This window comes from Triturus cristatus, chromosome 10 (genome assembly GCF_964204655.1).
Source record: "Triturus cristatus chromosome 10, aTriCri1.1, whole genome shotgun sequence".
NCBI lineage: Eukaryota > Metazoa > Chordata > Amphibia > Caudata > Salamandridae > Triturus > Triturus cristatus.
In genome coordinates this window covers 978,901,460-978,973,548 of record NC_140593.1, presented here as the reverse complement: position 1 = coordinate 978,973,548, position 72,089 = coordinate 978,901,460, and the positions used below count along the sequence as shown (strand labels likewise).

Genomic DNA, 72,089 nt, shown 5'->3' with positions numbered 1-72,089 from the left:
CTGCACACACCCCTCCTGTGTCTGGGCACTGCTGGGAGGACTCTGCACCCACCCCTCCTGTGTCTGTGCACTGCTGGGAGGACTCTGCACCCACCCCTCCTGTGTCTGGGCACTGCTGGGAGGACTCTGCACCCACCCCTCCTGTGTCTGGGCACTGCTGGGAGTGTTAGGCACCCACCCCTCCTGTGTCTGGGCACTGCTGGGAGGACTCTGCACACACCCCTCTTGTGACTGGGCACTGCTGGGAGGACTCTGCACACACCCCTCCTGTGTCTGGGCACTGCTGGGAGTGTTAGGCACCCACCCCTCCTGTGTCTGGGCACTGCTGGGAGGACTCTGCACACACCCCTCTTGTGACTGGGCACTGCTGGGAGGACTCTGCACACACCCCTCTTGTGTCTGGGCACTGCTGGGAGGACTCTGCACACACCCCTCCTGTGTCTGGGCACTGCTGGGAGTGTTAGGCTCCCACCCCTCCTGTGTCTGGGCACTGCTGGGAGGACTCTGCACCCACCCCTCCTGTGTCTGGGCACTGCTGGGAGTGTTAGGCACCCACCCCTCCTGTGTCTGGGCACTGCTGGGAGGACTCTGCACCCAACCCTCCTATTTCAAGATATGTACGCTTAGAACATACACGGGTGTGGGTTCGCTCCATGCATACGAGGTGGGGGTACGGTCCGTACTTACACTGTTGGGGTGGGGGGTACGCTCCATACGTACGCAGGTGAGGGTACGGGTCATACTTACACTGTTGGGGTGGGGGGTACGCTCCATGCATACGTGGCTGAGGGTACGGGTCGTACTTACACGGTTGGGGTGGGGGTACGCTCCATGCATACGCGGGTGAGGGTACGGGTCGTACTTACACTGTTGGGGTGAGGGGTACGCTCCATGCATACGCGGCTGAGGGTATGGGTCGTACATACACGGTTGGGGTGGGGGTACGCTCCATGCATACGCGGGTGAGGGTATGGGTCGTACTTACACTGTTGGGGTGGGGGGTACGCTCCATACGTACGTGGGTGAGGGTACGGGTCGTACTTACACTGTTGGGGTTGGGGGTACGCTCCATGCATACGCGGGTGAGGGTACGGGTCGTACTTACACTGTTGGGGTGGGGGGTACGCTCCATACGTACGCGGGTGAGGGTGCGGGTCGTACTTATACTGTTGGGGTGGGGGGTACGCTCCATGCATACGCGGGTGAGGGTACGGGTCGTACATACACGGTTGGGGTGGGGGTACGCTCCATGCATACGCGGGTGAGGGTACGGGTCGTACTTACACTGTTGGGGTGGGGGGTACGCTCCATACGTACGCAGGTGAGGGTACGGGTCATACTTACACTGTTGGGGTGGGGGGTACGCTCCATGCATACGCGGGTGAGGGTACGGGTCGTACATACACGGTTGGGGTGGGGGTACGCTCCATGCATACGCGGGTGAGGGTACGGGTCGTACTTTCACTGTTGGGGTGGGGGGTACGCTCCATACGTACGTGGGTGAGGGTACGGGTCGTACTTACACTGTTGGGGTTGGGGGTACGCTCCATGCATACGCGGGTGAGGGTACGGGTCATACTTACACTATTGGGGTGGGGGGTACGCTCCATACGTACGTGGGTGAGGGTACGGGTCGTACTTACACTGTTGGGGTGGGGGGTACGCTCCATGCATACGCGGGTGAGGGTACGGGTCGTACACACACGGTTGGGGTGGGGGTACGCTCCATGCATACGCGGGTGAGGGTACGGGTTGTACTTACACTGTTGGGGTGGGGGGTACGCTCCATACGTATGCGGGTGAGGGTACGGCTCGTACTTACACTGTTGGGGTTGGGGGTACGCTCCATGCATACGCGGGTGAGGGTACGGGTCATACTTACACTGTTGGGGTGGGGGGTACGCTCCATACGTATGCGGGTGAGGGTACGGGTCGTACTTATACTGTTGGGGTTGGGGGTACGCTCCATGCATACGGGGGTGGGGGTACGGTCCGTACATATCCGTACCCACGCTATGGAATGCTTGTGCGGGCTGTACTCAGGCCTTTGCCACGTGGGTACAGCCTTCCCGCCATTGTTGGGGTGACGTAGGTGTGGGCGGGGTACGACTCGTACCCATGCTCTTAAGGCGTGGGTACGGGATGTACCTGTATTGTTGTGTTGCCGGTTCGCGTCGTCAAGCACTTCCGTTGTGGCGGACGCTGGCTTTGCTGGACACGCCCCACCCCCTCGTAGTGACCAGGGCCTGGGGGTCAGGTATGTCCAGGGCATGTGTGCTGTGTGACTTTGGTGGGGGTTTTGTGGCCTGCCCCTGGTCCTGCCCCCCCCATTTCCCCCTCCCTTTGTTGTTCTGACCTTCTGCGGCGTCTGCGGCGTAACCTGTAGAGGAGGTCGACTGCTATGAGGGCCGGGGTGACACGTAGGTTCGGGTCCATGTCTGTCCGTCGCGTGCAGGTACTCCTTGTTCGCGTCGTCCTGATTTCCCGGCAGTTTTTGGCTGCCGGAAAATATTGTCCGTGCGGGATGACATCGGTGCGAATAGTGAATGGCAGGCTGCGTGCGTCCCGACGTCACGTCAGCGCTTTCCCGGATCACATTTGTATGTTTATTTTCGTCGGTCGGGGTTTTGTACGATTCGTACGGAAATGGTATTTCCGTGCGAATCGTACTTCCATGTTTGTATATTTGTACGACCGGGTACGCGTCGGACGGAGAATATGCTCCGTCCGACGGTTCGTACCCGGTTTTTACAGGATCGTGATCGGCACCTTAATCATTTACCCAAAGAACCAGAGGGAGCAGCAATCCAACTTTAATGAGCTTAGGTGTCGAGGACAGATGACTCAGAACAATTTTCACAGTTCAACCCTAAATTCTGCCAATCACTTTGCGCATTCTCTTTTCCAGGGTAGCATTTGTAATTCCTGTTTTCATAATTAGTTTTTTGATTTTAGGCATTCAGGGTAATTCATTATTCAGGATAGAGTAATCTTGTACTTTTTTTATTTCTCTATTATTTTAAAATGGTATTGTTTTTTAAATTTCCATATGTAACTCCTTGGCTTGGGTAATCAGAACCTGGTTTGATGTGATCATCAAGTAAGGTCTACCAAGTGAATCTACCAGCTGATTTGCTTATGAACTGGATGCATTACCAAGAAACACAAAATAGTTTGGCCCACACCTTTATCATCCATAAATTGAGAGGCATTGTTTAAAGTATGGACACACATATATTCTCTTACCACAAATATGGAAGAATTACAAAAATGGAATAACAGGGTCTTATCTGTTATTTTCCGTCAGCAAAATATAAGTTGCTCTCATTCTAACGTGCAGCAATTTGATAACCACACTTTTATTGTTATTGGACTAATAAACCCTGAGGCCCAATGAAGATCAGTTGACCTTCTATAACACCTTTGTTTGTATATCCCTGGAACAATAATTTTACAACAAAAATCATATCTTCTTTTGTGTTTAGTTCTTGAAGGTTATCAACCCCTGCCACACTTGGTCATGAATAAGACTTCCTGTGAATGCTATGAAAAGCTGAAATGGTATAAGTGGCAAAAAGAACAATGTTGCTGTTGGACTTGGCCCTTTTTGCAGGGTCATCCCTGAACTTTTTTTGTTTGCCTTCCTCCTATATTTTTTCTGACCTGTTGGCTGTTTTATAACTCTGGGCACTTTACCACTGCTGACCAGTGCTAAAGTGCATATGCTCTCCCTATTGTAAATTGATGTATGATTTGTGATTCCATGATTGGTTGGTTTGGTTTACCTGTCAGACCCTAGTACACTGCACCAGGAGTGCCCAGGGCTTGTACTCCAAATACTGCTGGTGGGCTTGCAGCACTGGTTGTGCCACCAACAGAAGCAGCCTGTAAACATGTGTCTAAGGTCTGCCATTGCAGAGCCTGCGTGCAGTCTGGTACTGTCATGCTGACAGGGCAAGTGCACCCACTTGCCAGTCCCTAAACCTTCCCTTTTCTTCATATCAGACACCCCTAAGGTAAGTACAAGGGCAGGGTGCATTGTAAGGATAAGGTAGGACATGCCCTGGTGTGTGTGGCATGTTCTAATAGTGAATTACAGCCATTTTCGTTTTTCACTATTGCAAGGCTACCTGTTCTCCATAGACCAGAATGGGTAGTTTGGTTATTATATCTTATAATCTTAACTGACTCAGAGAACATGGTGGAAATTCGAATTTAGTATGCCTGAACTCAGGATGATAAAATACATCTTTTAGTAAAGTTGGTTTTAACATTCTGTGTTTGAAAATGCCACTTTTAGAAAGTAGGCATTTTCTTGCCTCTGCTAGGCTGTGTGTATTCCTTTGTCTGGAGTTTGAGTGACAGGGCTGGGGAATTCCAGGAGACAGGGTGAGGTGCCCCAGTGGGGAATAGAGAGATCTGCATCTAGATGGGTGGGAGGAGTTGCACCTGGGACCTGAATAGGGCTGTGCCTGCCTTCCACAATGCTGGCTCCACCCCCTGGGGAGCGGCTGATGCCCCTCCCTGCACAGTGAATGAAGAGAAGGAATCCTGTCAACAAAGTGATCCAGGGCTGTACTCGCCTTCCACAATGCTGGCTCCACCTCCTGTGGGGCGTCTAATGTTTCTGCCCTGCACTGTGAAAGGAAAGGAGAAGTCTGGTAAACAGAGTGCTCAGGAGGAGTCTGGGGGGAAGATGGCGGCCGGCTAGGACGCCGGGTCGGGAGCTCCGAGGGATTGCCCTAGTGCGATAACAGTAAGCCTTAATGGCTACTTCTTCTCTTTGTTCTTACCTACTTTTCTCTGCATCGTAATAGAGCCCCCGTCATGATAGAGGATGCGTGCTAATGACGAATGGCTGTGATAGACGGCCATACGGATTTACCATAGACAGCGGACGCCCGATGCACAGGAGTACTTGAAAGCCTCCAATAAAAATAATATGCCACCAGAGGAAGTGAGTTTATTTCCAGGGACTTACCAAGTTGGAGGATCTCGTTGCTGCAGTCCAATACTCAGTATTCTGTTCCCTTTGCTCAGGCAAGAGAGGCAGGAGAAGCAGAGGCTTGCTTCAGCTACAGGGGTGTGGAGCGCCGCTCGAGAGGCTCGCATAGCTGGTCGGAGAGCCGCGAGCAGAGTGCCCTTCCTGTTCCGGGGCAGCGGGGGCAGTGACAGAACTTTCCCAATAGCTGGAGTTGAGTCAGGGTGTGAGGCACTGGGTATTGCTGGGTTTCAGCTGCAGCTACGGCGTCATACTCCTAAGGACAGATATTATCCAGAAACAGGCATTGGAAGGCATTCCACAACAGCAGATCTGGGTGAGTCGAACCTTGTACAGAATTGTGGTCAGGGGAGTTCGGATTTTGCTGAAAATACACTGGGAAGGGGTTACTTAATTTTAAAGTTTCACCTACCTACGATATAAAAGGGATTCTAAGCGAGCGTGGTGAAAATAGTATAACTAGCATAACTAATCCTTCTTCGCTCTGGATGAAAAAATCTAGCAATATTGAAGGCACAAGAAACGAGGGTGGGGGGGTAAATTGCCTTAAAACTGCGAGGGCTGGAGGAGCGAGTGCGCCTATTCAATTAGAGGAGACGCAGCTCAAAGCTCCAGCTGAAGGAGTAATAACAAATACTGAGCAGGAGAAAGGCAGGTCGACCTATTGCCTAAGGAATAGGGACTTTTTGCAGAACATAACTCCAGTGGACTTTAAGCAACATATTGCTCCTCGCACTACGAAGAGAAATCCAAAAAAACTGACTAAGCTGGATTCTAGCAGCTTCTGTGCGAAAGGAAGAATTCGGAAAGAATCAGGGAGGGCTGGAAATGTAGCACCCCCCCCACGAGTGACCCCTTCTCTTAGATCCTTTTTTAATATCCAAGAACAAAGTCGAAAGAATTTAGCAAAGGTGATTAATTCTAATTCTAACTCTACGAAAATTGTTCCTCCTCTGATTCCTTCCCCTGAAACGATACCTTCCCTGGCTTTAGTCCCTGCACCAACTGGGTCTCACCCCAAAATCGTTGTACCACCTCGACCTGACTCACCTCGGGTGATACTGATTCTAGCACCTCAGTCATGCTAGTCCAATCTAAGCCAACGGTAGATAAAGTAGTTGACCCCCAAATGATCAATCAAATTCTCAACTTAGAGAGAACAGAGTCTCGGGTGATCAAATACAAACTTTGACTTCAGGTATTGAGGAAAATAAAAATCTATAAGGCCTATATGTCCCCATGTGCCCCCCCAACGCTTATGTGCACATGCATGTAACCTATGCATTTCCCCTCCATGGCCTTTCCTATCATGATACATATGCTATAACGTGGCCTGCCATCATTCAGTCCCCCATGAGAGAAACGACAAATCTGTATTGAGCCCTACACGTTTTGCATCATGTTTTCCTGCACCACATGAAAACCCGTGTTTGTGGCTCAGCTAGACCCGAACAGAGGTTTCAGGCCTCAGACGTTCAGAAAGCTGCAGCTGCGTATCCTTGGCCTTACACACTTGGGCCTCAGCCAAAGGGGCCCTGTCATAAGGTGCCGAGACAGTATTGAGCACGGTTATCTGCTTACTCCTACAGAGCCGCATTCCTGCCTGGAGAAGGAGGGATCAACATAACCCATCAGCAAAGGAGAAAGCCTAGCCTTTCTGTCTCTGTTTTGTGAGATTGCAAAGCTCACGCCAGTAACAAGCCCATAGCCCCCATGTAAGGCCTCTGCAGTAAATGAAGTAAATGAAGAAATAGATGCCACATCGGCTCTTGGTGATGAGCAACCTATGTCACAAATCAGTCCCTGCTCCAGACATCAGATATCAGATAAAACAAGATGTGCTGGTCGTCCTGACACTGAAGGCCTCACTCACTGAAGGCCTCACTTCCAGACTTCTCGGTTGCATAGCAACCCTTCCCCACGTCATCTACACGTCATGCTCGAGTTGAGCACAAGTAAGGCAAAGTTCCAGTACAATTCCAGCAGATCATGCAACCCCCTCCAGGTATCCACCCACCTATGACACAATACCCATTATCATCAAGTGGACGCCCACATGGACGCCCACCTTCACGCCTACTTACACGCCTACATGCTCTTATCTCATTCTCTTTTGCTCTTTTCGCTTACGTACATTATGGAGATGTATATATACTGTACTCTGTGAATAATGTGTTGAGAATACTTTTGAGACCCTTCCTGATCCCTTGTGGTGATGGTAATATTCTCCCTATGACTCGAGTTATTGGAATAAAGCCCTTTTTGAACCTGATACCACAGACTCAGCCTCTTGCTTTATGCATGATCCTATTGATATTCTGAAATTCAGAGAGCGTAATATTTTATTTACGACATAATGGCGCCCGAACAGGGACAATTCTCTTTCCCCACACGCCGGAGATGAGGGTCCAGTTTTGCCCCCTTCCACAGCCGTGACGGACTTCAAGTGCGCAAGTCGCGGGTTTTCCCGCCAACTCCCTCAGGCCAACGAAGGAGACGGACTGCGACCAGGCATCCATACGAGGCGGTGAGGAACGCAGATTGTCCTACCCAGAGCCCACCTGCGAGAGAGCTGTGTCCGAGGTTTCTAGAGATCCACCTAGGTTACGCCATTTCCCAGCGCAGCGTCAAGTTTCGTAGGCCTTCGACTTCAAGTTCAAGTTCAAGTTCAAGTTCAAGTTCCGCTTCCCGGTGAGTTTTCTCATGGGGGTTGCAATCAAGTGCATGCAGTTAGAGTTATAGGAAATAGAGATCTCAAAGTATTCAAGGTGCACCGATATACCTGTATGAATGTTATTGTCCTAGTCAGGTTCAGTTAGGTTTGAATGTGTCAGGTTTTATGTAAGTTTGTTTTATTATAGTTTTTGTTTTTACAGCGCTATTGTGAATTTTGATTTTGGCTACATTCCAACATGCCGTTATTTTCGAAACTACGTACAATATGTACCAGAAAAGGTGTACTAGAGGAACCACTTAACATTCCTCCTAGGGACACACCTGGACATTTCATGTACTGTAAGCATGGTTTAGATGCCGTGTTGTTCTTGGAACTATGGGTAGATTACACGAAGGATTTAGAGACAAAATATAGATGGCCTATCACGGGAACGTGGGATGCGGAAAGCATTATGAAAGTAGAGGAAGAAATATGGAAGAGAAAATCTAGACCTGCTCAGAAAGATGCCATTGAGTTGTGGCGCAAGGAGTCACATAGAAGAACAGAAAAAGAGTTCCACAAAATAGAGAGAAGTAAGGAAGAGTCAGAAAAAGCCAAAGAAAAGAACTTACGAGAGGAAGGGGAACGAGTAAAAAGAGAGCAGACTGAAAGAAAAATGAATACTGTCGTTGCTGGTATTTACCCCGTCCTTTCAGAGGAACTAGCAAAAGTGACTCCAGTAGAAAGACCCATTAGAGTGCCTCCGCCAGTACCCCGAAAATTAAAAACAGCATCCGACAGGTTTATTGACAACTATCTAGAGGAATCCCCACCAGCCTACGTGGACGGATCTTTCCCTGCACCACCAACGCCAGAACAGCTCCAGGAGCTCGATGACGGCGGGGAGGGGGGATCCGGGACAGCATCAGGAGGGGTGTCGACAGTAAAAGTAGACATCCCCCAGTGTATATATGATCCAGACCCAGGAAAGGGCAGGATGCTCGTGTTTTCACTACGGCTTAGAAGAGCAGTCACAGATCTGGAAAAACTACCAGATATGGATAAACATCTAAAGAAAATGTACACATTCATAAGAACAGGGGAAGGTCCTGAGAGCATAGCAGATGCTATACAAAATAGAAAAGTGGTTGTTAAGAATTACATCCTTCGCTTCTTAATTAATTGTCTGATCAGAGAAAAAGACGAAGGAAACGGGGATCTAGACCATCGTTATACTGGTTGGAGTGATCGCATAGGTGCCGGTCAGCATGATAAATCAGGACAGACAGACCACATGTTGACCAAAATCCGGAAAGCAATAATAGCATCACACGAAGCAGGCCCGCACGATAAAGCTGCTTTATCATCTGATGATGAAGCAGAGGACCAAGATAAAATACAATACGTGGGCCATGCCCGACGATTCGAGAAACCGAAAGGCCTGAATTACCGTAAACAGGGAACGGCTATAAAAAAGAGATTTTTCCTTGAAAATTTGTTCCAAATCACCGACAAAGCGGTGAATGAATGGTTAGGTAATGAACAGCCCTTAACCCCGACTGAACTCGAATTAGCACGATCAGCCACCCTGTGGGTATCCCAATACGATTTATATAATAATGATGTCGTAGCACAGACGTTTTTGAGCCTTCCACCGAATGAACAGCGCTTAGCTGGTGTTTACATGGTCCAACATTTAATAACGTTATATGAAAGTCAGTACTCTGGTCCTGGTATATTGTATAGGTTGCTGGACGACATAATACTAGACAGATGGATGAACCTGGGTACTGAACTGATTAATGTCATCTTGGATCAGCGACACAAATATATAGTATATGTAACTAGATCCCTGCTTCCCGTTCCACCGCAGGTTAAAGGACAGACATACAACAAACTGAACCCCCTACGAGAGGTACATCCTGTAAAGGATGCAAACAATGTACTAAAACGGGTGTATGTCTACACCCCTCTGTCAAAATTAGAGATACTGGAAATGAAGAAAATGTTGCCCTCTCATGACAAAGACCCGGGGGGTTTTCACAGGGAATTAAAAGACATTCTCCGCTTAGGGGAATATACATATGCGGACGTTCTAAAGTTATTAAAGGTACTATTGCCTGCTGGTATTTATGAGAAGCTTAAAGAAAAAGACTGGGAGGTGGGAGAGAGCAAGATTAGCTGGGATGTGTTGCAAACAGAGGAAAATGCAAGAGGCCCGGGGGTTGGTCTGGGTCCCCGAGCTAAAGAATTACCTGAACTCCTTGTACAAGTCTTGCCAAGATTATTAATTACCAAGAAAGAAGACTGGGATGCTATTTCAGCTTGTAAACAGAAGCCAGACGAGGACACTAGCGATTTTTATTCTAGGTTTGAGAAATGTTTTACTATCAACAGTGGCCTTAAGCCCGGTAGTGATTCATATCCCCATCTATTTGTGAGCAAATTAGTAGAAAATTCCATACCTGAGGTAAAGTATAGAGTACTGAAGGTTGAGAGTACTTGGCAAGCAAACAGCCCTTCCCAAATGTTACAGATGTTACAGTATCACCAGAACAGAATTAGAGAGGAACATGATCAAGAAAAGAGACGCATGAAAGACACAAAGATGAAGATGCTGGTTGCCCAATCGACACCGGCAAACACAAATACAAACCCGAACAAGACTAGCACAAAACAAAATGGTGGGACTTGTAATTATTGCAAGAAGCCAGGCCACTTCGTAAATGAGTGTGCAGTGCTGAAAAACAATATAGCGCTTGGGAAAACAAAGCCTCGTCAATATCCTCCCAAGGACAGTAACACACATCAGACATCAGATACGTTTCCACCGCCGCCACCGCCTGTCCATGCACCTGCACCAGCCCGAGCTACAACACAAATGTATGAACACGCTCAAAATAACTATCCAGAATACCAGGCATATTCATGAAGCTGCCCAGAGAGGGAATTCGACCTGCCCCTCATTCCAGTTCCTGTGGACCAAGCGGGTCCCTATGTACATGCACGGTTACTGGGACAAAATAAAAGGTTTTTGATTGACACTGGGGCTAGTAGAACTACCATTAGTCATTCCGAGGTGCCCGGGGCACCCCTCTCGGGCTCAAAGAGTGTATCCCTGGGATTTTCGGGTAGACCTATCGTTAATGAGGTTTCAGAACCAGTCTCCTTAGGAGTTGGTCCACTGATACATACTACAGACTTACTACTTACTAAATCATGTCCGGAAAACTTGCTCGGTATAAAGACATTAAAAGAACTAGGAGCAGTAATCTGTTGCTCACCAGAAGGAGTGCGACTGTATTTACGTGATTTCAAGGGACATTTTGTAATGAAAGAAATTGACATCAGGCTCCGAGATGTACCACAGCACCTATGGGCACAAGGCCCAACTGACGTAGGTTACGTGAACATTACCCCACACCGGGTCACCCTCAAGGAAGGTGTAGTGCTACCACGGATCAGACAATACAAAATACCACCTGAGGCTGAAGTAGGTTTACTAAAAATAATAGACGACCTGATTGCACAAGGGGTGGTGATTGAGACTGATTCAAACATATGTAATTCACCGGTCCTTCCTATTCTTAAAAGAACTGACCCCAATATACCACCTGTATATAGATTGGTTGTGGACCTGCGAGAATTAAACAAATGTGTGGTACCACAGTACCCTGTGGTCCCGGACATCTCTTCGATATTGACTGCCATTGATGCGAATGCTATGTTCTTTACAGTGATAGATCTGAAGAACGCATTTTTCAGTATTCCAATACATCTGGACAGCCAATATCTTTTCGGTTTCAGTTTAAAAGGTCGCAGCTTCAGATTCACAAGAGCACCACAGGGCTTCACGGAAAGTCCTAGCATTTATAGTCAGGCTCTGAAACGACAACTTGATAGTATTCATATGCCTAGTTCTACAGCACTGATACAGTATGTCGATGACATTCTCATCACTGCACGATCGGATCTTGATTGTGAAGATGCTTCCCTGATGGTTTTATATTTCCTGGCTGACAAGGGGCACAAAGTGTCCCCTTCGAAGTTGCAATTCTGTGAACAGCAAGTGGCGTACCTTGGGCACTTGCTATCCAAGGAGGGTAGGAGACTGACACCTGAGCGTATACAATTAATTTCAGGTCTTTCACAGCCCACGACACAAAAGGAGGTACGTGCATTCATTGGCCTCACTTCATATTGCAGGCAGTGGATTCCCCAGTATGCTTACATAGCCAAGCCCCTAATACAGTTGACGACACAGGAGGCAGCCTCTACTAAAGTCCTCCCTTGGACACAAGAACACACTGTGGCATTTGAAGAATTAAAGAGAGCTTTATGTCAAGCACCAGTTTTAGCAATCCCTGATTACAACAAATCGTTTATGCTTTTTGTGACAGAGCGGGATGGAACAGCACTATCTGTCCTCACACAAGATCATGCAGGAAAACACAAGCCCTGTGCTTATTTTTCTAGTACATTGGACCCAGTAGCACAGGCTTTGCCTGCGTGCCTAAAATCTGTTGCAGCAACGGCCTTAGCCATAAGACAAAGTGACTCGATAGTGCTGGGCCACCCCCTGACAGTACAAGTACCGCACGCAGTGGAGGCTCTCTTGAACCGGACACAAACCCAACACCTGACTGTAGCTAGACTGACAGGCTATGAGCTAACGTTATTTCAACCACACATAGAGATCAGACGATGCAACATACTGAATCCCGCTACTCTATTGCCCTCCAGTACAGAAAGCCTTTCATCACACGACTGTGTTGAAGTAATACATACCGTGACTAAGCCAAGACAAGACTTGACAGACGTTGCACTTCCAGACCCCGACCTAACACTATATGTTGACGGCTCATGCATGAGGACGGGGGTGGGAGAATTAGTGGCAGCATATGCAGTAACTACTGATACTGAAATAATAGAGACTAAAAGAATAGACATATTGTCAGCACAAGCAGCAGAGCTCATCGCCCTAACACAAGCATGCATAAGAGCTGAGCACCTGAAAGTAAACATTTACACCGACTCCCAATATGCATATGGGGTAGTTCATGATTTCGGGGTGCTCTGGCGAGAAAGAGGTTTCTTGACCTCTCATGGGGCCAAGATACAGCATGGCCCCCTTATTCAAGCCCTTCTGGAAGCGATACATTTACCAACAGCCATAGCTATCCTAAAATGTAAAGCACATACTAGAGCCACAGATACCATTTCCCAAGGCAATGATCTGGCAGACCGAACTGCTAAACAGACAGCTCAGACCCCACTAGACATGACAAAGTCGCAGGTACCATCAGTGTCCAAAGCCATGACAGTTAGGGATCCTTCCAAGGATGTACAAGACATACAGACACATGCTACTGTAGACGAATTAAAGAAATGGTCGGAACAAGGAGGGGTACTGACTGATCAGGGTTGGATGACAAAGGGCAAATCCACATGGTTTCTTCCTGATTCGATGGTACAAGTAATCATAAATACCGCACATAGTCCTGCACACTTAGGAGAAAAGCAATGCTAGACAGCTTACAGAATATATGGTTCAACAAGCACCTGCGTGCAGCAGCGAAACAAAAGGTTAGAACATGTATGATCTGTTGCCAATTCAATCCAGGTAAAGGCATTCCGATGGAGCAAGGTGGATTCCACCCACCTGACCATCCTTTTGAGGTCCTCCAAATGGATTATATCCAAATGGAGAGATGTAGAGGTTACAAATATGTCCTGGTAGTAGTATGTTCATTATCAAGGTAGACCGAAGCCTATCCAGTCCCTGATTATACTGCTGTAACTACCGCCAGACAATTGGTGCGAGAATTTTTCCCACGTTATGGATTACCGCGTGTCGTATATTCCGACAACGGTCAGCCTTTCTCCTCTGAACTCATGAAACAAGTGTCCCTTCTGTTAGGGTATACCTGGAAGTTCCATTGTGTGCGACATCCTGAAGCAGCAGGCCTTGTAGAAAGACACAATCAGACCTTAAAAATAAAACTAGCAAAGATTTGCGCAGACAAAGGTGTGGATTGGATGGTAGCCCTACCGGTTGCTCTCTTTTACATGCGAATGGTAGCCCATTCTAGAACAGGCTTATCTCCCTATGAAGTGGTCTTCGATAGACCACCGAATATGTGGGGCACTCCAATGCCGAAAAAGATTACTGATGTTGATAGTAACATGCTGACAGATTACCTGGCTTCCTTGATGTCTGCACTACTCTCTTGTCGTTCGCAGGTTGCCGCCGCTTTCCCTGACAACACCCAGGTCAAAGAATACTCAATCGCTCCTGGCGACTATGTCCTGATTCGGAACTTTGATAGATCAAGTCCTCTTGAGCCGAGGTGGAAGACGCCGAAACTGGTGTTGCTAACAACAAGGACCGCCGTTAAAGTCGAGGGACGGAAAGGATGGATACATCTTCACCACTGTAAACGCTACTTCGGGAATAACTGTACTTTTAAAAAGAACACTGACTGCTCGGACATTGAGCCCCCTTTACTAGAGGAGACTCCGCAGCAGAAATATAAAGCGAAACTTAGATCTCATAAGTCAGAACCCGTTTGATCGATTAAGTCCACTAGGTGGTGAAGCGGTTGAACATGTATTCTGGCTTGCATAAGATCTCGAACAAAGCGAACGAGAGAAAGAGCAGGATGAAAAAGAAATACTGTAAAATATTACGTGGTAGATGTATAGTTACTTTGATTTTTCTATCTCTTCTATGTATCACGATAATATGTATCAGCTTAATACTACATGCTATTTTTCCTCCTATTGCTTCACTCTTACACTCCTCCACTAATGATACCACAAAACACACATTCAGTGATCTGCCATCCCATGAGTTATCGTATCGACTTGCCTTACGCAACAACACCTTCATTCAGATGCTGCACCATTCACATCAGACTAGCAATGCTACAGACTGCTGGGTCTGTGGCCGACTTCCCCCATATCAGAAGGTAAAGGGAGTGTTGCCTCTTTTCCCTTTTCCTTTCTCCCATAATGGTTCTTGCGGAGCATGGTTTGCCTTAATGACATCCATCAACGGTGATGCCAAAGAATGTCAAGAGGAGGATTGTAGGGGCGAGTGGGTATGGGGTAACTTGAATAAAGTCATGAACAAAGCATGTTTCCCAGATGAAGAGGGTCTTCCCCAAATGAAAGGTACAGATCTAGAAAATGAAGAGTATCTGCAAGGAAATGCGACCCTCGATTTCATAGTGTTGAACGTAAAGCCCCAACACATGTCAGGTCCGCCTTCAATTACAGTCCTGCCAGTAAAAGGGAACTTGTGTGTCAGAAAAGAAGGCTCAGTACATTTGGGGCACAGCGAGTGTAATACTATAATAGTATTCAAAGACAAAGGAAAGTCCTATTTCAGAGCATCATGACACACCTACTTTATTTGTGGCCAGACAGCCTATGTGCAGCTGCCCTTGGATTGGGGTGGGACGTGCTACATATCATTTCTTCTACCACCCGTTTTCTTGGCCCCATCGAGCTATCATCAAGATCTCCGGCTCACACTTGTCAGACACAGACGAGGGCTCGATGCCTCTGGAATTGACCAGACTGAGACAGCTTGGGAGCAATATACAGATTTCAACAAAGGATTCTTTTTCTTCATAGGTCCCGTCCAGAATAGTAAACTTATCCGAAGGTTAACAAGGATTCTAGAAACAGTTGCTAATGTGACTGCATCGGCCCTGGGGAATCTGACCCAGGAACAGTATGCTATGAGACTGGTCGTTCTTCAGAATCGTCTTGTTCTTGACGTCATCCTGGCGGATAGGGGCGGGGCTTGTAGGGTCATCGGTTCTAGCTGTTGCGTTTTCATACCTAATAAAGCACCGTCTGTATATAAAGCAATAACAAGGCTCCACAAGATTGCCCAAAGCATACATCAAGACCCAGGCACGTGGACATGGTCCAGTTGGCTCTGGGGATTAATATCGGCTTGGGGATGGAAAGTGTTGAGCGTCTGTGGGTTGATACTATTAATGATATTCAGTTGTTGCCTATGTCTGCAGTGTGGCCCGGCCATTTGCGGCCTGTGTGCTACTGCATGTGTTCCACATCCCCATTTACAAAGCATTGAAAATGGAAAAATAATGCTGCAAGAACAGATCGACTGTCTCATGAAAATAGACGTTACATAGGGGGTTCACTAGGGTACAAGGAGGGAATGAGGAAAATAAAAATCTATGAGGCCTATATGTCCCCATGTGCCCCCCCAACGCTTATGTGCACATGCATGTAACCTATGCATTTCCCCTCCATGGCCTTTCCTATCATGATACATATGCTATAACGTGGCCTGCCATCATTCAGTCCCCCATGAGAGAAACGACAAATCTGTATTGAGGCCTACACGTTTTGCATCATGTTTTCCTGCACCACATGAAAACCCGTGTTTGTGGCTCAGCTAGACCCGAACAGAGGTTTCAGGCCTCAGACGTTCAGAAAGCTGCAGCTGCGTATCCTTGGCCTTACACACTTGGGCCTCAGCCAAAGGGGCCCTGTCATAAGGTGCCGAGACAGTATTGAGCACGGTTATCTGCTTACTCCTACAGAGCCGCATTCCTGCCTGGAGAAGGAGGGATCAACATAACCCATCAGCAAAGGAGAAAGCCTAGCCTTTCTGTCTCTGTTTTGTGAGATTGCAAAGCTCACGCCAGTAACAAGCCCATAGCCCCCATGTAAGGCCTCTGCAGTAAATGAAGTAAATGAAGAAATAGATGCCACATCGGCTCTTGGTGATGAGCAACCTATGTCACAAATCAGTCCCTGCTCCAGACATCAGATATCAGATAAAACAAGATGTGCTGGTCGTCCTGACACTGAAGGCCTCACTCACTGAAGGCCTCACTTCCAGACTTCTCGGTTGCATAGCAACCCTTCCCCACGTCATCTACACGTCATGCTCGAGTTGAGCACAAGTAAGGCAAAGTTCCAGTACAATTCCAGCAGATCATGCAACCCCCTCCAGGTATCCACCCACCTATGACACAATACCCATTATCATCAAGTGGACGCCCACATGGACGCCCACCTTCACGCCTACTTATACGCCCACATGCTCTTATCTCATTCTCTTTTGCTCTTTTCGCTTACGTACATTATGGAGATGTATATATACTGTACTCTGTGAATAATGTGTTGAGAATACTTTTGAGACCCTTCCTGATCCCTTGTGGTGATGGTAATATTCTCCCTATGACTCGAGTTATTGGAATAAAGCCCTTTTTGAACCTGATACCACAGACTCAGCCTCTTGCTTTATGCATGATCCTATTGATATTCTGAAATTCAGAGAGCGTAATATTTTATTTACGACAGTATAAGCCCAACGGATCAGTTCTTGGAGAAGATGCTAGAGGAAATGAGGGAAAAATTTGCAATATCAGAGATGAATCAGAGTAAAATCCGTGAGGCATGTGAAGCTCTAGATACCAAGATGAGTGCACTGAACGATCGGGTTACTGAAGTGGAAGCAGTAGTTGAGGGGCTTTCCAATAAAGTAGAACAAAATGAAAAAGACATAAGGGTCCTAAAAGAGAGCAAAAGGCGTACGAGCGAAAAATTGGAATCCTTGGAAAATCAGGCGAGAAAAAATAACATACGAATATTAAATGTCCCTGAAGGTAAAGAAGGGGTAGATATCAAGAAATTCACAATGCAGCTTCTCGAGGAACATTTTCCATGGACAAAAGAAACAGGACTTGAAGACGACATACAAAGAGTACATCGGGACCCCTTTGGCAGAAATAAAGAAAGGAAAAATCCAAGGAAAATCTTAGTAAATTTCAAAACATACAACATTAAAGAAAGAATCCTGAGTGAGGCATTAAAAAAAGGCCCTCACAATAAAGATGATTGGACCTTTAGGATTAGGTCGGATATCTCAAAAGCTACGCAAGACAGACAATGGGAACTAGGTCAATATATGCAGGAATTAAAAAGTCTAGGAGCCACAGTACAAGTGAAGTTCTCGGGTAGCCTCAGAATCATGTGGAGAAACAAAATGCACAATATAAGGGACCCTGCTGAAGTTGCCCTTTTCCTAGAACAAATGAAAGATCAAGTAAGGAGTCAATCCGGGTTGTCTGCTGGAGTTTGAATTTTAATTTCTATATGAGAAAAGTTGTATTGATTTGATTCTTGTTGATTTTATTTTAGAAAGTGTGTGTTTAAATAAACACTTAAAAGTATATTTCATATAGGGCCTCATGTAGGAAGCCAAATACCGGTCGGTAACGGCCGATTTTCGGTAATTATACCGTTACCGACCGGTATTTTGGCTTTTGAGATGTAGGGGGAGAATGTCATGATTCGGTATTTACCGAATCGGTAAAATTACCGAATCGGTAATATTACCGATTCGGTAAATTTACTGATTCGGTAAATACCGAATCATGAAATGAGATGTAGGGGGAGTGTGTGGTGGGTGTGGGGATTCGTTATTTACCACCAACTAAAGGTTGGTGGTAAATGACGAATAGGTGAAAAAAAGCATTTTTGTGCACGTTTAAGTGTGCAATGTGGCAGACATACATGCCCTTAGGGCATGTATGTGCGCCACATGTGCACACATGGCCGAATCAGGGGTGCAACAGGGTGTCAATGTGACACCCTGCCACCCTTGCATGTGCTCCCCCATTACCGAATCGGTATTTACCGATTCGGTAATGAGGCATACCTTCCCATCAATGGGAAGGTATGCCTCATTACCGAATCGGTAAATACCGATTCGGTAATTACCGAATTTTTCCGATTCGGTAATATTTACCGACTCATTACCTACATTGCATTTACCACTTCATAAATACCGAATCGGTATGATTCGGTATTTATGAAGTGGTAAATGCCAGGCCACCTACATAAGGCCCATAATCTCACACAATCCAAAAAAAAAAAAACTACGAGAAGAGTTTACACATGGTGATAAAAAGAAAAATGGGCAGTCATGGAGCTCAGAAAGGGCTATCAATACACCCCATAAAGAAAAAGAGGGAGGCTTCCCCAGGGTGGGTTCTTTTAGTATTCAAGAAATATAGAAGTACAAAAAAAATGCACAGGGGTGGGGAGCAAATTAGGGAAAAAATTGAAAAATATCCTCAGAATGAAGAAAAAGAAATTGAAAAAGCAAAGGGAGTTATTAGGACCTGCCAAGTTCAGTTAAGAGAAATGTGGACAAATCAGTATGCAAGTTTAGGAGAAAGAAGAAATGTCAGGAAGAAATGTTAACATACTATCATGGAATGTAAATGGGTTAAGGCTACCAAGTAGAAGGCGTCAAATTCTGGAGTATCTAAGGGTCACAGACTGTGAGATTAATCTTACAAGAAACACATCTGTTAAAGAAGGAATGGGATGACATTATAAAGAAAACGGGGTGGGTAGATTGCTACGTCTGCACAGATCAGGATTGTGTTGTAAAGGGGATAGCAATACTTTTCAAAAAATCAGTAAAGGCCAGAATTGAGAAAATTGAATTGGATAGAAAAGGTAGATGGGCAATTGTTAGGGTAAGAATTCACAACACCCCATACACGATAGCTGGGTATTATGGGCTGAATTTAGATGATCCCACCCCGCTACAAAATGTATATACTCTTTTACTATCGTTTGAATCTCCAGTGGTTTTAGGAGGAGATTTTAATTTGATTCCAGATCCCAAGATAGATCGCCTACCCCCTATGAAGCATATAAATCTACCAAAAATGAGGGAATGGTTGGGGATCTACAGAAAAGATCTGGGGTTGGTGGACATCTGGAAGGAGAAAGGGGATAAAAACTACCCATTCACCTTCAAAAATAAAAGACTGGGTCTTCATTCTAGAATCGATTTTTTTTTGGTAGAGAAAACGATAGTGAGTAAAATTATCGAAGTTGAGCACTTACCAGCCCTACTTTCAGACCACTCTGCCGTCCTACTTAAAACTCAGCTGGGTAAGGAACAAACTTTTATGAGATGGACGGTGGATCGGACCATTTTTAATGACACCCAAATCGTTGAGAATTTAAAAAAAGAGTCGGTGGAGTATTTTAAAAATAATAAAGAGGGAGTATCTCCTCAAATTACATGGGATGCATACAATGCTGTTATTAGAGGGAAAATACTCAGTCTGGCCGCTTATAAAACAAAATTATCAAAACAAGATGTTAGAAACTTGGAAATTGATATCAAAAATTTAGAGCTACTAATAGAAGCTGAGGAAGATCTGGAAAAGAAAAAGAAGTTGCAAATAGATAAGACGGTACACGAGGATAGACTAACAGGAATCCTAGAGAGTAAGGTCAGAGAGTGATGGGAAGTGAGCAAGCTCGCTCATTATGAATATGGTGAGGGTTGCGGTAAGCTGTTGGCATGGAAAACAAAGAACGATGCTAACAGAAATAAAATACTTAATATCGTACCTCAAGGCGGTTTAGTCCCTTGTTCGGATGAAGGGGTAATAATGAAAGAATTTGTAGACTTCTTCTCTTCTCTATATACTGAAGATACTGTCCCACTAAATGAGGATTTAGAAGAATACCTACGCAAATTGGAACTCCCCGAGTTAACAAGCCTAGAAAAAGAAGATTTGAATGCCCCAATTACCAAAGAGGAGGTAGAAGAAGTAATGAAAGGCCTGAAGAGTGGTAAAGCAGAAGGTCCAGACGCTCTTCCCAACGAATTATATAGTAAACTTAGAGAGGCTATAGCTTCCCCGCTTACAAATTTGTTAAATATAATTTATCCTGATTCATGGAACGACGCTACTATAAGCATCCTGTTAAAACCCGGTAAAAATCCAGTTAAATGTGAATCTTACCGTCCCATAAGCTTACTTAATTGTGATTATAAGATCTATACACAAATTCTAGCAAAGAGGCTTGGTAATATCGCAGGAAAACTGATAAAAGATCAGAAAGGGTTTATAAGGGGTAGGCATTTACAAGATCTGACACAGGAGCTTATCGGGTCAATAGACATAGCAATAAGCGAAAAAATTCCCCTGACAATATTAACACTGGATGCGGCCAAAGCATTCGATAGAGTGAACTGGACTTTCTTGAATGCAACTTTAGTGAAATACAACCTGGGTGATAACTTTCAGGGAGCAATTAAAGAAATGTATAGAGCACCAAAAGCTAAGGTCCTAATTAACGGGAATTTAATAGAAAATATCTCCATATTCAGAGCGACCCGTCAGGGATGCCCCTTGTCTCCCCTTCTTTTTAATTTATATATTGAGCCTTTGGCAAATAGGCTCAGAGTTCATCCTGAAATAACTCCATTATCTATCAGACCTGGGGAAAAAAAATAGCCTTGTATGCAGATGATGTGATGATTTTCACGAATAACTATGCAGGTTCTGTCCAAGCTATTGATGACACTTTAAGACATTTTGGGAGGGTATCAGGCTACCAAACAAATCAATCAAAAACGGAGATAATGAGTTGGAATACCCAGGTAAACAATATCTATACCAGGGAGAAAATCAGATATTTGGGAATAGACCTGATTAAAAACCTAGATAAGATACCCAATCTAAACTTGGACAGGGTAACAGCTGACGTGAAAAAGTTATTGAAAGCATGGGGGGGCCTCCCTTTAACCTTTCTCGGTAGATCCAACATAATTAAAATGTCTATCCTTCCAAAATACACATTCCTATTTAGTGCAATTCCATTGGAGTTTAGGAGGGAAACACTTAAAAAAATACAAGGAGAAATAGCAAGCTTCATTTGGATGGCTAAAAGTACACGTATAGCCTGGGGTAAACTAGGAAGAAAGAAAGTAGAAGGAGGAATTGCCAGTCCAGATTTAGTGGAATACTATAGAGCCTTCCCATTCAAGCAAATGAGGGTTCTACTAAATAATTATGACTTGTATCCGGAACATCTTAGAGCAATGACGGGAAATACAGGTCACTTCCTATTCAAATTTGGTCACCCAAAATATTTAAAAAAAAGTGAAACTGAAGACTCTGAGAGCAGCAGCTAAGCTATGGTATCAAATTAGGAGCACTTTAAATATCCCATATTACAGTGAGTTCGCGCCCATATGGGACTCTCCAGGAACACCGGAATGTCTTAAGGACAATTTGGCAATACCTCTCAAAACATCAGGGTTTCGAGTATGGGGCCAGCTATTGGTTAGCAACAACATAACAGATTGGGAAACTCTGTGCACGAATTCAAGTGCATCCCTCTCAAAATTCAAATATTATCAGCTCACTAGTTGGCAAAAGGAGAAATATACCGGAAATAGGATCATGGAAACAACTATGATAAAGAATCCCCCGAAGAAAAAAGAAATAGCAACATGGTACTGGGCACTTGTGAAAGCTGGAGAGGATGAGTTTCTGATTCCCGATGCGATCTGGGGGAAAGACCTGCCGGCACTGGATCTCCAAGACCTGTGGCAAGTATCAATGAATAAATGCTGGTCTATTGTGAAGTCTGCTACTTTAAAGAGAAATCACCTCTTTACTTCCCATAGAGCTTACTGAACGCCGAAGCGATTATCTAACTTTGGTGGTCCCACTACGAAATCATGTCCCAAATGCGGTTTACCAAGAGCGGATGATGTGCATATGTTCTGGCAATGCCCCCATATCGAAGGCTTCTGGCGGGAAGTGAGTAAAATCATAGATTCGGTATTAAGAAGACCAGTTAAAGTAAGTACAGATCTTGTTATTTTTGGGGTCAGTAGACAGGATGTGTTAATAAAGTTAACTAAGAAGGAAGAGAATCTTTTGTTTATAATGATTTTGCTTGCGCGAAGGGAACTTTGTATAAAATGGATAGGATCAGTCCCTTCCACACACTTGGAATGAGTGGCCTCAATAAACAAAATAAACAAGTGGGATAGGAAAGGAAAGCCCAGTAAGAGGTACGAGTATTGGGAAATATGGGAAGACTCTGAGTTCGCTAATTAATTCAGCATTTTCACGTCACAATTAAGCTATGACTCATTTAATTCCAATGATTATGCAATGGCAATAAAATCACAGGCAAAATGCTTGTGTGAGTGACCAGAATGGTCAGCTCCCCCAGCGCGTATGGAGAATTATTGGAGGTGCTATGGATAAAAGGGGACCCTACTCTACAGAATTCGTAAATCGAATCTCTCCGAAATTGGGAAATTGGAACAGCTTGAGATAATAGAGAAAGGGGTCCCTGATAACTCCAGATACACTACATTGCAGTATGAGGAATAAAAAATAAAAACATTTAAAAAAAACAGAGTGCTCAGGAACTGGTTTGGACTGGGCAAAGGCCCCTCTGCCTTCAGAGGACAAAGGATTTCAGGGTATAAATATTGGGACCCTGATCCCAAGAATGTAGATCACTTTGGGAAAACAAGAAGAACCTCTGCTGAGGGAGGAACCAGAAGAAGCTGAGGAGTAAACTATCCCTGAAACTGGGGGATTGGCCTGCAGTGATTGCCTTACTGCCAAAGAGAGGAGAAAGGAACTTTGTATGTACTTTTGCTCAACTTTTGAAGGATCTCCAAGGGCTTGGAAAAGAGCTTGCCTCCTGCTGAAGTCTCAGGAACAACAGACTTCACCCCCCACCTCCCCAGAGTTCTTTGGAAGTGCCTGCTGCTGTTGTTGGGCCTTCTGAGGGACTGCGTGTCACAAGGAGCTGGAAGCGCGACTCAAGAAGGAGAAGCGTGCTGCCGTCGGAGCTGTTGTCGTCGCATCTCGTAAAGTGTGTCGCCGCTGCAGCATCGCATCGAGCAGAAGCGTCTCGCATCATCCAGGAAGTGTCTCGCAACACCGAAGAAGCGTGTCGCCATCGCAGCCATCGTAGCTGACGCATTGCACCGCATCAAGAGAAGAGTCTGGCATCGAGGAAGAAGCGTGTCGCCATCGCAGCCATCGTAGTTGTCGCATTGCACCGCATCAAGAAAAGCGCCTCGCATCCACGGAGAAGCGTGTCGCCGTCGGAGCTGCTGTCGTCGCATAGCGTAAAGGGGTGTCGCCGCTGCAACATCGCATTGAACGGAAGCATCTCGCAAACGTCGGAGAAGAGTGCCGCTGCCAAGGCCGCTGTCGTCGCATCACGTAAAGGGTGTTGCCGCTGCAGCTGAAGCATCGACTCGAGTCTTCTCGCAACATCAGAGAAGCGTAACGCATCGGGAAGATCTTCACGTCTTTATTTCTTTGCACCAAAAACTTCATCGCATCAACATCGTTGCAACACTTTTGTTGCCCTGCGTGTCGCATCTAAAAGGTACATTGACTTAAAGTGTCGCATTTAAGAACTAAAGAGAACTAAGCAAAATTCTACTATCTAAAGTAACAGTATTGTGTGTTTTTGTCGTTTAATCGTCTTGTGGTAAATCTATATAAAGAGTACTTATTTTTTATATAAAACCTGTGTGGTGTCCATCTGTAGTGTTGTCACTTGATTACTGTATGTGTTCACAAATGCTTTACACACTGCCTCTGAGATAAGCCTGTCTGCTCGTGCCAAGCTACCAAGGGGGTTAGCAGGGGTTATTTTAGGAGTGTACCGCTTTACCCTGACTAGAGGAGGAGGTCCCTATTTGTCACAAGTGCATACCTATGCCAACTAGAGACCCCCAAGTCTAACATTGGTGGTCAGCGGTGAGGATTCTAGACTTGCATTTGTGACTCATGTACAGTGATTGGTGAACACTACTTAGTGAGTGCAGACCTTAACGCAACCAATACTTGTTGGTAGATTTCTTTTTGGGACTTTCTATTTTTGAGTACTGCCAAGCTTAATCATGATGGAGAGAGCAGAATCTATACTCTCTGTTGATAATGAATGGGAATGGGAAGAAGAGAAACTGGAAAGCTACAAAGTACAACAGCTGAAATTCTTTTGCAAAAAATGTAATGTTTGCACTACTGGATGCAAAGACAAGGCAGAGTTCTACAAGGCGCTGAGGGCCTGGGTAGAAGCAAGGAATGCCACTGATGATGATAATGCAAAGGAGCAGCTGGATGGGCCAGTGGGTCCAAGAGGAAGGAGAACCCCTTCCCCTGCAGTGTTTCTGGTAAAAGTCTATCTCCAGAGGAGTTGGCAGATAGAAAAGAGTGTAGGATGCACGAAACGGAGCTGACCAAGGCCAAGTTATAAGGGCAGTTAGAATTGGAATGGCAAATTAGAAAGTTAGCCCTAGAGGAAAAGAAAATGGAAATGGAGCATGAGTTGATTATGAGGAAGCTTGACTTAGAGCTCGAGAGGCCTGAGACCATGAGTGTCTCAGCCCAGCAACAAGAAATGTGTGTAGCTCAGAGATTGAGCTTTGCTGAGTGGGAGGAGGAATCCAGCTCAGATGGTGGCAGCAATATTGAATTTTCTAGTGCTGAGAGAGTAGTACACACACCCAGAGATGTGGTGCCTGACTTGAAGGAGGGGGTTAATTTACACCAGGAGGTTCAAGGATATGAGGTAGCTCCAGTGGTGTGCAGTGTTCTTGAGGTGAATTGGGAAACTGGCACAGGGGTTCATAGTCCTAGTGGTGGGAGGGATTCCCCCATGGTTGAGATCCTGGTGTGTGAGTGTGAAGACCTCCCAGAAGAGTGTGGGTTGAGTGACAGAGACAGTCAGATACTGTCTTGCCAATCTCAGGAGAGTGGTGTAGAGTACGTGTGCGAGGCACTGGATGGTGAGGTGAAGGATAGTTTGTTTGGTTAACCCTGCTAGGGGACTGTGTGATCCAATTGTGGGAGAGCATATTGTAAGTCCCTGTTTTTCAGAGCTATGCCAACACATGTTGGAGAGTGAGTTCTCTGACCCCAGGGAGCTCACATTGGAGGCAGACCTTTTGGTGGGTTCCAGAAGGTCTGAAAAGGCATTGGGTAGTGATCCCAAGATGAGTGGTTCAGATATCTTCAAACCCAGTGTGGTGGAAGTGGCTCAGAGTAGCCCAACTAGGTCCTGTAGTATTGAGAGGGGTGTAGGGCCTCACGTCCTGTCTTTAAGGGGAAGGATTGAGAATGGGTTGTGCCCCGGTAGTGCCCAACCTCAGTCTCAGAGCCTGGATGGTTCTTTAAGGGAACACCAGGTGGGGAGCCTAGTCTGTCTTGAGGGGCTGCCAGTTGTGCGGGACCCCCTAGTGTCTGGTGAATGGGGAGTGTCTGTAAGCAGGCCTCCCTCAGTTCTGCTGTCTGGCAGTACCGCTCCAGTTGGGATGGTGCAGAAGTCCAGAGTGAGGGGTGAGAGGGGGAAAGAGTCCCCAGTGGAAGAACCAGTGGGTCAGGGGCCAGCCAGAAGGGCTGCGTCACCAGTGAATGACCATGGTGACACCACTTCTGTCCTGTGGGATCTTCGCGCACTGTCAGATGGACAGGGGTCGGGAGATCTGCGCCAGGCAGACTGTCACACGACACATGAGTTATGTGTCATCCTCAGGGGGGCATGCGTGCTCCCCGGGAAGTCCTGGTGCGCCAGGCGAGCGTTCAACCGCATGGGTTGGTCCCAGGGTTGGGAAGCCAGGTTCAGGTGTTGTCTGACCTGGAGGATGGGACAACTGTAATCAGTGTCCTGACCCATGTTGCTTCTAGGGGTACCACTCCAGTTGGGAGTGTGCATTACTCTGGAAGGGGGTGCAGAGGGAGAGAGTACTCGCCTCTGACCCCGGTGCAGCCTGAGGGTTTAGACCCTAGGTTGGAGAGCCAGGTTCAGGTGTTGTCTGACCTGGAGGGAGGGACATCTGTAATCAGTGTCCCTACCAGTCTGTCTTCTTGGTGTACCACTCCAGATGGGAGGGTACAGCCATCTGGAAGGGGGTGCAGAGGGAGGGAGTCCTCGCCTCTGACCCCGGCTCAACTGAAGGGTTTAGACCCTAGGTTGGAGGGCCAGGTTCACGGTGTCCCCCCTGACCTGGACGCCCAGTTACAGGATAGAACCCCTGAACTGGTGGGTGGATTGCGCAGGACACCTGCCACAGGTGCCCTGGCAATTCTGGAAGGGGGTACCACTCCAAGTGGGAGGATACAGAGCCCCAAGGAGGAAGACCGGGTGTGGGAGAGGCCACCCCAGTCTTTGGTCCAGCCACCGGTTACAGGCCTGGGGCTGGTGGGTCAGTGCCAGGATGTCATACCTGACCTGACATGAGGGAGAATGGACAAAGGGTGCCAAGCACCTGGGGCTACTGCCCCCCACTCCCTGACACCACAGAGGTTTGAGAGCCCTTAGAGGCATAAGGCCTGGGTCTCATCCCTGACTACTGTCAATGGCCACTGTGGCATTTTGCTGTCTGTCTGTTGGGACACACCTGCGAGCCAGTTAAGGTTAGGTGATGCACAGGTGGTGTCCACAGGTGAGTAGAAGGGTTCCCCATGGATGGGCTTGGTGGGCCCTGAGAGTATGGACAGAGGTATTCCAATAGGTTCAGATTGGCGTAGAACTGGAGTCTGCCCCTGCAGTTGCGGGCCAGGTCCTTGTTCTATCGCCCAAAGCAGGAAAGCCCATCAAGGTAGTGATTGGTCTACCCTGCGTTTTGGCTGGAAGGGGGTTGTGTTGGACTTGGCCCTTTTTGCAGGGTCATCCCTGAACTTTTTTTGTTTGCCTTCCTCCTATATTTTTTCTGACCTGTTGGCTGTTATATGACTCTAGGCACTTTACCACTGCTGACCAGTGCTAAAGTGCATATGCTCTCCCTACTGTAAATTGATGTATGATTTGTGATTCCATGATTGGATGGTTTGATTTACCTGTCAGACCCTTGTACAGTGCACCAGGAGTGCCCAGGGCTTGTAATCCAAATGCTGCTGGTGGGCTTGCAGCACTGGTTGTGCCACCCACAGAAGCAGCCTGTAAACATGTGTCTAAGGTCTGCCATTGCAGAGCCTGCGTGCAGTCTGGTACTGTCATGCTGACTGGGCAAATGTTATGAGCGCAGTCTCGAGCGCGCTACTGCCGGCAACACGGAGGACATTCTGTAGTTCGGTCCGCGGCGCTTGGAAACGGAGGCGCTGCCGCGGACTACAATTCCCATGATGCCTACGACGTTACGCATGACGCAGCACGGAACCGCCCATATAGGAAGTGGCGGTACCCGCGAGAGCGTCGGAAATTCTTCGTCCCGCAGTCCGAAGCGTCCAGCCGTCGTAGCAGTAGGGTAAGGGTGCTGAGCACCACCAAACTCTTGTGTCCGGATTGGGGTCCCGTATTCTGCGTATTGTCTGGGCAATACTCGTGGGGATCCTCTCCCGGCTCCTACATCGTGTGGGCTTGTCAGTGGTGCTAACTGACAGGAAACGGCTTTGCTGCAGGCAAATTCCTGCGTTCTTGCCTCATACATGTGTCTGGCATACAGTCACATTGGGATTCTTGGATTCTTGCACGCTGGGATCAGAGACGTTCTCTGAGGTGTGTTTTGTATATTTGGGTTAACCCAGGCATTAGCGAACAGGTATACTTTAGTTTGATGATCTGCAAAAGGAATGTGGGTGACATAACCTGCTCTTGGCTGACTCTCAGAACCGATTGATAAACATTACTCATGTACATAACTACCGGTGTGTATGCAGCGATATTCCTTCGTATTCAACTTGTCTTTTCTGTCTCTATTTAACAGGGGTACACGGAGTGGTATGGAACTACGCTCTATCCCTGTGAAGTGTAGTGGAGTCTTATAGAGGGTAGGTAGGAACTACTTATATATGTTTTTGTGGCACGCGAGTATAGGTCATTGTTTTTGTGATTCTGTGTCATGTGTACAGTGATTGGTTTTCTCTATGTTTCCCTCACAACAGACCTAACGGAGCGATTGGTGCTAATACCACTCAACGCATACTAGATAGGAGGTTCTGAACTCAGAAGGGTCCTTTTTATTTTTGTAACAGGTATATGGTCTGTGTAGGGATTTTGGGGTGCTCTATACGGGTGAAGTTAGTCAGAGAGCACCATACGGTATGTATTATTGTTGTTGTCATTACAGGTCTCCCTCCCTGCTGTACCCATCCTTTCCTTCCCTCGCTTGATCCTCCCTTTGACCTTGGCCATTACGGCCATCAAGGCTAGGGTATATCAAGAGGTGGACCCTCCTGAGCATCAACCCGATCCTGAGGACATTCCGAGCTGACAGAATTTCCGACCCAAGAATTATTGTCCTCCTGGTCGGGTTGAGCAGGGATGGCCACTCTTGAAGATGTACTGGCTGTTCTTGCTACAGTACGAGCTGAGTTGGCAGCATCCCACCAGGAAACAGCTGACTTAAGAGCCAGGGTAGAAGGGATGCAGAGAAACCCTTTTAATATGGGGGTACAGGCGGCAGCACCTACCAATGCCATAGTCGTGGAAATGCCTGTTTCTATCCCGCTAGCCTCCCCAGAGCGTTTTTATGGAGAATCAAGTAAAGTCCAAGTTTTCCTGACTCAAGTTATGCTCCATTTTTCGTGTAAGCAGAAATCATTCCCCACCAATCAGGCGAGAGTAGCCTTTCTTATTTCCTATTTGGCTGGTGATGCGGCACAACGGGCAGTGCCCTTAGTAAATAGGGATGATCCCCTTCTCTATGATTGGGAGGCCTTAAGAGCAGAATTCTTGAAGGTGTTTGATAGATGAGCAGACTCCTTCACAGCAGACAGGGAATTATTGGAACTGAGACAGGGCAACAAAGACCTGTTAGTATATTTGAATACCTTCAGAAGACTAGTTGCAGAAACCAAGTGGCCTGAGGCCAAACAAGCATCGATCTTCCACCAGGGGTTAAGGGAAGAGCTTAAGGATGTAATAGCCCAAAAAGATCCGCAGCCAGCTACCTGTGAGGACTTGATTAATCTTGTACTACGACTTGACCACAGGTTAAGCGAGAGAAAAGGGGAACACAAACGGAAGGAAAGAGGCATGCCACCAGCCGAGAGGCAAAGAACTGCAGAGGCAAACAGCGCATCGGGGGTAGAGCCTATGGACGTAAGCACCATAAGAGCCGCATTAACACCTGCGGAAAAGGAAGTTCGACGGAAACAAGGCTTATGTCTATACTGCGGCAAAAGAGGCCATTTTGTTCAAGACTGCCCGGTGAAACCCAAGGCCAGCCGCTTTCGCAGCAATCGAAAAGTTACAGCGACAGTGGATTTTGTATCAGAAAACTAGCAGACTCAAAGAAACAAGAAGGGGTTTCTTGGAGTCTAACACATCTCCCTTCCTTATGGAATAGTGACCCTAATACTCAGGGGCATTTATTTATCGATATACGGCTGTTTCTTCAAACTCAGTGGGTACCTGCTTTTGCCATGATCGATTCCAGTGCCACAGGTATCTTTATGGATATAGGAGAAGCCAAACGTAGAGGTATTCGTCTGGTACCAAGGGACACGCCAGAAGAAGTATATGCTGTAGATGAAAGGAAACTCGTTACTGGCCCCATAGGGTATAGTTCAGAAGACTTGGGGGTTCAATACGGAGACAACCACAGAGAACGCATAAACTTCAATATAATCCATGCCCCTCAGTACGGAATCATCCTGGGTTTACCATGGTTGCGCAAACACAACCCTGACATCAATTGGATGACTAAGACAGTACAGATGAACTCACCTTACTGTTCAGAACATTGTCAAGCAGTAGCAGAAGGACCAGCCACCGCCTTGGCCTTGGGGACGAGCATAGCCACAGCCGCTGAGAAGGATATACAGCTACCGTATGTGTATAAGGGCTATGCTGAGGTCTTCAGCGATGTTCAAGCAGAAGTCTTACCACCCCATAGACAGTACGACTGTCAAATTGACCTTGTACCAGGGGCAGTGGTGCCTAGTGGGCGTATATATGCATTAACGGAGCCCGAAAATCACCACCTCAGAGCCTACTTAGATAAATATTTGGGATTGGGGTTCATACGACCATCAAAGTCACCTGCGGCTTCCCCGCTTTTCTTCATACCAAAGGCCAATGGCGAGCTCCGCGCTTGTATAGACTTTAGAGCGTTGATCGCAATTACGGTGAAGAACCGTTACCCCTTACCACTAATACCAGTATTACTTGAACAAGTAAAAAAGGCAAAGGTTTACACGAAATTGGACCTCAAGGGAGCCTACCACTTGGTTGGAATGAGAAGGGGCGACGAGTGGAAGACAGCGTTCAAAACCAGGTATGGGTTATATGAATATTTGGTCATGCCTTTCGGGCTGTGTAACGCTCCCGCGGCGTTCCAATATTTTTTAAATGATGTCTTGCGAGATATCCTAGACCATTATGTCGTGGTCTATATTGATGATATCCTCATCTACTCAGAGAATGAGCACATACACATACAACATGTTCAGTCTGTGCTACGGATCCTCCAGAAACACAAACCTCTTCTGCAAATTGAGCAAATGTGAGTTCCACGTCACCACAGTGGAATTTTTGGGAGTAATGCTCACGCCATCAGGACAGGAAATGGCTGAAAGGAAGATCACTGCCGTAAAAGATTGGCCTCCTCCCCGGAATGTGCGAGATGTGCAGTGTTTCATCGGATTCGCGAATTTCTACCAGAGGTTTATTCACCAGTTCTCAAGACTGGTTGCCCCCAGTACCAAGTTGTTACGAAAGGCACAGAAGTTTGAGTGGAACAACGAAGCCCAAGAGGCTTTTATCGCCCTGAAAACAGCCTTTGTATCTGCCCCTATTCTGACTCATCCAGACCCGGACAAACCATACATTGTGGAAGGTGACGCCTCAGACGTGGCTTTGGGAGCCGTGTTATCACAGAGACACTCTACGACGGGACAGCTCCATCCGGTGGCCTACATGTCGAAAAAATTAAACGAAGCTGAAAGGAACTATAGTATAGCGGAAAAAGAGCTCTTAGCCATCAAGAACGCCTTCATGGAGTGGAGACACTTGTTAATGGGTGCCAAGCATGTCGTCACAGTATATACGGACCACTGAAACCTGCAGTTCATGTCAGCCGCTAGGCAGCTTACCCCTCGTCAACTTAGATGGATGCTGTTCTTTTCGGAATATTAGTTCGTAATAACTTATAGACCAGGAGCAGAGAACAGAAAGGCCGATGCTCTCACCCGACAGACGACAACAAAGGAACTGGGTATACCCGTAGAACATCCCATCATAGACCCCACTAAAGTGCTTTTGTGCTATACAGCCTGACACCTTCCTCAAAGACATCCTCAGGGGACTTAACACCTTCTCGTGGAGAACATGGTTGAGAAGCCACACGGAATGGCCAGTTAAGAATGGGTACCAAATGAACCGAAATCGCCTTCTGACAGCCACCGTGAAATTGAGGAAACAAGTGTTCCACTGGTGTCACGAACTACCTTGTGCAGGACATAATGGTGTGGAAAAAACAGTGGATCACGTAAATAGGCAATTCTGGTGGCCCTCTCTCCGAAAGGAAATCAAGGATTGGATTAAAGCATGCAAAATCTGTGCAAAGATGAAATCAGATCACCTTCGACCTCAGGGACTATTGCAGCCTCTTCCTACGCCTAGCAGGCCGTGGGAGAACATTTCATTAGATTTCATTGTCGGATTACCATCTGACAAAGGTAACACAGTTATTCTGGTGGTTATAGACTATTTAACAAAGTTGTGACATTTTGTAGCCTGTCCTCAGGTACCATCAGCAGGCCAACTCGCTCTAATACTGATGAAACAAGTGATCCGTCTACATGGATTGCCAAGGAACAGTGTCTCTGATAGGGGTCCCCAGTTCACAGCTCAGTTCTGGAAGGCGGTATGTTCCTCACTGCATGTAACACCAGCCCTGTCCACGAGTTTCCACCCGCAAACCGATGGACAGACCGAGCGCCTCAATCAGACACTCAAACAATATTTGCGCTGTTACGTAGATAACAACACAGCGGAATGGGTGAACTATCTTTGGCTTGCTGAGATCGCGTATAACAGTGCTACCCACAGTTCCACGCATACCTCTCCGTTCTATTGTACCTATGGGTTCCACCCTAGATTTCTTCCCTTTATTCATCCAGCCGAGAACACCAAGCTCCCAGAAGTATCCAAGAGGGTGTCTCATATGCAAGAAACCTTAAGAACTGCACAGGAATATTTGAAGGCGGCGAAGCTCAAGTACAAAAGCACTGCCGATAAACATAGAAGACCAGGACCCTTATACAGAGAAGGGGACCAGGTATGGTTATCCACCAAGAACATACGTTTCAAGAAACACAACGTGTTTAACCCCCGCTACATCGGGCCTTACAAGATCAGTAGATGTATTAATCCGGTGACCATGAAGCTAAGTCTACTTTCACATCTACGAATACACCCAGTGTTTCATGTATCTCTGCTAAAACCATCCTACACACGAGTGAAAAAGTTGCCGCCTCCTCTGGTGGTCAATGAAGAGATAGAGTACGAAGTAAAGGGCATATTGGATTCATGATGGCGCGGCCGTAAACTTTGGTATCTGGTAGCCTGGAAGGGTTATGGTCCAGAAGAGAATTCATGGGAGCCTGCAACAGGAGTACACGCACCCAGACTAGTGTCTTCCTTTCACAGAAAATACCCACAGAAACCGGCCCCCTTAGCACGCTCTCGTTGAAGGAGGGATGTACTGTTATGAGCGCAGTCTCGAGCGCGCTACTGCCGGCAACACGGAGCACATTCTGTAGTTCGGCGCTTGGAAACGGAAGCGCTGCCGCGGACTACAATTCCCATGATGCCTACGACGTTACGCATGATGCAGCGCGGAACCGCCCATATAGGGAGTGGCGGCACCCGCGAGAGCGTCGGAAATTCTTCATCCTGCAGTCCGAAGCGTCCAGCCGTCGTAGCAGTAGGGTAAGGGTGCTGAGCACCACCAAACTCTTGTATCTGGATTGGGGTCCCGTATTCTGCATATTGTCTGGGCAATACTCGTGGGGATCCTCTCCCGGCTCCTACATCGTGTGGGCTTGTCAGTGGTGCTAACTGACAGGAAACGGCTTTGCTGCAGGCAAATTCCTGCGTTCTTGCCTCATACATGTGTCTGGCATACAGTCACATTGGGATTCTTGGATTCTTGCACGCTGGGATCAGAGACGTTCTCTGAGGTGTGTTTTGTATATTTGGGTTGACCCAGGCATTACCGAACAGGTATACTTTAGTTTGATGATCTGCAAAAGGAATGTGGGTGACATAACCTGCTCTTGGCTGACTCTCAGAACCGATTGAAAAACATTACTCATGTACATAACTACCGGTGTGTATGCAGCGATATTCCTTCGTATTCAACTTGTCTTTTCTGTCTCTATTTAACAGGGGTACACGGAGTGGTATGGGACTACGCTCTATCCCTGTGAAGTGTAGTGGAGTCTTATAGAGGGTAGGTAGGAACTACTTATATATGTTTTTGTGGCACGTGAGTATAGGTCATTGTTTTTGTGATTCTGTGTCATGTGTACAGTGATTGGTTTTCTCTATGTTTCCCTCACTACAGACCTAACGGAGCGATTGGTGCTAATACCACTCAACGCATACTAGATAGGAGGTTCTGAACTCAGAAGGGTCCTTTTTATTTTTGTAACAGGTATATGGTCTGTGTAGGGATTTTGGGGTGCTCTATACGGGTGAAGTTAGTCAGAGAGCACCATACGGTATTTATTATTGTTGTTGTCATTACAGGTCTCCCTCCCTGCTGTACCCATCCTTTCCTTCCCTTGCTTGATCCTCCCTTTGACCTTGGCCATTACGGCCATCAAGGCTAGGGTATATCAAGAGGTGGACCCTCCTGAGCATCAACCCGATCCTGATGACATTTCGAGCTGACAGCAAGTGCACCCACTTGCCAGTCCCTAAACCTTCCCTTTTCTTCATATCAGACACCCCTATGGTAAGCCCAAGGGCAGGGTGTATTGTAAGGATAAGGTAGGACATGCCCTGGTGTGTGTGGCATGTTTTTCACTATTGCAAGACTACCTGTTCTCCATAGGCCAGAATGAGCAGTTTGGTTATTACATCTTATAATCTTAACTGACTCAGAGAACATGGTGAAAATTCGAATTTAGTATGCCTGAACTCAGGATGATAAAATACATATTTTAGTAAGGTTGGTTTTAACATTCTGTGTTTGAAAGTGCAAAGTAGGCATTTTCTTGTCTAACCATTCAAACCTGCCTCTGCTAGGCTGTGTGTATTCCTTTGTCTGGAGTTTGAGTGACAGGGCTGGGGAATTCCAGGAGACAGGGTGAGGTGCCCCAGTGGGGAATAGAGAGATCTGCATCTAGATGGGTGGGAGGAGTTGCACCTGGGACCTGAATAGGGCTGTGCCTGCCTTCCACAATGCTGGCTCCACACCCTGGGGAGCGGCTGATGTATCTGCCCTGCACAGTGAATGAAGTGAAGGAATCCTGTCAACAAAGTGCTCCAGGGCTGGTGTTGCCTTCCACAATGCTGGCTTCACCTCCTGTGGGGCGTCTAATGTTTCTGCCCTGCACTGTGAAAGGAAAGGAGAAGTCTGGTAAACAGAGTGCTCAGGAACTGGTTTGGACTGGGCAAAGGCCCCTCTGCCTTCAGAGGACAAAGGATTTCTGGGTATAAATATTGGGACCCTGATCCCAAGAATTTAGATCACTTTGGGAAAACAAGAAGAACCTCTGCTGAGGGAGGAACCAGAAGAAGCTGAGGAGGAAACTATCCCTGAAACTGGGGGATTGGCCTGCAGTGGGTGCCTTACTGCCAAAGAGAGGAGAAAGGAACTTTGTGTGTACCTTTGCTCAACTTGTGAAGGATCTCCAAGGGCTTGGAAAAGAGCTTGCCTCCTGCTGAAGTCGCACGAACAACAGACTTCACCCCCCACCTCCCCAGAGTTCTTTGGAAGTGCCTGCTGCTGTTCTTGGGCCTTCTGAGGGACTGCGTGTCGCAAGGAGCTGGAAGCGCGACTCAAGAAGGAGAAGCGTGCCGCCGTCGGAGCTGTTGTCGTCGCATCTCGTAAAGTGTGTCGCCGCTACAGCATCGCATCGAGCAGAAGCGTCTCGCATCATCCAGGAAGTGTCTCGCAACGCCGAAGAAGCGTGTCGCCATCGCAGCCATCGTAGCTGACGCATTGCACCGCATCAAGAGAAGAGTCTGGCATCGAGGAAGAAGCGTGTCACCATCGCAGCCATCGTAGTTGTCGCATTGCACTGCATCAAGAAAAGCGCCTCGCATCCACGGAGAAGCGTGCCGCCGTCGGAGCTGCTGTCGTCGTATAGCGTAAAGGGGTGTCGCCGCTGCAACATCGCATTGAGCGGATGCATCTCGCAAACGTCGGAGAAGAGTGCTGCTGCCAAGGCCGCTGTCGTCGCATCGCGTAAAGGGTGTCGCCGCTGCAGCAGAAGCATCGACTCGAGTCTTCTCGCAACATCGGAGAAGCGTAATGCATCGGGAAGATCTTCACATCTTTATTTCTTTGCACCAAAAACTTAATCGCATCAACATCGTTGCAACACTTTCGTTGCCCTGCGTGTCGCATCTAAAAGGTACATTGACTTAAAGTGTCGCATTTAAGAACTAAAGAGAACTAACAAAATTCTACCATCTAAAGTAACAGTATTGTGTGTTTTTGTCGTTTAATGGTCTTGTGGTATATCTATATAACGAATACTTATTTTTTATATAAAACCTGTGTGGTGTTCATCTGTAGTGTTGTCACATGATTACTGTATGTGTTCACAAATGCTTTACACACTGCCTATGAGATAAGCCTGTCTTATCGTGCCAAGCTACCAAGGGGGTGAGCAGGGGTTATTTTAGGAGTGTACCCCCTTACCCTGACTAGAGGAGGAGGTCCCTATTTGTCACAAGTGCATACCTGTGCCAACTAGAGACCCCCAAGTCTAACAGTTGCAAACTGTTTTAATTTAGGGTCCAGCTTTTCGATATATGTGGCCAATCTGAAAGGCTTATTTAAACGTTGGGATACACTAAGAAATTCTGTGCACTGTCAAATTAGGAATTCATGCTTATTATCTTATGGATTTGTTTTGCATATAATGAAATGTATTGCTTAGAGCATTCATCTAAAGTATGATTACATAGGGAAAATAATTGATTAACCCTTCTTTTAAAAGTGTAGCTTCATATTGAGTTTGTCATTGCTCACATATTTGAAAAATAACTGTACTGTGAGGGGGATAACAACATTGAAGTTTAGTAGAGAAGGTAGAGTAAGCTAGTCATAACTTCTCAACTGGTTGAACTTTGGGGCTTATACTCCATCAAATGTACAAACATTTACCCCTGAATGAACCTCACAGCCATGATAGGACATGATATTTCTAAAAATGTACAGGAGATATGCCTTTCTATCTTCCTTGGAATTGGATGGTGAAGCTATGTTGCTAGTGGTCATATCCCTATGTACAAATACCCTTTTATGAATCACTGTGTCATGTGGTGAGGCATGTACGTGTGTGTGTGTATGCATGTGTGTGTGCACACGGGTGTATGTGTTCGGATAAGGGATGGTCTAAAGCTGAAGAAAGAGTCAGGCATAACTGCTATAAACAGGAATATCTCGGGACAAATGATGGACAGAATGCTGAACAATGCAAACATTCACCCCAGTCACAAGGATCTGGGTTTAGTGTCACGATTCTCACATCTATAGAACTATGCAATTAGTGCTCCCATCAAAATGTCGACCCTAAGAAAACTTTTGCGTATTTTGCTGATATTGTTAACCTCATTTCTTACTTGTATAATAATATATACGTTGATCAAATTCCACACATCCAGCATGAAGTTTAATTATAATAAAGTACACAGAGCAACCATTTTGTTAGTGTAATTGTTTTATTTGTATTTGTAAGCTGATACAAATCACTTTATTTACATACATGGTATATAAAATATTGGAATACTTCGTAAGCAAAAGAAACATGCTACGCAATGCCATCAATTACTTACTGATTTTACAAACTAAACAAAAAGAGCTACATGATGCTGGAAACAATTCCATATAAAAACAATCTAAAGGAATCGTCTCCATATTGCCCCCTAATGCACTTGTAATTGCTGATAACATATTTCAAATGATACAGTGACATGATCTGCCCATTAACCTTTTAGTGGCATTACCTTGGCATTAATTGTATATGAATGAATGGCCCTACGAAAGATTCTGAGGTACATGAAGTGTGAGCTTCATGGGTTATTTAACAAAAACAAACATTATTCATTCATTCATTCATGTGTTATTTAACGAATTGGGAGTGGTTTTCAGAAAAAGGTGATACGCTGGGATTGATAAATCAGAGTGGTCCAAAGGAGTAGCTATCATAGCCACACAGCCCAAAAACCCTGAATACACCTAATTTCACCTGATCACAGGAGGTATGCATGATCAGCTGTGCTTGTAAAAAACAAGTGTGGACCCAAAGTTGTTCTTAACATCCACATACGAAGGCTGCCTAGTCTTGATTCCATATTATGCCTCTTTTTTCCTCCACTTTACACGTCCTGCCTATTTATATTACTATATGGTTTTTTTCATCCCTTCTTTCTCCATTTGTTACTGTTTTCATTTCTCTGCCTCCTTTTTTTCCATTTTCGACCTTTCTCGCTCTATCTCTGGGTCAATGTTTAAGCATGAAAGATAAGTCCTGGTCCTCAAACTTTGGTGCCGGTGCCCATCACCTGCAACCTTCAGCACAAATAAGGCACTGATGGTCGGTCATAGCTAGTACTTTAATTGGAGATTGCCTGGGAATATCAGAGTAAAAAAGAACAGTAGGCAGGCTTAGAGACAGTATGGAAGATATTCAGGGGCAGACCCTGGGACATAGTCAGTTAAGAAAGTAGGGCTATTGATGAATATAGTTGTCTGGTTGAAATGAAGATGAAGTGACTGATAGATAGAAATACACATAGAGAGAGTTACCACTAACTTTATGTAAAAACAGCTTAGATCTGCTGATCACTATGGTGGTCGGACAGACTGTTAAGTAGGTACTTAATGCAAAACAGTGGCACCATTGAAAATGTGGTAACTGGGGTAAAACGACAGATGCGTGCTGGTGACACTTGTGAGATGGAAATATGCAATTTAAAAGCACAGTTTAGTTGTAATGTGCGAAGGGATTTATTCTGAGAAGTAAAATCCATCCATGAGCTCGTGTACTCAGCACTGTTGAGAGAGATGGTAATACGAAAATAACCGAAAATCGAAAAATATGGAAGCTTTTGCCTTTAATTCTTCCTCTGTTTTAGTGTTAACTTACTGTATTCCCATTTCTTATCTCTTGTGTTTAACTTAAGTGCACTACAGTCTATGACGCGTTTAACGTTTGTGCAAATAAAAAGAGTCCAAAGTAACCAATCTAGTGATGGAATTGTTTTTCTCTTATTTTGCTAGAATTCATGCAGCAGCTAGTGCAAGTGCTGAACATTATGATGGAGTTAGTGCATTAGGCTGACCTTAACATCCCTATTTCCAACAACTTGGAGATGTTTTTTTAAGATACTCAAAGATGCCACTGGTCCAACAAAAGCAGAACAGTGGCAGGAAATTGATTATCTCTTGCTGTGTTAAGAGTAGGACTTTCCATTACATTTAAGCTTGGTTACTGGCGTTTAAAAGAAAATAAACATTCATATTAAACTCCAGTCTTAAAGACAGCATCTGTTTACTTGTAATTTATGAATCTAGAGAGCCAGGTAATGCAGTTATTTTGTGCCTCCCTTAGTTATATGTATTGCACTGTTTTATGTGTTGCTAGTTAAATAGTCTGTGGAAAAATGTTTTAAGGAAATACTTAGGGCTAACGTCTTACAAATGATGCAGTTCTAAAGGAGCCATAATTACAAACTAGAATAAATATAATAGATCCACCTGTAATGCGTTACATTTTAATCCTTTCAGAGTCTCACCTGATTTCTAATATCGCGGTCCTCTTGAGTGAAGCAGATTTCATCCTGGGACTCACATACATGACAATGTGTGGCCTTCGAATATAGGGATTCAGAGCATAAAAGTAGGGATTGCTATATTTATGGCCAAAATGCAATTTATACAAACTGAAGAAGGTGACGAAAAAAGTCTTGAATTGTTCTCCTGTACAATTTACCTTCATCTTATAATTGACCATTTTTCATGATTAAGATACCAAAGCATCCCACAACAGTGCTCAAAAAGATTCCTTGTATAAAAATGTCAAAGGCTATGAAAAAAGAAAAATACATGACTCAAAACATCTTTTGGAAATACTGTTTGTGTTTACAAAGGAGTCCACAATACTGACAACATCTCTCTCATGAACTTTTCTCGCTCCCTTATTTTGGTTTCATCTCAACCCTGGCGTGCGTGTCGTCCCCATCCAGGTCGTATTCTTGGACTTGTCCATTTGTCCACACCTTCATGCGGTCTCTAAAGTCACTGGTTCGTGGCGACAGAATAAAGTCATACACTAAAGCGGCAGTGGCTCCTCCAATCATTGGGCCAACCCAGAAGATCTGCAATAGAAAACCAGGTATGACTTTTATATCCACAAGCACTTTAACCATGAATTAAGATGTCAATTTCCATTGGAGAAAATGGTTTCTTCCTACCCTGGAGGCATTTTATCTTTTATGACGTGTATTTTACACATTTAACAATTCTTGGCAGCTTATGGGCCCTCGTAGAAGACACTTTTGCCAGGCCTCCTTTCATTTGCATATTGGCCATACACTGACTATTTAATAACAGAGATATCATGAACTGAATTATCAAGTGTTTAGTGGTTGGATAAGAAGTTAGCATTACAATCTAAATAATTAAAATCTGCCACTTTTTGTTAGTCTGCTTTTTGGAGTGAAATTAGATTTTCAAAACTGCCAAAATCGTCTCCGTATGCAGATTAGATAAATGTGAGGATTTTTAAAGTGTCCTCAGAAAACCACCTGTGTACGGTAACGGAATGAGTAGGCTAAGCACATCAATTATGACTGGCTATCACCAGTCAATCAGAATGGTCTTAAAACAAAGGCATGTTCTGACTGATTGAAAGGTTGGTCAATCAGATTGCAATTTTTTCAGCAACCTGATTGACCACCCTTTTAACCAATTGGAAAAGAGTTCAGTGTTAGGCTCATCCTGATTGGCGCTGGCAAACAATCAAAATCGCTGTGGTTACTCAGAAACAATACCCGTGGCTTGTGTGCAGGTTGGTAATTTGGGATTACTCTGTAAAAATCCCTAGCATACCACCTGATATTCACTTCATGGTTGGCAGAAGAGGGTGCCCAGCAGAAATGGATTTTCACTGGCATATGCAGGAATGTTGGTAGAATGAGAAATATATTTTCACCCTGCCCTACAATAGCAGTTATTATTACCCGACTAAACAGTACTCATTTTAGTGATTACTTTTAGATGGAAACTTGAATGTAACACTTATGGCATTCGTATTTGCGACACTCTTGGGTACACACCGGCTAAAGGAAAATGGGAAGAGAAGCCCATAAAATCTCGCGATTCATGGTTTTTAGAGCAGATTGTGTCCTAACAAGTATCCTTAACGGTACCTAACACTTAGGTCGGTAGCACCTTCACGGATCCTCCAAGCAGGTCTCTTCCCTGCGCTCCTGTACTTGGACCCTTTAGCATCGTTTAAATGTTATATCTAATAGCTTTTCCTTGAATTTGTATTAGGTTTGATTGCCATTTATTTAGGAGTAAGAATGCATGGTGTGGGGTGCATCAAACGACCAGTCTTGCCTCATACTTGTATTTTAATTGTTAGTAGGCATATTTTCAAAATATCAGTAAGCTTAGATGGCTATTTGTTTTCAGCTGTAAAACAAACATTTCCTTCTTAAAAATGAAATATTATGCTTACAATATGAAAAGCAAAACTACATGCCCCAGAATGCAACAAGATGTTTGTTAAAATACCAGAAATGGCTGAATGTTTTGCACAGGACATGGGATTATTTGTGTGGCATTATATTATTTAACATTTCAAATCCTGCAGTTATGTTGGGGTACCCCTTTAAAAGCACACAACAACATAAGATAGCCAACATGAAACTGGAAGACCTGTCACCCCCAAAAATATGCTTTGACAGGATTAATGGAATGAGGCTTTGGAAATGTTTGGAGGGCCCCTTTGACACATCCCTCCAGCCAGGAGGTGACTAGAAAAGTGTAATGATGGTTTTTAAAGCGTGACCAATGACCAGTCTGTTTTCGTTAAGTTAAATCACAGTACTGCTTTTCAATGTAAAGTTTATCTGAGTTACACAGTCTAACTGCTCTTCTTGGCCAGAGACTGGCTCCCCCTTCAGCCCCACCCCCCGCAACCCCCAACATGGCCTCATATACCCTTTGTGGGCCTGCCCTCCAGATTTAGGAATCAGCTATCTATGTAAGGCTAGCAATGTATTCAAATTACATTGATATGTTGCCTCTGTCTAGATAAGTTAATGCTATTACTGACATAAAATATTCAACAAGCACTGGCATGGCCAATTGGTCTTACCTGTGAGCCTAGGGCTCAAAGCTATTGGCTCTGCTGGTGCTTTGTACCTTTATGGCAGCAGAACATGCACAAAGACCATTTTGGAATGCTTTTTTGAGCATTAAAAAAATCCCCAATGGCTGCCATGAGCGTGCATGCATACATGTTTTCATCTTGAAATGTGTTCACAAAGCTTCGAAAAAGAATTTCAAGATGCTGCCGGGTGAGTGAAAACATGCATTTGCACATATGGTGGCTATTTTGGAATGCTTTTTCATACACCTAAAGAAAACACATTTAAAGATGGCCGTTTTGTGTGCACATGTGACAGTGACACACACCAGCTAGCTTGGAATTGAATAGAATTCAAAGATGGTTGGTCACTGCTCTATTAGTGGAGAAACGTGGGCATAGACCAGTGTGGTACACAGGTGTTTGGGGCCTAATTCTCAATTAAAAAGAGCAGAGATTGGGAAAGAGAGAAGTAGATCCAGAACAAGAAGAAAGAAAGAGTGAGCGGAAAAATAGTCATGTATTCACTACAAAGGGAGGTCCTGCCATCAGAAGTAGAAAGATACATCTCTGCTAGTCAAAACACCATGAGACCAAATGCTGCTTGTGTGGGATAAACACAAGAATAAGGAGGAAAGTCAGTGAATCTAGAGCAGGCAACTAAAATAGACAAATACACCACTGAATCAAGAGTGAGGGCTAGACTCAAAGTGCACCCTAAGGGCCTGATTCAAAGTGTGGCGGTATGCACCCTGTCCTTCAGGGTGACCGAGGACATCATGTCTGCCATCCATCCTGACTGACAGAGGACTGGCATATGTAGAAATCACCACCAGCCCAGTGGATCTCTGTACCTTAATAAAACACCATTACATGGTTCTTCTGAAGGTACCAAAAGTTTGGTGGATGGCAATGGTCGGTTTTGACAGCTCTTCACCAAACATTTTCCTTTTCAATAACAATCCCTCAAAGTGAGTTTGTTGTTAAAAAACAAACTAATGCCGGCGCCACTCAGGAAGTTTTTCCCTGGGTATGGGGCCCATTCTTTGTATCATTCTGTTTGTCACTGGCAGGTTTTCCCTGGTGGTGACAGACAGACATAAAGGACATCAGCCTGTCAGTCTTAAAGAGGGTGGTCTGTGTAATGCCCATACTCTGATGGCCAGCACTTTGTCAGGCCATCGAAATAATAAATAACGGAGCCAGCGAGAGCACCGCCAAAGGAAAACTGATGGTCCACCTAACCATGGCGGGCCGTCTGACCGTTTGGCATAGAGGGAACAAGAGCACATTTCTGTTTGCTCATTTGTAAACTCTAACACTGCCACATGGTTAGAGGCCTTTGTCAGTGTGAAAATGAGGTTCTATGCTGTACGTTAAAAGGCTCCTAGGACGAAGTGTGGCATCGCATTGGGGAAGGGGAGGCCAATAATGGACAAATCAAAGCTACCCAAAATGTGGGTCCCCAGATTTCAGGAATTATTGAAAGGGCTGGAATGGATCCAGCCGCAGCCCATGCAAGTCAGAGTGGTGTGGCGGTGGGGCCAGGTGGGGGGGATTTCGACAGATGATGACGAGGGAGAATTATTTATTTGATTTTCCCTTGTCATCGTCAGTCGAAATCATCCCCCCCCCCCACCCCCCCCCAAGCCAGCCCCACCGGTCTTACCTGCATGGCATGGGCCACAGCTGAATAGATCATGTCACATGTGATGTTTTAAAACTAGGACAACTTCTTATATTCCTGCCAGCATGTTTTGTGATGCTCGGGTTATAGGAATTGCAGAGGATCTTGTATAACGGTTTGATGAGTAAGCAGTGAGTCAGTGAATCACTTGCCCGGCTCTCTATACATATTATTGACCTCTAGTATGCTTCAGCCCAAATCCTCTTACATCTCACCCTTAGTAATGATTCCATTAACTGTAAACTGGAAGACCATATGCAATGATTAGCACATAAGGAACACATGTTTTTATATTTACTTTGCATTAGTCTCAAAAGACTGAAGTTGTACATCTTATTTTCACTTACCCAGTGGTCTTTGAAGTTTTTGGTAATGACTGCGGAGCCGAAGGATCTGGCTGGATTCATTCCGCATCCCGTGTAATCAATCTGTAAAAAAATATTTTTTGCAATTAGCATTTTGTTGAATTGTGAGCCTTAGAACTGTGCAAATATCTATTCACCAGGACGAAATATAGCTTAAAGGGCACAATACATTTAAAGTGGCTCCAAAGACAAAAAAAATAGTTTGATAGAAAACTTGTCATTTTGTTAATATTCCAATATTGGAAAAAGGAGGAATCAAATTCCAAAAGATGACATAGATAGTCAAAGAAAGCACTTTGAGACCCTAGGGTGTGCCCCTTGTGACTCGAATAGATGTTATTACGCACTATTTACAATAACACATCTTAACAAGTAATACATTTTTGATAAATATGACGTGGGTCACTGAGGCGCGAGCTACCTGAAGTATCCTTTTATTAATATGGAGCCATACAAATATAAGTAGAATTCGATTGTAGAAATTGAGGCTGAACGACACGATTCCCATGAGCTAAGCATTTCTGTTCAATATGGCGGCCTCATTGTTAATTACTTGAAGTTGACCTACATGTCTATGCAGAATGTGCTATCTGTAGGATGTGCCTGGGCAATTAAGCTGCTTTTGTTTTGTCTTACAAGGGCAGCGGATATCCTCATACGCATATAGAAGTGAAAGTCAAGCATCCGGATAAACAAACTTAAAGAATGACTGAGACCTGCCTGGGGAGTGACGTTGATGTGAAAGTGAGTGTGGTTGTTTACATAGACCCGTTTTGAGAACAACCACTCAGAGGGGGCTTTTGTGAACAAACAATTTCTAAAGTTGCAAACAACTAATGGGAATTCTGCTTTACACTGACAAAATATAAACTTTGTCCTACAACTAGGCTCAATGAGTAATGAATGGTGGCTGTGTCAGTGTTGTGCAAGTACTAGCTGGAAGAGTCCAACGAGCTGGAGGGCATTTCATTTCTGAACTATAAGAATCTGGCATGCTCCACCTAGGCTTTGCCATTGCTTGCTAACTTGGCTGTTAAATGTTCTGTATTAAAGTCTAAACAAACACAATATTTAAGTAAAATTCAATTGAATTAACAGGCCAGTCCCTTTTCCAATGGGAGCCTGTGTGTGGAAAGCTGTTGGGTGAACTGGCATCATGTGGTTTTAATCCTGACAAGAACAGCAGGACCCCAGAGACAGCTGGCATGTCTATATTTTTGATTTGATTCTCTATGCAGCCTGCCCCTGTTGTATCATTTTCTGTGAACAACATGTTCCACTAAATAGTGTGGTCATGGGACAACTTTCATTACGGCAAGTGATCCCAGCTCTCTCCTTTATGAAAGACGGAGGGCTTGGAGCGGACAAAATCCCCCAATCATAATAATTGTTTACATATAGATTGCCATTCGAGCATGTGGTTTTTCTTCATTTGCGTGCTAGAGTTACCAACTTCTGTAAGCCCTCCACACCTCTTATGTTCTGCACCTCAGATGCTATTATTGGGACGCTTAAATTATCAGCTGGTAACTTGGGCTTACATTGCTCTGCCATTTACCAGCTTTCAGGGGTGCAAATGATCCAACCACACTGACAACTTATAACTATGTAGACTGAGTCCAGTGTCTGTTCCTTTATCCCACTCTTACTGTGTGTGGAGGGGAGAGATTCTCTAGATTAGTGAATAGGGGAATCATAGAATGCAGCCTCCCAAATTCACTAATTTACCACAAAAATGTATCCCACGACCTTCTTGAATCCGGTCTAACCTGTATCTCCAGAAGGAAAGACATCCCAAAAGGGTTGTTTATGGGCCCTCACACACGCTTTCAGTGTCATGCTTCATCATTGGGTCTCTCCCTGGTCCCTATAAACCAGGGTTGGTTCAGCCATCTTCCTGGGAGCTCTTTGAATTTTTCCTAACGGGGTCTAAAAGATTAAAAATACCTATAGGACACCTCTGTTTTCCTTTTGGGGTCTAAAAGAGTAAAACTACTGAAAGGACACCCCAGTTTCCCTTTATTCTGGGGTGCCCTTGGTATACTTAAAAAAATTCTAGATATAACATCCCTATATCTAGCGTTGTTAACCATACCAAAGGCACCCAAGAATAAAGGGAAACTAGCATGTTCCTAGGTATTTTCAATATTTTAGACACTGTTAGGAACAATACTCAAAGAGTTTCCTGGATGATGGTGGGACCCACCCAGGTTATACTATGAACAGGTGCACTGGCTCATTGTGTAGTCGAGTCCCTCTTTATACAGTCGTTCTGTTTAAAGCACAGACAATTACATCAGGATTTCTCCGAGCTGGCCCATGCTTGGAAACAAAAAAAGGCAACCCCTGCTTATTCTCTCAGAGCAGTACACTCTGTAGGCCATGCACTAACTCAGAGAAATTCCAAGTTAAATGTATATACTTTAAAAATAAAGGGGCGATTTATAAAGGTTTTGTGCAATACAATGCAGCAAGACACCTTACTGCGCTGCGATGCGTGGAAGGGAGATGGCAGGAAGGAGCCATATTTAACATTATATGGCGCATTCCTCCACTCTCCTTGAGCTGGTCAACAATGGGCTGCCTTGCACCAATGCAGGAACCATTACACTGTGGTGTAGGAGTACCTGATTTGTAGGTGGGAGTGTTTTGTGTAGGCAGGGCACCTTCCTGCACAACAATTCTCAGAGGCATTTTCGTTCTAAGTGTATTGCAGAATACAGCACACTTAGAAAGAGGAAACAACGAGGAGAAGAAAATATATTTCACATTATTGCACCTCTGATGGGAAAGCGTACAGTTCAAGTGCATTTCTAAATCTACCAGTGTTGGCAAATCTGGGAATGCCTCAGAATACATGGGTGGATGTGTGGGAATCCCCACAATCCACCCATATAATGCTCCAACAGTGCAGTGCAGGGTGCAGTGTAACACAAGGCAGTGACTTGACCTGCTTTGTGTTACACTAGATTTACCAATCCATGTAGAAATTTGAATCTAGGTTTTGCGTCGTCCTGCAACATAAAATATTGATAAATTTGGCCCACAGTTTATACACTAAGTCAGTATGTCTACGAGTTGTTAACCCCTTCCCTGCGGGGGTAATTCCCCTACGGTGCGGGGGGAGGCGCGGCGCCACTGTGGTCGTGACGAGCACAGCTCATCATGCCTCACAGTGGAGCTGTGCTCATGACGAGCTGACGTCGTCACGACCCCGCCCACTGATTAATTCTCCCGCACAGGCAGGGAATTGATTGCGTGTGGGCGGGCCGCGGCCGTTATGACTAGCTCAGCTCGTTATGAGCACAGCTCCACTGTGACTCATGACGAGCTGAGCTCGTCATGAGCACGCAAGAGGTTAAATGGGAGGCAACTGGCAAAGCTCAGAAAAATGGACCAGTAGTTGCGGTTGCATTATACCAAGGTGTACGGCCTGATGCTCATGCATTAACTCGTAATGTTACTGAAAGAGTGCGTGCACTGTAGACAACAAGTTTTGTTGAAGACATGCACGATCCATGTCTATGCATGGATGCAAAATGGGATCAAGATACAGCTCTATCTCTAGAGACGTAAGGATATCGCATTCAACTTACTGCAACGAGGTGTCCCAGAGTTACTGAAAGTCCAATTGCCAGGGGAGCAGATCCGGTGATGTCTCCTCTCCTCCGGTCTGTGATGGCAATCACACAGAGTACCAGCTGGAATGTGATGATGATTTCAATGGCCAGCCCTTGCCCCGAATGGACTCCCACTGCCAGCTGTGAAGATGGATGGAGGTGAAATAGGAGATTTCAATTATATCCACATGACCTCATTCGAATATAATCAGCACTCAAGTTCAAATATCTGATACATCACTTCATTGATAGAAAAACAGAAATTACGACATACTACCAAAAAGTGAAAGTTCTGGAATCAAAGGAAATGTTTTCGATGGAATTTACATCTTTGGATTGTTTTAGAGCTCCAAAATATTCTTAACAATTTTAGCAATGTCCTATCAAAGTATAGTCTAGTAGGAAACGTATTTCTCCGATCATTTAAGACATATCGCGTATTTCCTACTGCATCCATTTTTCAGAGATTTTCAGCATGTGACCAAGGGAAAGGCAGGTTTGGGAAAAGGCTGAGAAGGATGTTGAGTATTGCCTGTTTTCTCTCTTCACTAATATACATCTCAGAAACTGTTTTCCATTTTGTTTCCCAATTACATCATCAAAAGGTGCTGCCTGAGTGAAACCTAAGTCTGTAGGTAAACCTGAGAAACGCTTTTCTCCTATTAAAGGAAACATGCTTTAATTACAATTATGATTATAGCCAACATGATGAATCTTTTAAATGGATTATCCAGAACCTCATTACCAACAATCAACAACAATAAGTATTCTAGAATGTTGCTTTGTTGGATGACGTCTGCATAATTTGACCATTCCACCCATCACTATGTAGATCGCACAGGCAGACATCTTGAGCTGTCTGACAACATCTCATGTCATCACACATCGCACATATACACACATATATTTGGTAGAATCTTAGAACTGCTTGTCTAGAGAAAGCACATAATGTGATCTCAGTTTCAGTGCTTAATTTGTTCTGCTGGTTGAAGGTGGCGGGTACCAGCACTCATGTTTGGAGACCCATACGTAAGTTTCGTCATCACACTTTGCCCCAGAGAAAATGACAGAAAATGGGGAAAGGAGGAAGAGAAAGATAACAAAACAGTGAGAAATAAAAAAGTTAGGCCTGAACTAGAACCTACAAGAGTGAGGTAAAGAAACAGGGAGGGTAGGGTGGTGGAAGAAAGATGCTTGGGGAGAATCGAGATAAAACAGCCTTGCTATTGTGCAATCCAGGCATTCGACAGCGACTACAGCAGCATCCAAAGAAAACCTTTGGGCCGCAACATTTAGTTTTTGTCTTAAAATTAAGAACAGTGCAGCTTCTCTTATAGTACATCCAAAAGACGACTGCATTATAGCATTTATAGCCCTATCACAAATAAGTTCTTGGAGTACAGCAAAACATTTGCATCCAAACAAATTACTGTATTGACACCTTGTTTATACTTAGCTGCCCAGCACTCAACATCTTTTTTAATAACAAAGGCCCACATGCATCAAAGCAAAAGCCAGTCGCAAACGGGCAGATTCTCAGAATCTGCCCCTTTGCGACTGGGATTTTTGCATTTGGGATGCATCATCCCAAATGCAAAAATCGCAATTTAAGGAATCTCTAAATTGCGATTCCTTAAATTGCTATTGCATTTAAGGAATCCCAAATTGAGATTCCTTAAATGCAATGCATGAAAGTTTAAAAATTAGCGATTTTGCTAATAGGGGGAGCAAATTACCATGAAGTTGAACTTCATGGTAATTTGCAAAAACTTAGAAAAATGCACTAAAGTGCATTTTTCAAAGTTCCATTTTACACACACACATGCCCTTGGGGCATGTGTGTGTGCAAGATGTATTCATATGCAGATTTCAGGGGTGCAACAGGGTGTCTTTTTGACGCCCTGGCACCCTTGAAATAGCATGAGCAATTTGCGATTCTCTAATTGAGATTAGCAAATTGAGAAAGTCTTCCCATTCATTCCTATAGGCCTCCAGGCCCATAGGAATCAATGGGGAGGTATTCCTTAATTGCGACTCGCAATTTGCGAGTAGCAATTAAGGAATGTTTAGAAATCGCTATTTTGTAAGCGATTTCTACATGCATAGCCTTTTGCTATTCCTTATTAGCGAATCCTTATTTTTCGCTATTAAGGAATCGCAAATGGCATTGTTGATGCATGTGCCAGAAAGTGCTTAAATTTAAGGGAAACCTAAATATTCTAGTAAATGTAATTTCCTTCAAGGACTACTTGCTTGGATTTACCTGTACTAATCCATATTTAAAAGCTAATTAATTGTGGCCTGGAATGTTAATAATGGTGTGGGCAACTATCCCACTTCTCCATGGCACCATGCCAAGAGAGGGTGAACCATTCCTCTCCTTTGCAAGGCCAGCTCCACTGCCAGCAACTACTACATTTATGAGTGTGTGTGTGTCTCCCTGGGGTTGTATAGCAATCCAGACATTGGCTCAGACTACGGCTGAATGTAGGTGATTCAGTGGGTGAATGTGGCTGGCTGAATGTGGACTGGTGGAAGCATGTGAGTGGTAATGCACAGAGCAGGGGGTTGGTCAAGGTGGGAGGGTAAAGCTGAAAGTGGATGGTGGTTGGCTTCCACACGCTATCAGGGGCCAGATGTAGGTGGCTAAATACCGGTCGGTCATGCCGAAATTCGGTAAATTTCAGCGTTACCGACCGGTATTTAGCCATTCCTAATGTAGGTAAGGAATAGGTAAATAAGGAATCGGTAAATACAGATTCCTTATTGCTCTTGCATTTAAGGAATCAGTAATACTGATTCCTTAAATGCAATGTAGGAAGCACATTAAATAGTGCTTTTGAGCCTTAAGAAATCGGTAACTACCACCAACTTCAAGTTGGGGGTAGTTACCGATTTCCTTTAAAAAATCATTTTTTGTTAAGTGCCTTGTGCCATTAGGGCATATATGTGCGCCACATGTGCACACATGCGCATATCAGGGGTGCAACAGGGTGTCCTTTTGACACCCTGGCACCCTTGAAAGTGCTCCCGCTATTAGCGATTCGGTAATACCGAATCGCTAATAGTGAATGTCTTCACATTCATTCCTATGGGCCTCCAAGCCCATAGAAATGAATGGGTAGGTATTCCTTATTACCGAATCTCAATTACTGATTCGGTAATAAGGAATATTAAGGATTTGGTATTTTTTACCGAATCTTTACCTACATAGGAAATACCGATTTCTTAATAGCAAATCAGTAAAAATTTGCTATTAAGAAATCGGTATTTCAGATGTACCTACATCGGGCCCCAAATTACAGTTGTTACCAAATTACATGATCGTGGAAAAATCACCTGCCTGAATATGCCTCAACACCTTTGTAAGCGTTAAAACAGGATCACCAAAATGTGTGGTACTCAACAATGAACTCACTAAAGGTTTGTTTGTGGGCTGTGTTTCATGAAATATTTATGCTTATTCGTGGTGCATTTATTTGTTTGAAAGCTGGTGCTGTTCTAGTTGCATCTGTCTTGCACCCTGCTGTACATTGTCTGTTTGTCGCTGGCATGAGCAATGGACAGATTAGGTTAAGACAAAAAATGCCTCCAGGGAGGGTACTTGCAGCACCCCTGAGTGTTGCAGAAAAACTTTAGTTTTTTTCAAAGAAACGTTTCAAACGTTCTGTGCAGGAAGAACAATTTGATGCGATAGCTAGGCTGAGACTGAGAGTCTGAGGGGCATATCAGCATGGGCCGGCGATAATTATCGCTAAGCGCACTTAGCGCTAGGATAATTATCGCCGGCTATCGCTGCTTTCTATCGCGGGGATAGCGTGCTATCAGCAACACTTATCTCCAAAGCGATAGAGATGCAAGCGTTAGCTGGAAAACAGTGTGATTATCGCTGGAAATCCAGCGATAATCGCACTGTGACCGGCGATACTTTGCTGATAGGGCAGGGTGGTTTTAGCCATGTAATCCACCTCCCATTGGATTACATGGCTAAGTCAGAACTAAAGCAGGCGTAAGGAAAGTAGCAATAACCATGGTTAGCGCTACTTTTCTTATCGCTATGCTTCTTAGCGATTCCCTTGATAATTGGAGAAATGTCGGTTAGCGACATTTCTCCAGGTATTTCGGGAAGGAACGCCCATTTTGCATCTGATTAGAGATACAAAGCTGGGCTTTCAGTAAACAGGTGCTAAGGCAAGGATTCACACGATAGCGTGACCTTGCTGATATAATGCATGTGTAGTATAAGTCAGATGTATCAAGACCGGTGCAAAGTCAAGCAAAGTGGCATGCACAAAGTCTTTTCTTTTGAACACAAACAAACTTTGCAATGAAAAGGAGCTCTAAATGCAAGTAGCTCTCTGGATTGCCGTGCATTTTTCTGTGCCAAGGATCTTCCCATGGTTGGTACATGGGTGTTCCCATGCTGCCACCCATGGTTTTCGATTCAAAACCATTCTAGTAAGATTGGAAAACAATGCTTTTCACCAAATATTAACACCTCTTTGAGGCAGGCGTTAACAAGGGGAAATGTTTTCATTTATGCGATAGTTTCACAACTTTATGTGTGCCGCACTGTACAGGACACATCGCAATCTGTGACAAATGTTAAGGTTATCCTAAGCATAGTATTTGTACCAGAAGGGTGCCTTTCCAGACATTACCTATGCTTGGCATCATGCCCCTCCCTTTGCACTATGTTGCAATGGAGTCTGTGTGGCACTAGGCAGCCTATTTGTGAGCCGGTGATGGGGAATAAATCAATAGTGCTATATGTCAGTAGGTATGGCTTTGAGATGCTCTCACTCCGTAGTGCAATGCAGCACAGCAACTTTTTTGTTTTTTTTTGCATATTTATATAGCGCGAACTCGACCCGAAGGTATTGGAGCGCTTTACATGAGTACCATATTTACATTACACATTCAGGCACGGGGAGATTAACTGATTTGCCCAGAATCATAGGATGTGGACGCGACCTCGAGGCTCGAACCCTGGTTTTCAGCACCAAAGTCGGCAGTTTATTAGAACATTTATTAGTCAGGAGAAGGGAGAACGGACAGTGAGAAGGGGCAGAAGCGTGAAGGCCAAGGAGGCAGGGAGAAGGGCTACAGAGAAGAAACTGAGGGGTGTGGGCAGAAAAATGCACTCCATGTGTACCAAGCAGAAAGGAAAGGGGGCCCAAGAAGTGAGAACCAAGCAGCAAGGCAAACAAATGGTCAGCAGTTCACCCACTCACCAGAACAGTGCACATACAATGCCATAAGAAAAATAAACTCCCTGCATTCTTTTGCCATTGCCTAGTTTCCCAGGGGTCCATGGGCTTCAAGCAGCTGGATGGAAACAGCTTGTAAGGATGCTGCTTGGAGCACCAGGCCATGTGCTGATGTGTCAGGCATCCCCAGGCAGCGAGGCACTCCCTTCAGCTGCAGGCAATGTCCTTTGCAAAATAGCCACTTACAGCCACACATGAAAGCATGGAAACTGACTGTGGCAGTGCCAGCAGCCTCATTCCTACTTCACCATCCACAAGTTTTTCAATGTTTTCTCTGTCTGCAGTTTCTTTCCTCAGTTTTACATTCTGAGACTGCATGCTATCGCAAAAAGGGTCCGTAAACTATACTCTGGATCCCTCCATGAAAATCTGACTTTGACTTCACACTTTCATTGTCCCTTTTCTTTCTTTCTTTTGACTGACCGCTTTCTTACCTCCATCCACTATTTTCCTCTTGTCTCTGGGAATACAAAGCTCTAGGTCACATGCCTATCTCACTTAATCTCCTTTACTGTATTTTTGCAGAGTTCCTACAGCTCATTTCAAGAGCACAAGTGCTGCTTCTTTACACTGTATGGATGCAAACTAACAACACTTATCGTCTTCTAGCCTATCTATTGATCACCAACCATCACCAACCACTGCCGCCTCGCTGCCTCCTCATGCTGGCTTTCTACCTGGATTTGCTCTGCCTCGTCCCCGACTCCTGAGACCCAAGTGAACTTTTCCCAGGTATGGGGGCGCGGGAGCCGCGACGGCTGATTGTTGCCCCAGTGGACCTGAGCCTGTGGACCCGAGCCTACACGCCTCCTCTCCCTTCCTACCAGCCTTTGTACCCCCCCTTGACTTCTTTTTTTGCACTTTAATTCACGCTCCCTGGGTCACTTTCATGGACTTTATGACTTTTTATCTTTTGCCCTGCCCGCCATTTTTGTTGCTGTGCTCCGCCGATTCCTCCGGACCCAGACCCTCCATCTTGTTGATCCTTTGCCCTTTACCCTTTTCCCTCGTTCCCCCTTTGATGACCCTCAAACGTTTCTCCTTCTCTCTGATTTGCCTTTTCTCCATTCCCTCGTATCCCCGCACCCTCTCTGATAACACTACTTTTGTCCCCTCTACCTTCTCTCCCCCCCTTTTGATTTTCCCACTTCCCCTGTTAATTTCCGTGCAACTGTCTTTTATTGTATTGTACCTTGACTGTATTCTTGTTGTTTCCATGTAAACATTATGTAACTTATTTAAAGTCGTAACTTGCAACTCGCTGTGGTGTAACCTAATGTAAAGTGCTCTGATACTTATGGGTTTAGCCAGCGCTATATAACACTCATTAAGTAAATAAATAAATAAATCTGCATGAACTCACACAGCCTCCACTAATGATCACACATAACTCATATTAATATAATCTACCACAATACAATGTAGCAAATGCATGGAATGATCTTCTTGGGAGCACAACACTAATCCTAGCATCATGATGTGAACATCAGACAGCTCCTCTGTGGAGTACCAATGCTCACGGGCCACGGAGCTGCATTCCGAGATGGATTCAATTGGCTTGAAAGACCTAGAGTAAAGGGAAACATCTCTATTTATAAGGACTGATAGTTCCCTCACCCAGGGGCATATCATCAACGAGGCGATAAAAAATTGTAGCCGCTTTTGCGTCCGTTTTAGGACGAAAAGCGCCGATAATTTTAACGCCCTATTAGCAAGGACACGCTAACGCGTGAATCCATGCTTCTTCGCCCTTTCCCTTAACGCCCAGCTTTGCATCTCTAATGAGAGGCAAAGTGGGCGTTCCTCCCCAGAATAACGGGAGAAATGTTGCTAAGTGACATTTCTCCTATTATCAAGCCTCACTCTAAGAAGCACAGCGGCAAGAAAAGTAGAGATAACCCCTGTTATTGCTACTTTCCTTACGCCTGCTTCAGGACTGACTTAGCCATGATATCCTATGGAAGGTGGATATCATGGCTAAGTATGCCTTACCCTATCAGCAAGCTATCGCCAAACCCTGTGCGATTATCGCTGTATTTCCAGCGATAATTTCACAGTTGGCAGCTTGCGCTCTGAATTTTATTGCTTTGGAGATAAGCGTTGCTGATAGCACGCTATCTGTGCGATAAAATTCAGAGTTGGCCGACGATAATTATCCTCGCGCTAAGAGTGCTGAGCGATAATTATTGCCTGTCCTTGATAATATGCCCCCCAGTGTTTGTAAAGTGGGCTGATCCAAAGTGTGAAAGATACATTTCCCAAGCACTGGCTGAGGAGGCTGACCCATCGCCCCTTTTGTATGGATAGTGTCTTGATTGGAAGTGATTTGGCGGACGGTGAAAGCTGTTTCTAGCCATAATTAAAGATTGAAGAGACCTCACCAAGAGCATGTAAAGGAATACCCCTCTAGTACTATTTCTCCTACCAATAATTGCTTTGGGGAGAAGGCCCCATATTCTATAATATTGCTTGCAAACGCATTGCGCCTCCATCAGAGACTCCCCCTGTTTCTCGACTCACGGGCAGGTTGCTTTCCGCACTTTGTACAGATGAGATTGATGGCTTCACTTATTGCTCACAGGAGGCACATACATTAATCTATAGGTTATAGCAGGTGTCCGGCAGCTCCACGGGCAGTTCTATTGAGCCTCCCAGCAGGACAGAAAATGTTCGTTCATTGGCAACTCATATAACGTGTGAAGCAGTGTGACGTGACGTCACTTTTTTCCTGTGGGAAAAGTCACTTGCTGCGTACTTTAGGAATTTCCTATGGACGATGCCTTGAGGATTTGACAATGTCCATAGGGCCTGACACTAATTAAATGAGTTAATCATCTGCTGTGCGTCAGCTATAGACTTGCCACTTTAATGAGAAGACTTTGATGTTACATTCATAGCAGGTGATATATGCCGACTTTTTAATACAAAGAAGCATTCTGGAACATTCGAAAGGGTTCTGGAAGCATAAATCGCACAGAACTGTTCTGAGACTGCCCCTGTCTCGCAGCCAGCTCTACCCACCGCTACTTAAAAGTCGTACGAGCCCTGAATGAAGACAGGCCTCGGGCTATTTTCCCAGGATGGGTGCGCTTCCCCGAGTTCCTGCTGAAATGTCTTGGCACCGCGGGGGAGGATGGAAAAGTACAACCGCCAAGGGCTCTATTTATCACAAAAAAGAGCCCAAATCTCACGCTGCATTCCACCAGTAACCTTTCAAAAGTAATTTCTGCCCCAAAAAAAAAAATCGGTGCTGTTTGTAGAGCGTGGTGCCCAGAAGCTGGGCTGCTGGGCGTGAGTGAATTAGTAAATAAAACAGCGAAGCTGATCTGTGCTTGTTTAGTGAAGGTAAGCCTGTCAGCTGACATTCTGAATATGACGGGATTGACGTCTAGGGAAAAGGCGGTATTCCAAGGTATGTGGCATTAACCTATTGCGGCATTAACTGCTGTTGATTGGTCCAATTTGTAAGCTGCTGCGTAGGGTATCGAGAATGGACGACGGTTTTGGACTTTGCATTGCGACATGTGTGCAGGAGTCTGGGGTATGTTTTAGAATCCCTAGACCTCGATAGCTCAGTTTGATTTTGGCTTCAATACTTTCAAAGAGAAATTCCGATCCTGTCAAACCTCGATTGAAGACTGTTTGTCCATCTACATCAGATTGTCCAAAATGTTTAAGGGTCTCGAGTAACAAATGTTATGGGTTGCCTCTCTCTGGGGCATATTATCAAGACGAGCGATAAAATTATCGCCACTTTAGCGGCAGAAAAGTGTTGCTAAAACGGCGATAATGGGCTTGATAATATGCTCTATGGAATTCCAATTGAAGCCCATGTTAGATGTGAAGGACATCTAACCTGAGCTTCAATTGGAATCCCATAGAGCATATTATCAAGCCCATTATCGCCGTTTTAGCAGCACTTTTCTGCCGCTAAAGCGGCGATAATTTTATCGCCTGTCTTGATAATATGCCCCTCTGACTTTAGGCTATCAGGAGAACCATGGGGCATATTAACAAGGGCTTTATCTCCGCTTTTTTGGCTTTAAAAGCCAAAGAAGAGGAGATAAAAATATCGCCCTATCAACAACAGGGTGCTAACATGCAAAATCGCAAGTTAGCACCCTTTTTCACTACGCTTCCCTTTGCATCTCTAATGAGATGCAAAGTGGGCGTTCCAGAGCAAAATAATAGGAGAAATGTTGCTAAGCGACATTTCTCCTATTATCAAGCTTCACGCTAACCCTGTTAGAGACAAAAAAAGCAGCGCTAACCACGGTTAACGCTGCTTTACGTCTGCTTATTTTCAGACTTAGCCATGTAATCGAATGGGAGGTGGATTACATGGCTAAGTCCACCATGGGCCATCAACAAGGATATCCCTATCCTTGTAGTTTTATCTCTGCATTACCAGCGATAACCTTCCAAAATGCTGCTATCGCTGGATTTTTTATCGCCTAGGCGGTTAGCGTTGTTAATAACGCGATAACCAGGCGATATTATCCAGCGATAGCGGGCGTTAAAAAAAATAACCCTAAGCGCCCTGAGCGTTAATTTTCCCTGTTCCTTGTTAATATGCCCCCATGTTTAATAAAAAAAACGAAGCGTCAGAGGTACTATGATTTCATTCTAAAAAGTGGTCGCTATTTGCACTCTAACGTTTTTGCGATTAGATTAGTATTTTGAGACCTGCCATATCTACTAATAGGCCATTTCACAAGCTATAGAATCACAGGTGGTCACAAAACAACCTACTAAGTAACATTAATTAGGCAGGTTGCAAATTGAATCACCTGGAATCAACTGCCATCACAGGGATGGATGCCAAAAGAACAATTGAGGGACAGAATGCTGAACAATGTCAAACATTCACCCAAGTACAGAGAGATCTGGGTCTAAATCCGTTGTGTTTTTTTGCTCCCCATGCCGTTCCAGTCTAAACCCAGCCTTAGGCAAATCAGTCTTGACCCTGTTCCTCATGGGAACAGCCCAGCCCCAACTGCCATGCCAGGTTCTCCCTGCACCCTAAACAAGCATCCTGGGACCGGTTTCGGATATTCGCCCCTCATCAGCCAGGCTAGCTTGACTCCAGTGACATGGAGAGCACGGGACCTACGCCTGGGCTTTTTTGATTGATACAGACAATAATGTGTTCACACAGAATGGACATTTTACTTATTTTCACTCATTTAACTGCGGAAATATTGGATAGATCTATCCAAAGATATAGCATATGGTAAAGAAAACTGCATGGCCATTTTGATCTGTTATAGTTATTGTTGTTTGTCATGTGTCAAGTCCACAGCCTGCCATCAGTCAACCAGTGCCTACATCTTATTGTGAGGGCAGTTAGAAAGAAGGCATACACAGATCGCATATAATGTGTGAATATTTTTGGGTCACAGTACAGCTACCCAGCAGATCAAAAGCGTCTTTTCATCCTTTTGCGGTGATAAAACTAATGATGAAATGAGTACCATCCTCAAGGGCTAGGTTGTTTGGATCAAAACTTCTAACATAAAACTTTTGGGATAAGCACATATTTGGAGGTATTGTGACATTTTCTTTACAGGCTGATTTAGAGAAACAACGAGTTGGAAAGCTGTAAACAGGAATTAGAGACAAACTGTTCTGAAGGTCTTTCCAGGCTTCTCGCTCAGCCTAGTAAACAGGGCCACAATGGAGGGAGTAGGGAGCGGAACCTTGGAGCTGGCACGGAGGACATTGTTATGTAAACTAGGAAGAGAGATCCTTTCCTCAGATGTTTTCTCCATGGATGGGCCTTTATTGCCCTGCCAAGTTTGGAAGTCTTGGCTCAACGCGGGGTTTCCATTCCCATTGCAGTACTGCTTCTGATTAATTACATTGTTTACTATGGAGTTTTGCAAGAAATGCAAAGTGGAATATTTTCTCTGGTAAATAAAACTCTAAACTGAAAACAGTGCACTGGATTCATGAGGAACTTAAAAACTTGATTATTACACAGGTGCACGAAGTTTTGGGTACCAAATCATAGACTCATTTTTTAGATGCATTTATTTACAAATAACTTTACAATGTAATAATTTAAAATAAGGCTTGACATTATATGCAGGCAGGCCTGAAGTGCTTCGTAGGTAAGTGACATTTAGTTTAGCGAAAAACAAGTTTAATTTCTTAATTTCTCAAATATTTAGAAAATTCACAAAACTTCGTATGCTGGTGAAAACATTTGCATACCGTTTTTTGGTGAACTTTTCCCACAAAACAAAAGTACCCTCCAGAAAAATGTGTTTTTGCTGAGTATTAATTTCTTTTGCAAAACCTGCTTTTGTGTGCATTTTGATTTTTATTTAACTTCGAAAGCTTGTGAAGTGGTCTTTGGCAAATTTCGAAATAACTTAGCAAAGTTTGCAGAGGGCTAATTTCAGTGCATTGTGCATCACTAGTTCATTACCGGAAATGCAGAATGGCTGCCATTGTTCTCTACATAAAGAATTCTTACAGCTTGCAAGCACTTATCTAGGCAGATGCTTAAATAGACGAGTGCCCAAACAACATTAGTGTAAGTGCTGCCCTTCTGAATTCTCAATTTTTGACCCCTTGCCTCCATCCCATGAAATGTTTACAAGCAAATCACTTGAATCGTGTCATATTTGTAGTGGGCAAATGGAACAGAAGAGACTTCAAATACACTGCTCAGAGGGTGAGACTTTGGTTCATTTATAGAAAAAAGGGAACACGCAGGACTTCAAAAAGGCCTTGGCAGGGTGCCCACCAGTCCACCAGGTCAGCAGAGGGTCTGGTTTCTTCTCACCTGGTGGAAGACTGCCATCCATAATTAATAAATCCTAGCTACCTGGTGGGGATCTCTGGGACAAAAGCAGCCGTGGTCCGTGCAGGGAACAGCGGTCGGGCGGTGGGGCCAGGTAAGGAGGGATTTCGATGGACAATGCAGAGGGTAAATTAAATAAATAATTAATTTTCCCTTGGCATCATCCCTCGAAAAGCCACCTTATCCGGCCCAACCGCCCCACCGCTGTTACCTGCACGGACCGCGGCTGGACAAAATGCATCAACCAAAAGAGCGGATGCACTTTTTTCACTACTAATGTCTAGACAGCTGCCATGTTTTATTGACCCACTTGGCATTTGTTATTCTTTTTTAGAAACAAACCTCAAAATCAGTGGCTCTGACTCATAGGGCATTTGCTTCGTGTGTGTCGGGGCCTATGTGAGTTTTCTATGCCTAAGTTCTACTGGCTGGGAAAATATGCAAAAGGAGGACCGTCTTAAATAAGGGGGAGCTCCTAAACCATGAACGGCAACAGCCTAGTGGTGGAGGGGTCACCAACTATGATTGATCACCAGTGGAGCCAGTGACAACTCCACCAGAGATTAAGCAACAGTCCCCTCTCCAATGAAGCAGAGGATTTGTGGATGTGACTTGGTGAATAAACCACTGATTTATGGTTAACCTGTCCCACCAAGCGTTGAATGACCCCAGCAGTCATTTATAAGTACATTGTCATGCAAGCTCAATTATGCACTGGTCAATAGAAACAAGAATATCTCATTGCCCAAATATGTTTAGGAATTTGGGTTCGAATTAGTGTATGCCTTCCCAGAGTTCCACATCCCTCAACTGGGTGTGGCAGAGGGCGAATGAAATGAAGTTGGAGGGTCTTCACATTAAGGAATGCTGAAATGTACAAGGATATCACTGATTATTAAAGGGTAACACCCATTCAAATTGAATTCTTCTCATCCACTGACCTTTTTAAGATAAGTAGTGCCCATGCATAAGGTCCACGGGAGGGAAAAATCAATTAAGAATGATTTGCTAACATCGTTGGCAAGTGATCTTGCCTACAAGCAGGGTACAGACCCTCTGAAAGTTCTCAATGAAGACTGAAGCCTTGATGATGCCAGGTTGGGCTGGGCTGGGTTGATAGCCCGCCTGTCCTTGATATCAATTGGGATATTTAAGATCTGACGGTTCTTGAGCAGAGCAGGAGGAGTGATAGTACCCATTAGAAATATCAGATGGCAGCAATGTTTGGTGGGTTCTTCAAAAGATATAACTTCTCACCGGAATGCCGGGCTCGCTGCCACGGGTCCCAAGGAGATCTTTTGCCCATGATGAGAATGAGTTTGTGTTGGAGTTACTGGCTCTTCTTAAAAACAATAAGAGGCAATCTAGTTGGTAGCATGAGACACAAGAAAGTAAATGCAATATTATCATTTCTTTCATTCAGCTACGGATTTGGACTAAGTTTTAAAAAGTGTCATTTGAATTTTTGGGACCGTAATTTAGCAGACTGTTATAAACATTTTAAAAAAACACTCCCAGAACTTTGTGATACCTGTTTCCTTCATGGTAATATGTTGTGCTGTCAATTGACAGTTTCTCTGAACCGTGCATGCACATATCCATTTCCAAATACCTCTTTATAAAGGGCCCAATGCATTGCAGATTTCCCCTCAATCTAATGCCACTGATTCTTCTAAAGGTAACTGAGTCACAAATCAATACAATGTTATCTTCAGGTATGTGCTGTGCATGTATGAGCAGCTAAAACTTTTGTGAGTAAACCAACGATTTTAGGTTTAGTGTTAGCTTGGCATAAGAATTTGGGTTTGTTGGGGAGCAGGGGTGGGTGGAAGCCCAATTCAGGCAAAAACCACAATTCTCGTCAAGGTGAGCCACAAAAGTCACTAAATTTACCTATGCTTAAATCTTTGGTAGTTTGGCACAAAGCAGTCAAGTTTAACTTAAAGGCAAAGTGCAAAGTGTTTATGCAGCACAGACAGTGATAAAGTGAACACAGAACACAAAGAAAATCCCAAACCAGTTTAGAAAACTAGAGTAAATTTTAATAAATAGCATCATACTCGAATAACAAAATTACAATCAGTAGAACAGGTAATATTCAGTTTCTAACTTTTAGGCAAGTATAGTGACTTAAAGCACAAGGCACTACTCGCAGCCACCTGGTCATACTGGACGGGGGGGAAGTCACAAGTAGTAACAAAAACCGTCAACACCAGACTAATGCTCAAAATTTGATTGCTTCTAGGTGCTCCCCCTCACTTCCCTTTGGTCCTGATGAAGATCTCAGGATAAGGCTGAATTAACCTTTATGTATATAGGGGTCAAAACGTCGACGATTTTTGTTACTGCTTGTCAAACATAGGCGGAGAGAGTTTGTATCTGCACTTATATTCTGTCATGTTCTGTCAAATATTTATTTGCCATCACTAGGCTGGACAGGTTCAACTATATCAGATGTATATATTGCACGTTGCCTTTCCTTCTCTATTACCCTCACCATCACACATTCTCTCCCGAGCACTCTATCCCCTCTCTGAGGACCATTTTTATGGATGGTACAGACATACATGTCTTGCTTTTTGATATAATCATGTGATATATAAGATGTAAATGTAAATGTAAATGTATTTGTACTTATATAGCGCACTTCTACCCAGAGGTCTTGTAGCGCTGTATTCATACCACTGTGGCACCCTTCCTGTTTTTTCCTGTGAGATGTCCACTCCTGGGCACCCCCCAAGGTGAAGCCAGGCATCCTAGCGCTGTTGGGCCGTTGTGGAGATTAAGCAAGCGATTGCCCAGAGTTGCACAGTGGGACCCATGATTAGAATAGGCACCGAGGCGAGAATTATCAGGTCCGGGGAAATTGAATCCAAGAGCCGCCGAGGTGGAAATTGAACCCTGGTCCCGGGCCAGACCTCTGCATCGGGTCTGCCTCTCTAACCATTGAGCCACACTTCTCCACAATCATGTCATATAAACAAAATCACATTCATATGAGTTTATCATGGTGATGTTTGAATGATTCAAATTTATTGTGTGTCAAAATCAACTTTATTGTGTGTAAAATTGATTTTCACTGTGACCACATTCTTTGGTACTGTATGCTACCCGGTTCCATTGGATTTTAGGGTTACCCCATTGATATATAACTCACTCTAGTAGTGGTCAGCAGGTCTCAGGCAGGTCCAGTTCCAGGTTCAGTGCTGCAGGTTAGACAGGCAGTTGCAGGGAGGCCTCTGGAGCTTGTTGTGTCCCTGTATCTCCAAACAGGTAGTCATCCAAATGATCCTTAGAGTAACTCATGTAGCCTGGGATGAATGAGCAAGTCCAGTCTTCCTTCTCAGAGACCTGGGCAGACCTCAAGCATCAGGATGGTCTTCTGGAGAACAAGGCATGCCTTAAGCAGCAGGGCAGTCTTATGTGGAACAAGACAGTCCTTCCTCTTGTAATGTCTGCAGGACCAGGGCCTTACTAAAGAGTGGATCTGGAGTCCAATATTTATACCTGGTGCCAGTTTTTAACATGTGGGTATTCCCTAATGACCCCAGTATCTGGTTCTGGAAAGTTTTTCCCTTCCCCTGTCAAGGCTGCAATATGCCTGGGATGATAACAGATTAGTGCCAGGTTACTTTGTACGTGCAGTAGGCAAAGCCCTTTGAAATATAAGTGGGGCTGGGTACAGCCACGCCCTTAACAATCCCGTCAGGATGGCCCATCTTGTCACCACCTAAACCGCTTTTGTGTCACTGTCTGGAAGAATACACAAACCCCAAAAGCAGAGTCATTCACAGTCAGGTGACCAAGGACACTGGCTGCAAGCACAACTGGTTAGGCCAGGAAATTGCCAACTTTCTAAAAATGGCATTTTCAGAATTGTGATTTAAAATATGATGTTGCAGTTAAGAGGATTTCAAATTACAATTAATTTATGTGTAAATACCATGTTTCTATCTGCTCCCAATCAAAAGTTATCACTTATTTTATGTAATAAGGTAACCCCATATTAGTCAATAGGAGAGATAAGCCTCACAGAAGTGAAACACGGCTTTAGGAGCTTTTCACTAGCAGTATATGCAAAAATTAAATCCACATGTCCTACTTTTTAAGTACAAGGCACCCTGCCCTATGCGCCTTAGGCCTACCTTAGGGCTGACTTATATGTAATAAAAAAGGAAGGCTTGGGCCATAAAAAGGGTTTCTTTTACCAGGTCGAAATGGGAGATTAGAACTGCACTACATGCTGCAGCAGCAGTCCTGAGATAGGTTTTAAGAGGCTACTTTTGTGGGTGGCAAAATGAGTGTTGAAGTCCCAATAGGGGAATTAAATTTACAACTCTGGGTACACGTATGAACCATTTACTGGGGACGTATCAGTAAATTAAATGTGCCACTTAGGTTTGAGCCAATTGTACCATGTTTTAGGGAGAGAACTCCAGCACTTTAGCACTGGTTAGCAGTAGTAAAACTTGCAGAGTCCTAATGCCATCATAAACGGGTTCAGTACCAGAAGGCAAAACATTGGGTAATGAGCATGCAAAAAGGGCCAGGTACAAAACCTAAAATGTTTCATTTTGTTAAATTATGTGTCTAATATTCTTCTAGACTGCATGGGACAGTGGGTGGGCCCATTTGACTTATTGGCTAATTTACTTTGAGTGACAGCATTTTGGTCTTTGGTAAGGAGTACATTCACACACAAATTAGTTTTCTTCTGCAGGGACTATTATGGAGATGTAGGCGTTTGAGACCCAAAAATATCTTTGCTTTTTACAATTTCATTTTAAATATTTACGAAGACCTGGCAGTTCCTCCGGGAAAAGTTTTACCAGAACCTTGAAAAAACAATTGCAATGCCGAAAGGCTGGTAGTCAGCAACAGACGTACTGTCTTTGCCAATGCCTGTTTTCATTGAGGGCGCTGTGCCGTTGTTTAAATGTTGGGGGACAGCTAAGCTCTGAGGACCAGATTTACTAAGGACTTGCGTTGCACTGCATGAGGTTAGTCGTTGCAAGGTAACACACGTCCGTACATGAGATTCACACAGCCAAGCAAGGGGTAATTTGTGCCGCCTTTCATGACTTTGTAATGAAATGTAACGCAATACAGCAGCTTGCATTGCATTTCAGTGTGGTAGGCGTTTCATGGGTGTGTCATGGATGTTCCATGCATCCACTCCTTAAATCCGATGCAATCCCAGATTAACTAAAGGTAGTAAATCTGGGTTTCTGCTAAAATAATGCACTTGACACAGGGAGGCGTAACAAGCAGAAGTATGCATATTCCTCCTTGTTATTTCCTTTTTCCAGGTGTGCTGCATTCTTTACCACTCATAGAAAGATAAATAAGCTTCCAAGGTTTGCTTTTTGTGCAGGAAGGTATTAATTTCTGCACAAAAACAATCCTGACCTTAAGGCTGGCATCCATGTACCACAGCGCAAGGGCGCCTGCACTGGCGCTAGGCAGCCACAAGTGTACTAGTGCTAGGGGGGAGAGCTGGACTGTACCATATTTTTGTAAACATGGTGCATTTCAGCTGTCTCCCTTTCCCTTGCTACACTGCGCTGCATGAAATAATACTAAATGTGCCCCTGAGTCTTTTTCTGAAAGCTATTATGTTGGTTTGTTTGGGAAGGTCTTTTGGACATTTTCCCAAAGCTTTTGTGTAAATCATGGCTATATCCTGGTTCTCTTTGTCAGTGCTGAAGCTAAGGCACTGGAGTGCACACCTCCCTGCAAACACTTTCTTCTTTGTTCGTGCCTAGTGACTGTAGAAAAAATAGGCAAGGCGTTATACTCTCTGCTTCCAGTGAAGGGCACTTCTGGTGTGCACTTGACAGATGGGAATGAGCTGTGAAGTTCAATGTGAAATACCAATAGCTCTGGAGTGGGCTTTGGCTGCTTCTGAGCCAGACACTTGCTGATAAGGAATATTTGTTCTGTGACTGCTGCTTGCGGTGAATTGCTGCTCTCTCGTCACTTCTCTTGGTTTGTGGTGTTCAGGGGCATGACAACCAGCACCACCGGCGGGGCAGTGGGACAAATCGTTCCACGGGGCCCCAAGTACGAATATGTGACGTTAGTCCACATGCATTTACAACGCATGCCCTTACAACGCGGTCGTTACATCGCATACCTTTATAACGCAAGTCGGAACAACGACTTGCTCGGGGGGGGCTGGATGTTGGAATAGTATAATTTACTATTCCTACTCCAGTCTGTGCAACAGTAAGGAAGGTGTTGGATTTTAAATCCAACACCTTCTGCCCCCGAACGCAAGTCATTGTTCCGACTTGCATTGTAAAGGTATGCAATGTAACAACGCGGTCGTTGTAACGACTGCGTTGTAATGGCATGCGGTGTCTCACATGCGTGGCAAACAATGTTTATCACTGAGTACTGATGGCAAGCCTGACACCGCTTTCATTGAAACTGAAAGGGGCTTTACTTGGGCTCAAGGAGACACACAGATAAGGAGTTTTATGATGGAAGGCAAGCGGTGTCTCTATATCTGCCTATTATGTTGGATACAGTTTGTGAAGATGGGATGTCTTCAGGGCATTTCCACCTTCTCAAGTGCCATGGCACCTGCACAGAAACAATAAGTGAAGTGTGTTATGTGGTCTCTCCAGCAAGAAAATGATCTTGTCATTTGGCACCACGCCCACTCAGTGTGGGTACACTCCGGTACAAGCCAGGGAACCTCACCCCAGTGTAATCTGGATCCTGATGGTTTATACTAGTGTTAAACAGTATGGTTCATATGTCCCTGTTGCTGCAAAACTATGCAGTGAGTACTCAACTGTCATAAGATAAAAATGTTGGATCTCTTGGCAACACCACTTTCCAAGTGCAATCTGATATAAACTGGCTGTTGGGATGGCAGGCCTGGGGAGCTCACACACCGCCTGCTGCTATTATTCACTTCTGTGGGGATACCAGACCATCACCTACTGTGGGGGATATCTCCATAGCCACTTTAGGATGTAGATGCTGATGTTAATATGCTTGTATTCCCAAATCCTTGGTCTGCCTCCTCTCTAACCTGTATGAGGACTTCATGGTACATGGCTAATACTATTCCCCCAATCCCCAATGTGTTGATGTACTCCTTGTCTGAAACGCAGCCGCGGCCGCTGCAGGTAAGAGCGGTGGGGCAGTGGGGCTGGCTGTAGGGAATTTCGCGAGACGACCACGAGAGAAAATTAAATAAATAATTAATTTTCCCTCGTGGTTGTCTCTCGAAATCCCCCCCAGCCGGCCCACCGCTCTTACCTACAGTGGGCCACAGCTGCCGAAACGTACTGTGTACATTTTTGTTATGCCCAAAATCTCAATAAAGTTGGTTGAAATGAAACAAAAAGGGAGAACCATGTGTATTTTTCTGGCTGTGGTGCAGTAACTAGAGTACACAGGGCAAGTTATATTACGTTTCCAGCATGGTAGCCCAGAGGCAATGCTGATCTCTGCATTGTGGTATCACATTTAGTAGCAAAATCACTTTTTGGTTCAAATTCATCCCTGATACCACAAGCAAAGTGCTCTGACACGCATTGGGTCTTGTTTGCGCTATGTACACCTGCTAAATTATTAAACAGATCCACTTGGCACAGAATGACATCTGCTTCATGCAAAAATCCTGAGCTTGTGTAGCTGAAAGCACTGCACCAACTATGATACTGCATCTACCAGTGAACAGGATGCCCAGTGTTGTGCTTCCAATTGGATTGAGTGAAAAGTGTCACCTTACGAGGCAGAAAGCGCTAGAATAATATCATACAATATAAACTTACAAGGGCTACTGCAGGGTCATGCCTGGATGGAAGGATCATTGTATCAATGCAGTCACTGCGGGGAGTGGTTCATGCTTATTGGAGCAGTGCGATGGAACGCCTGCCTCTGTGAGGGCAATAACAAGTCTTACAAATATACTGTCTTACAGGTCACCTTTCATTTCAGTGACCAACTTACCTCACAATCTTTCTCTAACCAGTGTCTGGTTCTGCCTCTATAACATGAATGCTCATCATTAGTCAGAATCCATGCCAGATTTTCAGGATAACCAGAGATAATAACATAACAGGTGTATCAGTAGAGTGCACATTCACCTCAGAGATTATTTTTTGGGGGCTGTTGGCACATGAAGGATGTTCACCTTCAACTGGTACTCATTGTATCAACCTAAGAAAGATAAAAGGCTGAGTGGACCCACTGGGAATTGAACCTGTGACCATGAGATATAATGCAACCCCTGGAGGGAATGCATTAGTCCACTGAGCCAAACGTGACTTCAGTGGCAAAGCCCCTCTGTCATGGCTTCTAGTGCAAGGAAGGAAAGAGCTCCACTGGCTGCTTTAAATTATAATATACACCAATAATCAAGGTTCGTGGGCCTTCCCTCAGGCCTCTGGGTGCGCAGGACCACAGCCGGAGGGCGCTATTTTAGGGCATTAGCCCCGCCCTCTGGAATACCATCCCTCTTGCTGCCCATGGCATGCAAGACCACTGGGCTTTCAGGAAATTGATCAAGATATTGCTATTTTCCAATCTCTAGCCCACTCCCTCTCTGTCCGCCTCTACCCTGGCTTAGCGCCGGGATGCCCCGTTGCTGGGGCAGCCATGTGCTCTACAAATGCTGATAACATAACATAACAGTGTCACTGCAACTACTGTACCCATGGAATCTACGCCCCTGCTGGTCTTAGTCAAGGGAGTCACCACACCCGGCTCACCCAAACAATGAATCTCAGTGGAACTAACCTAGATAGTGCGTTTATCCTGAAAATGTGCCATGCTTCAAGCCTCCTGGACCTGCTGTGGACACCTCTGTCGTATATCGTTACCCAACTCCTGTGATCCTTGCAGTCACCTGCTTGTCTAGACAAGGTTCCTTCTGGTGTACCAGAGGACAAGGGATGGAGAAGCTAGAGGGGGTCGCTAAATGTCAGCATCACGGATCAACACCGTTTTCATGCATGAACATGTGGCAGAAATTAGATTTCGGTGGCAGAGCAACCCTGTCGTGGCAACGGTGGAAGGGAAGGGTGTGAGAGGCCAGTCGTACCCCTAAGCGCCCCGCACCGTGAAGCGCTCAGAGCGAAAACATTGGGAGCTGGAGCTGCGTTCTGACTGCCTACTGTGGCAACCAATCAGGAAGCAGGGTTCAGCCCTTTAAACTCGGGACAGGAGAAGACACGCTATTATGATGCTTCGCAGACAAGTGTTTGGTAATACAGAACCGAATCTGAGAGGGTGTGTGAGTGTATGTATGTGCGTGTATGTGTGTATATATAGTAGGTCTCCTTCTGCCTTCGACCTCAATACGATATAGCTGCTAGTTTATGTAAACAGTGAAAACATATTTGCTGCGTGTGGGAGAAGGTGTCCTTAACAGGTTTTCCGTGGCAAGTCATTCATAATGCAATACAGTGACACAAATGGAAAGAACAGTATGAAAATAACATAGTACCCTCCAACAGCGACTAATATTGACGATAAACAAGAGAGGAAGAGATGTCAATCGCGATGCCCCTTTTCGTGTGCCAAGCGCACCTGTGCACAGGACTTGACAGCCAAGTATGCACACGAGTGTCCTTTGGAATGTTGTATATCAAAAATATTGTTCTTTTTTGTAGACAACCAAGAATTGTTTTCCGTGCTAATGTTTAGTCAAATTTCCTCAAATAACGCCCTGTAGTGTTACACGCTACACATTGGTTGCTAGTACTGCCTACCCCTGCTGTGCTCATACTACCACACACAAGCAGCATCAGAGGTTGAAATGAACCACCGGAGTATAATGTGCTGTCCTGACTCCTGCAGGACTCTTGATTCAATGCAGCAAGTGTATGAACCCACTGAGCTATGTCACCTGCTTAAACAGATCCAGCCCACAGACGCGTTTTTTTTCAAGCAGTGTTCAGATTTTTAACATAGAAGGTATTTTTTGGAACACCTGCGTTCATTATAACAGTAAATAAATATTGGAAATCAATATGTATGTTTCTAGTGCAGTTGGTAGGCAGTTTCTAACTCTGTTGCACGTTATGTTACATTATATTATTTCACATGTCCTTACCTTACTTTGCGTTATGTTGTGATATGGTGTGGCTTGGTCTGGTGTCTTATGGTAGGAAAGGGTAAGTTAGAGTAACTTGGGTTAGGTTAAGTTAGATTAAATTGGTTAAGTACAGTTAGGTTAGCATAGATTAGGTTATCAGATCATGTGTGAATGTAGTGTGTCTAAGTTTTGTAATGCATTTATTAAAGCACAATTTTCGCCACCAATGTTGCTTGCAAAAAGTGACATTAGGTCATTCAATACTGTTAGTTTTGTAGTCAATGTCAAGACAATAAGCACTTAAAAAAGAGATTGTTCAATTATTTTGATTGGTTTAGGTGTTTCGATCTCTAAGAAAGAAGACATGTCATCGGAGAGGTGTACTGAATGGAGAACAAAGCATGCGGGTCGGTCTCACCTGGTTGAGCCCCACGGAGTTGTCCTGGAGCGCGACGGTGACGCCAGAGAGCATGGCCGCGGCCACCACCGCCCCCAGGCACTGGGCGATGATGTAGAAGACCGCCTTGAGGATGCTGATTTGGCAGCTCAGCAGGCAGCCCACGGTCACCGCCGGGTTGAGGTGGGCGCCGCTCACGTGGCCCACGCTCTGTGCCATGGTGGCAATGGCCAGCCCGAAGGCCAGCGAGACCTTGACATTGTCTTGGGAGGCCGTCGTCGTCTTGTTGTGCACGACAGGGAACTGGAAGCCCAGGGCTGCGCCGATGCTGATGAAGACGAACACACTCATGGCCAGGAACTCAGCCACCACCGCCCTCCAAAAGGCTTTCTTCTTCAACTCGCTGGCCATCTTTCCTCTCTCTCTCTGTCCCTGCCGAGTGTGAGGAAAAGTCTGAGGAGAACCGGAGAATGGTGGCATTATTTATAGGGCATTGGGTGGTCTGTAGGAGGAAGGGGGTGTGTTGTACAAAAGGAGGAAAGAACATTTCCATAGATGCTGACTGCTAGATTGATGGGAGGCACCGCGAGCTGCCAGTTTTTTTTCCTCTCTTGAACTTACTTAACAGCTTCAGTCCTAGCTCCCGTGTAATCCAGTCTTTTTCACTCTTGTGGAAAAGAAGGAGATTGCCTGGGAGTGATTTTAAAATGCTTCAAGTGCAGCGCGTGCCATTGTTGGAGCTGTTCGATGTAGGCAAGTGCTTGCTGAGCGCCTTGGCTGGCTCTTGTGCACCGAGCACAGTTTGCAGCGGACGAATTTGCAGCCCCTTTTCGAGGCAATTATTTCACTGAAAAATGTGAATGTTCTTTGCCCTTTAAGACCTGGAGGGGCAGAAAGAAATCGACACCACTGCCAGAGGATGCCACAGAAGGATGAACACAGGGGTTGCATTTGGCTTCAAAAACATAAAAAGAGATTTCCAAATAACAGACTTGAAAGTGATTGTATATATTGCTTCGATAGCAAGTAATACAGACAGCCATACATTTCTGATATCAGTAAACAGCATTGTCAATACATTCGCTTCTCCATAAGGAGAAGAAGTAAAATATTGACTTACATTTTATCTTTCTGGAATGCACATGCATTCTTCTTGTGAAATGTGTGGTTTAAGATGCTAAAAGGTCCTTGAACTGAGAAGCCCACGAAATGCTGACTTAAGAAACGAGTGGGATACTTTCCAGGAGGGAAAAATATTTGCATGGCCATGACATCAGTCAATAGTGGAAGCAACAGAACAGCGACAGCTTAATTAATTCAGAACTAAGTCAATTTTAACACTGTTTGGAAGTTTAAAATATTCACTATTTTTTTTTAGTAGTGCAACGTTTTCGACAGGGTCGGGAAGAATCTAACTCAGCAGCTTATCACATTCAAAGAGTTTGGCTGTAAGGAGAGTGGAATGAAATTGTAGGAAGTAGTAACTGTCGATGGGCGTCATTTAAGGAAATTGTCGCATTACTGTGTGAAAACAGCGATGCACATTTTTTCACTGGATACGCCGTATTTATTATACAGCGCTACATGTCGCAAGGAGTTACAGATACATCAATATTTCTGACTTATCTGTAGGCGCAGTAATAACGCATTGCTGGAGTGAGTCGCAAAAGTGATGCAACTCCAGCAATGGGTCATTACACATGGGCATGCCCCATGTTAAATGTGCCTGCTTCACTCTTATGCCTGCTGTGAAGCAGACGTAAGATTTTGATGCATTGGCGTCCTAGAATTGGTGCAGTGAAATCTGATAGATTTCACTGCATCACTTCTACGAGGCTTTTTGCAGGGGAACGC

At 44.9% G+C, this 72,089-nt stretch overlaps 1 protein-coding gene across 1 annotated transcript; it reads right to left on the bottom strand.

The window, feature by feature from the left end:
• Positions 1-37,348: 37,348 nt before the first annotated feature.
• AQP1 (aquaporin 1 (Colton blood group)) lies at positions 37,349-70,705 on the bottom strand. The gene is made up of 4 exons (XM_085628886.1): positions 70,257-70,705; positions 47,674-47,838; positions 44,060-44,140; positions 37,349-40,025 (listed from the first exon to the last, which is right to left on the bottom strand). The coding sequence occupies exons 1-4, from the start codon at positions 70,644-70,646 to the stop codon at positions 39,846-39,848; spliced, it is 816 nt and encodes a 271-aa protein (XP_085485012.1). The 5' UTR covers positions 70,647-70,705; the 3' UTR covers positions 37,349-39,845.
• Positions 70,706-72,089: the final 1,384 nt, after the last annotated feature.

Coding starts and splice junctions, on each gene's coding strand:
- AQP1 (XM_085628886.1), bottom strand. CDS start 70,646: ATGGCCAGCGAGTTGAAGAAGAAAGCCTTTTGGAGGGCGGTGGTGGCT. Junction 47,839..70,256: donor ACTCCGTGGGGCTCAACCAG/GTGAGACCGACC, acceptor CCATCTTCACAG/CTGGCAGTGGGAGTCCATTC. Junction 40,026..44,059: donor AAAACTTCAAAGACCACTGG/GTAAGTGAAAAT, acceptor TTTCTATTGCAG/ATCTTCTGGGTTGGCCCAAT.